The sequence below is a fragment of the Telopea speciosissima genome, chromosome 4, assembly GCF_018873765.1.
Source record: "Telopea speciosissima isolate NSW1024214 ecotype Mountain lineage chromosome 4, Tspe_v1, whole genome shotgun sequence".
In the NCBI taxonomy this organism is placed as follows: Eukaryota; Viridiplantae; Streptophyta; class Magnoliopsida; order Proteales; family Proteaceae; genus Telopea; species Telopea speciosissima.
This window is the reverse complement of record NC_057919.1, coordinates 39,874,427-39,946,515: the sequence shown is the minus strand read 5'-3', so window position 1 is coordinate 39,946,515 and position 72,089 is coordinate 39,874,427.

The following is a 72,089-nucleotide window of genomic DNA, read 5'->3' as shown; positions in this document are numbered from 1 at the left end:
TACCACATCGGGTATCTTTTAGCACATAAATCGAGGCATAACCATAAAACACCAACTTAGGCATTTTAAGGTATGTAAATCGAGACAAGGCCATCGGATACCAAACTGTGTATCTTTTGGTGCACAAATCTAGGTAAAACCCTAAATTATTGACTCAGGCATTTTTAGGCACGTAAATCGAGGCAAAACCCTAAACAATATCTTAGGTGTTTTTAGGCATGCAAATCAAGGCAAAGTCGTCAGATACCGAACCAGGTATCTTTTAGTTCGTAAATCAGGGTGAGGCCATCGAATACCACACTGGGTATCTTTTGGCACATAAATCGAGACGAAACCCTAAAACTCTAGCTTAAGCATTTTAGGTACGCAAATCGAGAAAAGGCCATTGGATACCAAATCGGGTATCTTTTGGCGTACAAATCGAGGTTAAAGCCTAAAATACCAACTCAGGCATTTTTAGGCATGTAAATCAAGGCAAAACCCAAAAACACCATCTTAGGGGTTTTTTAGGCACGCAAACAAGGCAAAGCCATTAGGCATCGAACTGGGTATATTTTGGTGTACAAATCGAGGCGAGGCCATTGCATACCACACCAAGTACTTTTGGCACACAAATCGAGGCAAAACCCTAAAACCCCGATTTAGGCATTTTTTAGGCATGCAAATTGAGACAAAGCCATTAGATACTGAACTTGGTATCTTTTGGCGCACAAATCGAGGTGAAAACCTAAAACACCAACTTAAGCATTTGTAAGTACGTAAATTGAGACAAGGCCATCAGATATCAAAGCAGGTATCTTTTGGCGCATAAATCGAGGTGAAGCCCTAAAACGCCATCTTAGGCATTTTTAGGCATGCACATCGAGGCAAAGCCGTCAAATACCAAATTGGGTATCTTTTGGCATACAAATCGAGGCGTGACCCTAAAATACCATCTTATGTATTTTTAGGCACGTAAATTGAGACAAAACCCTAAAACACCATCTTAGGTAATTTTAGGCACACAAATCGAGGCAAAGTCATCAGATATCAAGTCGAGTATCTTTTAGCGCATAAATCGAGGCAAAATCCTAAAATACCGACTCATGCATTTTTAGGTAGGCAAATCGAGACACGGCCATCGGATACCAAATTGGGTATCTTTTTGGCACACAAATCGAGGCAAAACCCTAACACACCATGTTAGGCATTTTTTGCACACAAATCGAGGCAAAGCTGTCAGATACCAAACTGGGTATCTTTTGGCACATAAATCGAGGTAAAACCCTAAAATACTAGATCATGCATCTCTAGGCACATAAATCGAGGTGAACCCCTAAAACACCATTTGAGGGATTTGAGGCACACATCTATGGGTAGTCGACAGATGGGTAATTTGGGCCCTCCTGGAATGTTTTGCTTTAATGGTGCCATGGTGCCTTGGTTATGATTATTTTTTAATCATAATCTCCTTACCCCAATAACATAGCCTGTACAACCCTACCTGGCAACCAAACATAGAACCTCATAACCACTGACATGAGAGATGTTTTTATATCAAAGTACATTTGCAGAGGCTATTTGGACTGTCCAACAGCCTTGACCGGTTGCCAGACTCACACACCTCATTGCTATGGATGCAATGCTATGGAGTCTTGTCTAACATGAGAGAATATGAATGAATATGCATGAATGACCTATGGAATGCATAACCATGGAACAAAAACTCGATCGAAACGTATCGAAAGCACCATGTTAACTCAATTTCCCAGGTTTCTGAGATGAGTTGAAGGGGGATTTTTGCTGGATTCGTCCGGGTTTCGATGGTTTCGACTCGTTTCGACCATATTTTGGTGGTTTCAACACATATGCCCATCGAAACTAGGGGAAACTTCGCTCAAACTAGGACAGATAGGTATTTATGCCAGAAACTGTCAGAAACCAGGCCAGAAACTAGGATAGACAGACAGTTATATCTAATATCATTTAAGTAAATGATATTTAGATATTATTTTTAAATAAGAAAATACCCCTATTTGAATCCAATAAAAATAGTTAAAAAATTAAATTCAAAAAGGAAAAAAAGTCCGCCCCCCAGTTCAAGAACAAAAATTTGATTTTCGACAGTAGGTGCAATTTTCAACTTCTAATGCTGAGGTTTTCTCAAATTTAAAAATTCCATAAATCTTAATATGGTAAAACATTGCTAAAAACCAAAAGTGCAGTAAAATATTCATTTGTTTTGATGTCTAAAAAATATTTTCATTTAAAGTGATTTTGACAGCATTCGCGCACACCAAATTAAGTTTGACCAGTACATAACTCCTTCAATATAAATCAGATTTAAGTAATCTTGGATTTGTTAGAAAGCTTTGTTAGCTTTCCAATAAATCCAAGATTACTTAAATCTCATTTATATCAAAGGAGTTATGTTCTAGTCAAACCTTATTTGATACCATGTTCAAGAACAATGTACAATATCAAACTTGGATCAAAATCACAACTAATATTTTTAGTGTTCTCTTTATGAAAGTAATGAATGGATTGAGTTTAAAATGTCAAAAATGTGCAGCACAATAAGAATCAGGGCAAAAAAAAACTTCTGGACCTCGAAACCAAGGTTCGAGTTAGCCTGGAGAAAGTCCCAAGTTTCGACCAAGATATGGTCGAAACCGAGACGAACTCGTTTTCAGGCTGGTTGAAACCCGAGTTTTAGAGCCTTGTGCATAACTACCCTAAAGTATGCAACCAAAACAAGCTAAGAAAGATCATAGAAGGCATCACTTAACATAGAGTATCATTGACAAGGATAATAGACTGAATTGAGTAATGTCCATACACATCAACTATCTTGCACGGAGGGGATAGGCACACATGTGTAAGTACCGTGGTTCCCGGTGATGAGGTTTCCTCAGCCTTATGGCGACGCATCATTGGTCGCTAATTATGGGGGTATCATTTTGACACGTCATTATAGGGTTGGGATCATGCTTCATGAAAATATCAAAAAAATTAGGAGTCGCCACCTAGGATTAGGGCCTAGGACCCAATGGGTGTAGCCCTATCCATTATAAACGGAAACGGGCTATAAGATTCCATGTGGTCTGGTCAGAGATTTGGGTAAGGGGTCAAGTCATAAGCATGGGAAGGTGTTAGGTACCCATCTTGTCTGACAAAAACCAGCCTTTCCGTTATAGATGCTGGAATAAAGAATATTCTCTCTATGACATGGGGGCTATATAATATACATTATACTCATATTTACACTATGTACATTGAAAATGGGAAAACATGAGAGACTACATTGTTGTAAAACCCGTGCCCAAAAATGCGGGCTAATTTGAAATTTTGTTGGAAGTCCGGAACTCGAGATCAAAGCAACCAGTACATTGTGGTGCACTGAACCCATGGTTGAACTTAATGAGGTAGCCCCCGTTGGTTAGGACCTACATACCATTAAGAAGACAAACACCAGCTCCTTGTGACTGTACAGCTCACCACCAAATGTACAGGCTAAGGAAGGTACCATCCCTTGATTCTAGGGCCCTAGGATTTAATCCTAGTTCTAGGCTAAACTAATGATGACCCTCATCACCTTGAATGTTTTAGATAAATCATTTTTAGACCCAAACATCAATTTGCATGATTGATTTGATGATGAGAATCCAATTCCATACATATATCTTAAATCCCAACATAAATGATAAATTCTGCTACTTTGTAGATTGACCTTCTCTTAGTTAAAATATTATAACTCCACCACCCAAACTCCATTTGTGTTGATTCCAATTTTTCTAGAAACTAGACTCATAGGGATACATTTTGGTAGAAGACACCATTACCTAGTTATGTCTCTAAGTTGGTTAAAACTTGATGTCAAGTTGCTGCTAAAATCGGATCCTGCTGTCTTGACAGGTTGACCTTTGCATAATAAAAATAACATAACTTCATAATCCAATCTTCATTTCCTTTTATTCCAGTTTTTCTAGAAACTAGATTCGTAGAGCTTCATTTTCTTACAAGGAATCATAATCAAATTATGTCTCTAAATGAACAGAAATTTCATTTCAATCCAAACAAATTCTGCAAATGAATTCTCTGGGCGATAGCACTGGGCGATGCACACATCACCCAGAGGCATCACCCAGAGTGGGAAAATGCAGTATTTTTATCTACAGATGTGTGGGGACCACCCATATTGGACATGGCCACCCTCCATAGGTTGACGAGAGTCTAGGGAACCACCTCATACCCTTGGATCCCTGTGGACCCCACCAGAGTGCCCGGAATGACTGAGAATCAGTCTAAAAACTCATTTTGAAAAGAAGCCTAAGCAGCCAAATAGACCTTAGTAGAAGGCTGTCCTATAAATAGAGGACTAAAACTCATTTTTGAACCCTAGACACTGCTAAAACCGTAGGAGAGAAAATGAAGAGAAAAAGAGAAGGAAAAGAGAGAGAAAGGAAGAAGAAGAGAAGGAGAAGAAGAGGAAGGAAGGAGGATCAGCTTGGCAGCCCTGATCCCAGCATACCCAAGCCATTCTCAGGTATAAATCCTTACTCTAATATGCTGCTGCTACTGTTCTCTATTTCCTCATATGGATCGATGCCTTATGGAGGTAGATCTGGCCAAGGGAAGCCCAGAACACCTGGGGTCTGCCTTGAGTTGCCTCAGATCTAACATGCAAACTTGTTGCATGTAAGATCTAAGCATCCTTCATGTAATAAACCTGCTGTTACTATTTTTCTTCTTAAATCTCTGTGTTTTTTATGTACATCTGGCCATTGGCAGCCCAGAACAGCTGGGGGCTGCCATGAGCTGCCTCAGATCCAACATGCAAACATGTTGCATGGAAGATCTGAGGTTTATTCATGTATTTTTAGTGTTGTTGTTCACCTGAGACTGAGATCAGTCTCTGTGCATGGTTGCACTGCCTTATTGCACCTAGATCTGGCAGTTTGGGCTTGGATCTGTGCATACAGGCTAGCCCTTGCCTGGATCTTGGTAGGGACAGCCTACTACCATGATTATACTTGTAAATCTGCCCTTGCATGCAGCCAAAACCGTGGCTAGAAGCTGAACTTAGCTGGGTTACTATTTACTGGGCTGTCTGGGCAGCTCCTTGCTGCCAAGTGGTGGGCCAAGGTCAAGATCCGAGTGGACCACTACAAACCACTCCCCATGAGATCCACAATGACCTAGCATGCATGTAGGGTAGATCAAGGCACTGCCTATGGTGCAAAACCCAAGAAAATGAGCCTGTTCACGTTTTATGCATTCTCTGGATAATGCACTGGGGGCTGCACATATCCCCCAGAGAATTAAAGTGGACTGTTTTGCAAATCTGAGTTTGGGGACCTCCACATATGGACTATAAACAATGTAAGGAGGTGAAGAATGACCAAAATACCCCTCCTCACATCTGTCCATAATTAGGAACACCTTGGGTACCCAAGTGGGCCCCGCAGGGCTTGGTAACCCTGTCTGTATTGGTCCTGCAACACTGCTGACCTAGGGACTATGTTGTAAGACTATTGTGACCTAGAACCATGTACTACAGTGGTAAAATACCATATTGACCCTAAGCCACATTCTTCGGATGATGCACTGGGACATAGGCCTAAAGCCCAGTGCAAGGCCCAGAGAATTCCAAGTGATCTCGGACTGAGCACCGAGTCAGACCAATGAGCCTAGACCAACACTAGGTTATCCAAAATAGTTTGAATATTAAAATAACACATTTCTAATTTATTACTTTAGGATTTGATTCCGTGCTCGAGGTGCACCGCTAGATACCGGCCGAAACTGAACAAACAACTGAACCGATAGGATCAAACCAAGGTGAGTGGAATTACGCCATGAGTGTAGGTGTAGCATGACTGATGGGTCATGACAACAACAACAATATTTACTGTCTTTAATTACTTTAAATTGTTTTATATTTTCATTTGAATTTTGAATCTTATCTGATGAACATTGGAAATGTATGACAATGCTTGTATGTGGAATTGCTAGATTAGATGCCATAGCCGGCTTGGAAATGAGGCCTGTGGTAGCCCGTAGAATGGGATACGGTTGACATCGCCTGACTCATAGGATGACATATAGACATGGGGCTAGAGATTCATCACCCGTGCTATGCACCCTTGCCAATGGGGGTTAAGGTGTTGGATAACTGTGAGGACTACCATAAAACCTCAGGCGTTTACGCCGGGAAGCCTCAGCTCAGCTGGGATGCCCCAGGGCAAATATGCCGGGAAGCCTTGACCTATAAGCTTGGGAAGCACCAATAGGTGAATCATGGCTATACGCCACACAAAGTTTATCCTCAAATTACATGTCGGGAAGCACCGGAAAGGTAAAATTATTATTAAGTCAGTTAACTCACAAGTTTAATCATAGAGGGCCGGTCGGGCTGACCAAGGACTAGTGAGTTGGAGCCGGCTGGTTCTCTCCGATAACTCAATGGGTGTATCGCGGGAAGGGGTAATCAAGCCCACACTAGGGATACATGTATTAGGGATTATAGTAGCACTAACCTGCCTTAGTTGTGATGTTAGGTAGCTAATAAATAAAATAAACTGCACCTCATGTAGGACTCATTTGGTTGTGCTTGCATGTGCATGCATGGTTTATATTTCGTTCACGGGCTCGGTGGAGCTCACACTCTTGTATATCCTCATCTCGTTGCGTAGCGTCGATTTTGTTATTATTTAAGTTTCTTTCTTTCAAGAAGTATAATTACCAAGATAATGTACTTATGGAACATAAATGGATATGTATATGGTATAACATAGGTATTTGGGATTTTTATTATTGATGATATAAATCATCTATGGGTAGTTTGATCTTCCGTTGCAGTTTGATATTCATTTATTATCTTTTTCCTCATTGTGTGTGGTTTGTGACGTGTAAGTACTGCTTCTTGATCCTTGGGGATTGGCGGATGTCGTAGGATATCGAGTCACTTGCCTAAATCCTCCCAGGGGGTGGTTTGGGGTGTGACAGAGTGGTATCAGAGTGAGAAGCTCTATTTACATTCACAAACAACGAAAGTAGGAAATAGGTGGCCTAGAGACAAAGAAATAAAAGTTTCAAGAAAACACCAAAATAAAGAAGTAGAAGAACACAGTAGGAGACTAGCTAGGTGTAAAAGCCGATAACTCTATAATTGAAGAGGCATAAACTTTTACATCCGAAAAGGAAACTAGGAGTACTATTTCCAATCTTATTATAAACTAAAGTGCAATCAATAAAGCAGAAACAAACACAAACATAATTTATAAGATTCTAAATTCTAGAAATTCTAAAACTAGATCTACTCTTGAACTGAACCTTAAGCTCGAGATGATAATTAACAAATCATAGATACCTATAGACCCAGCTGTATTATAATTGAACCTGGATAGTTAGGGACTTTTGTGTAATTAAGAGGGAAAAGGAATACCTTTAAAGTCATACAACCTGTATCGAAATCCTACTCCAACGATGGCCAGGCCAAAGCTAGTGCCTGATTCGGGGTATGCTGGTGCATATCTTCCTTAACACTGCCTTAAGATCGTCGCACCATGTATTTCAAATTTTTTGCTCCAAATCGTTCTATTCAAATATTTCAAGTACACAAATGTCACCTCAATATATATGAAATATATTGAATTTTCCTGTTGCATCCAAGTAATCATAAATCCTGAATTCCTTTCAGAAAGCAAGCATGGTGCAAACTCGATCCAACAAAAATATTCCTCGTGGAGCATGTCCTCCTGTTAACCCTCCAGTCAATCCTCCAAATGAACATGTTGCTCAGAACATCGAAGTTCTACCTGCATCTGCACCTGAGGCCCCTCCAACTCATACACCTGCACCTTCCCCAAATATGACTGCTAATGAGGTGGCTACCATTATGACCAATATGATGTAGGTCATGCAACAACAGCAACAAATCCTGTTGCAAAACCAGCAACAACAGTAAGAGATGCTAGCCCACATGACCACTCAAATTGTGACTGCAATGCAACAACAGCAAGAAAAGCTCATGACTTGCATGAACACACACTTTCAAGGTACAAGGCAGGCACATGTCGCACCGAGGGCTTCTCCTGTATCTGACTCACCAACTGTACCTGATAAGTCTGTGGAAGACGGATAGGGAGTTGAGGGTAAAACACAGCATGGGTCCAGGAAGAGACGTATGAACTCACAAGAGCTTGGAGAACCTAATAAGGCTCCCAGAGGACCCTATCCTGATTCAACTCCAGCATGTTCTGACGGGGAGGATGCAAATCGACCGGCATAATTCACCTCTGTGCCCTAGCCGTCCAAGTCAAACAACCGATGCTATGTCTGCAAATAGTCGGGACATATGGCCAGGGATTGTCGATATTGGGGAGCCAAATTCGTGTTGTATTTGAATGTCATCTACCCGGAGCAGCCACAACAGGATAGTAGGCCAGAAGTGGAGCAAGATTTTCAACCTCCTCGGCCGGCATCTAGTCAAGCGAGTCAGACCTCTCCCCCCCAACCCACTATGCCTGCTAAGTGTTTCATGTGTAACAAATTTTAACACATAGCGAGAGAGTGTGCAGCCGGGGATACAATCCATATCCACCGTTCCAATCTACTGCTCAGCCTTCCAGCTCTATAGTGACAGAGTTCGAGGGTAAGTAAATGCCTTGACCATAGGGGAAGCTAAGGCGAGTTCAGAATAATAATAGGTATTCTATCTATATTGTCCTCACCTGTTGAGTATTATTTGATTACAACATATCACTCTTTCGTTCTACTGAGGTTGCTAATGCAAGGAAGGTGCCTTCGAAGAAACTTAGAACACAAAATGGGTAGTTAGTACTGTTAATTAAAATGTTGTGAATCTAAATTAAGATTATGGACCCTGTCCATTTGGAAATTCTATATTCATAGGTAGATTCTGGAAAGACGATAAAAGACCGTAGGCGCGTAGTTAGGTCTTGGTAAAGTGTTATACCACAAACCAAACGAATAGAACATCCCAGGCAGGATTCAGAAAAGTGTGAAGTATACTAGGTAGTTGGAAGTAAATAACAGAGGTGAAGAATTTAAGTTGGTGACAAAGACAAAAATGGTGTTAGTATAAATCAAGAACAACCAAGAGCAGGAAGAAACTAGAACTGAAAGGATTTGACAAAACCTTGCTGAACAATAGGTATGAAGGGGGTAATGGGTCCCCGAATGTCCCCTCCTTTATTGGGAGTGAACAATAAGGATTCCATCAATATCCCAATTCATCCTAAAGTTGAGACTAGGTATTGGGAAACTAGACGTTAAAGTATTCATAGGAAGAACCATGTAGGAAAGATGGTGTAGACTTATGCCACATAACCCAAAGCCGTAGAAGTATAGATTATTAGGCAAAATACGAGGAAGTAGTTGGACCGTTTGATTTCTTTTGAGGTATATATGTTGGGAGTTCAATTTTCCTTAGGCCATTAAAATCAAGCTGAACATTAGATTAATCAAACTCGGGAGCAATTTAGATAACTTATTGGGAGTTGGATATGTTTGAGGACCAAATCTTTATAGCTCAATAGAAACAATGAGCGATGCCGATACAAGATGGAAGGACCTAAAGTACATCATGGGCAATCAAGTATTTCCTTGGGAATCACCAACCAAAGGGGTGGTGCGGTTTGATAAGAAAGGGAAATTGAATCCGAGAATCATGACCAGTGGCGTACTGATTAGCAAAAGTCCATGACGTATTCCATGTGTTTGGGTTAAAATAATATCGCAAGCGTTCGGGTCAATCGTAGCTATGGGTCGAATACGAGGAGATATACGCCATTCTATTTAACTAACTTAAAAGTAATGCAAAGTGAATCGAATTAATTAAAATACTAAATTAAACTAATGGCAATTAAACTAACGGATCCTAACTCACAAGCATCTAACAAATTACGCATCTAAGGGATTAAATTGGCGTCCTAACACATGAGCATCTAACCTATCAACTAACGCAAATTGGAAGGAATAAAAGAAACCTATCAAACTAATGCAAATTGGAAGTATTAAAAATGCAGCCACAAATCCACATTCACATAAACAAAATAACCACATAAGAAAAAATAAAAAATAAAAGAAATAGAGCTCAGAAGAAGAAGAAGAAAGAGAGAAAGAGATAGAGGAGAGGGAGAATGAGATTGAGGGTTTAGAGAATGCAAACCTAGATGTGCTTGAAGCAGATTTAACTTGCTTGCAGGAATTAATTGAAGGAGCTTGAATACTTTAACGAACCATGGCTTCCTCTTCTAAATCTTCAAATCTTGTCATCAACATAGGAACTTAGACTAGGAAGCTTTAAACCAGAACTATTACAACCATGTTAAAGACATTGAAGCATGAATTACACCTATTACAACCATTAAACTAGACATATGAAATCAAAACTAATAACTAGAAAGAACTAATCTTATGAAATCAAAACTACGAACTAAAGCCAAAAATAGGAAAAGAAGAGAAAATTTCACTAATTGAATGAATCATTTTACAAGAGAAGAAGGGGGTATTTATAGGGGAAAGGGGAGAAGAGGGGGGGGGGCTTCCACGTTTTGGGAGGAGTCCCTCCTTCTAAAATCATGGAAGGTGGAGAGAATCTCCTCATAAAATATTCTCTTATCCTTCTTTTTGTTCTTTACAAAGTGCTTGAGTCCCAAGGAAAATAAAAGAGTGGGAGAGATTTTAGGAGAGAGAGAAGAAAATGGGGAGATAAAATAGAAAAGAATAAAAAAGAAAAATATGGGAGAGAGGATAACGTGGGAGGGAGGAGATAAAATAGGGAAATTTAAGGGAGAGATATTAGTAAAAGGATTTTAGTAGAGAAGAACTAGTGATGGGAGAGAGAGAAAAAAATAACTAAATAAATAAATAGGGGAGAGGTGGTGAGAGCCGTGAGTAGGAGGGAGAAAGAGATGGATTAGGAAAGAGGGAAAAAGAGAGAGGCCGTGAGTGGGAGAGAGAGAGATGGATTAGGAAAGAGGGAGAGAGATTATCTCTTCTTTTTTTTTTCTTTTTTTTAATCTCTTTTCCTCCTATCGCTCCTACTATTTCTCCCATCTTGGCCGATCCTTGCTTGCAGCCCACTAAACTTCTAATTTGGATATGAAATTCCTCTTTTGTCCTTAGTAGCTTCAGTGAGAATTATTCCCATCCTACCCTTGGTCACATGTGAACAGGTGTAGGTCCCATTTGGCTTTTCTCTCTCCTCCAATAGTGAAAAAAATGCAAAAAGAGGTAAATGCTTGAGAGGATCTCAACCCTTGATCATAATCATCTTCCTCAACGCCAAATATAAATCTCCAAAAATTCAAACTGGGCCGGGCTTGCGTTTCGGCTCATTTCTGGCCCATTATCATTTCTTGGGCTGAAAAGAATAATTGACTGTACGGTGGCCTAGACGAATGCGTACTTGCGTTCCATCACATTCAACCTGCTCCAAATTTAGTCCTCTTTATAACCATGCAAAAATATTGGGCAGCTTTACGTGTAAATTTGGAGATGTCGCCTCCGATAGTCCAGAATAGCAATAAATAGTTCAAAAACCTGAAATGCACAAGAAAGCACCAAGTAACCCTGTCCAATATGGTAAAATGTATGCTTTATGCCCTAAGATTTCACACATAAATGTGCTCATCTGATTCCCCCACACTTGAACGTTACTTGTCCTCAAGTAAATAAAAAGAAAAACTAACCTAGAATGCAAAAAATCCTAACTCACTTTCGTAGGAATCACGGTTGCACTTAGCATGTGCAACAAGCCTTTAAACCCCTAGGTACCCCTAGTGGACGAGTTTTGTCTCGTGGGTGTTTACAGTGAATATGCACCCAAAATTCAATAAAGCACAAAGAATGATGTAAATTTTTTCTCATGGCATAAGTAAGATAGTGCACACAATCTCAAAGAAATACTCAACTAAGGATCAAGGAGCCAAGGATTCCCCCACACTTGAATTTTATCACCCCACATCAATTCAAGCAACTAGCATATATCAAGATTAAGGGATCTCCTCATATCTTCTGAACACTACTCACCTTCAAGTAAACCACTCATAGCATCAATGGAACCAAAGACTTAGGCATTGAGTATTTTTTACCATACTTTCTTTTCAGGCATTAAGGCAAAAGCTTCTTCTTTTTTTTTTTTTTTTTTTTTTTTTTTTCTCTCAACCAAAAACTCTATTTCTACTCTACTACTATTCTCTGAATGACATGGTGGAGCATACACTAGACACCCAAATACTTGGTAGCTTCGCTTTTTGCATATATCTGTAAAGACTTTGAGACATTGATGCAAGAGTTTTTTTTTTTTTTTTTTGAGTTTCCTTCCAAGGAGTTTCGATCAAATCACCCTGCTTCATGAGGCACAGTGTCCTGTTTAGTCCCAAGGAATTCCACTTTCCTTTTTTTTTTTTTTTTTTCATTCACTTTCATGCCTTGCCTTGCCTTGCCATAAACAAATTGGTCTCAACTACTAGCCAAAAGATCAAAGGGTCCATAAACACATAGAGGAAATCTAACCATCCAATGAGGTAGCACTCATATTTTCAAACTCAATCCCCATCACCGGATATAAACCAACTACTGTCCTTGAATAGGGATTTTTTATTATTTTGCATGCTAGAGCACCTAATTCCCTCTTTCTCTCACTTCGCAATCAAAGAGACTTATGCACATAACCAAACTACCACCACAATCAAAATTCACAAATAAAGTCCCACACACCCCCCACACTTAATTTATGCAATGTCCTCAATGCATGTAGAAAAGAAAGAATAAGGACAAGGGAGGGTAAATATACCAGGAGGTCAGTCTTCAAGGTAAAGAGGCTCATGGAGATCCATGACCTCTTCTACAAGTGGAGTGGGCATCTCAATGTATGGATTCAATCTTTGGCCATTGACCTTGAAAGTAGCACCTGTACTAGGATTGGCAACCTCAACAGCCCCATGAGGATAAACTTTTTGAACAATATAGGGGCCATCCCATCTAGAACGCAGCTTACTTGGAAAGATATGCAAACGAGAATTGTACAACAAAACTTTTTGGCCTACCTCAAAAGATTTTCTCAAAATGTGTCTATCATGGAAAGTCTTGGTTTTTGCCTTGTAAATTCGGACATTCTCATATGCCTCATTCCTAAGCTCTTCCAACTCAGATAGTTGGAGTTTTCTATAGGCACCTGCAGTGGGTAGGTCAAAGTTGAGCTTCTTGATAGCCCAAAAGGCCTTGTGCTCAAGCTCAATAGGTAAGTGACATGCCTTTCCATACATCAGACGGTACGAAGATTGACCAAGATCGGTCTTAAAGGCTGTCCTATGGGCCCACAAAACATCTACCAACTGATTGGACCAATCCGTGTGGTTTGGGTTGATGGCTTTCTCAAGAATTGGCTTTATCTGTCTATTTGAAACCTAAACCTGGTCACTAGTCTGAGGATGGTAAGGTGTGGCCAACTTATGAATGACACCATATTTCCTCATGAGGGCCTCAAAAGGCCGGTTACAAAAATGCTTGCCCCGATCACTAATAATAGCACGGGGAGTATCAAAACGGGAGAATATGTTCTCCTTTAGGAATTTCACAACCACCATGTGGTCATTGATCTTACAAGCAACTGCCTCAATCCATTTGGACACATAGTCCACAGCAAGTAATATGTACAGGTTACCAAAAGAGTTAAGGAAAGGCCCCATGAAATCAATGTCCCATACATCAAACACCTTAACCACCAGAATTGGGTTGAGGGGCATCATATTCCTCCTGGTAAGACGCCCTAAAGATTGGCATGAGGAAAGTGCCCTGCAATAAGCATAAGCGTCTTTATACAGACTAGGCCAATAAAATTCACACTGTAAAACCTTGGCCGCAGTCTTAGTAGGCCCAAAGTGGCCTCCACAAGCCTGATCATGGCAAAAAGATAAGACAAATTGTTGCTCATGATCAGGAACACACCTCCGGATTACTTGATCCGAACAAGTCTTAAAAAGATAAGGATCGTCCCAAAAGAAATATTTAACTTGTGAAAAAAAATGATTCCTATCTTGGGTGGACCAATGTGCAGGTGTCACACCCGTAACCAGATAATTGACAATGTCAGTAAACCAAGGTTCACTAAGCATTACCATCAGATACTCATCAGGAAAGTTCTCAGTGACTAGAGAATCAACAGTCAAGGAATTAGGCAGCCGGGATAGATGGTCTGCAACCAAATTCTCACACCCTTTCTTATCCCTAATTTCAAGATCAAATTATTGCAACAAAATGACCCACCTAATGAGACGAGCCTTAACATCTTTTTTCTGCACAAGATATTTGATAGTTGCATGGTCAGTATAAACAATCACATGTGATCCAACCAAGTAGGGCCTAAACTTCTCTAAAGCAAACACAACAGCTAAAAATTCTTTCTCAGTGGTGGTATAATTAAGCTGTGCATCATTAAGAGTCCTACTTACATAATAAATCACATGGGGTAATTTGTTGATTCTTTGCCCAAGAATAGCCCCTATAGCAAAATCAAAGGCTTCACACATAAACTCAAATGGCACTATCCATTTTGGATCTTGCATAATGGGGGCTAAGGTCAATGCTCTTTTCAATTGGTCAAAACTCTCATGACGCTCAGGAGAGAAAACAAATGGGCAGTCCTTTGCCAAAAGAGAGGTGAGAGGTCTAGCTATCTGGCTAAAATCCTTGATGAATCTTTTATAAAAACCTGCATGGCCAAGAAAAGATCTAATGTCCTTCACACTCTTGGGTGGTGGTAAATTGGCAATAAGGTCTACCTTAGATCTATCAACCTTGATCCCTTCTTTGGACACAATGTGACCAAGAACTATGCCTTGCTTCACCATGAAGTGGCACTTCTCCCAATTCAGGACCAAGGTCTTTTCTGTGCATCTTTTAAGAACCAAAGAAAGATGATGCAAGCAATTAGAAAAGGTAGAGCCGTGAATAAAAAAAATCATCCATAAACACCTCTAAGAAGTGCTCTACCATATCAGAAAAGATACTCATCATGCACCTTTGGAACATAGCAGGGGCATTGCAAAGCCCAAAAGGCATACACCGGTAAGCAAAAGTTCCATAAGGGCATGCGAAAGTGGTCTTGTGTTGGTCCTCTAAAGCAATAAGGATTTGGTTGTAGCCTGCATAACCATCAAGAAAACAATAATATTCATGGCCAGCTAGTCTCTCTAACATCTAATCAATAAAAGGCAAGGGGAAGTGGTCCTTCCAAGTTCCCGCATTCAATTTTCTGTAGTCAATGCACACTCTCCACCCCGTTTGGATACGGGTTGGAATCAACTCATTATTAGCATTCTCAACTACAGTGACTCCTCCTTTCTTGGGCACAACTTTCACAGGACTTACCCATTGGCTATCAGAAATAGGATAATTATTCCATGATCCAAGCACTTTAAGATCTCTTTCTTGATTGCCTCTTTCTTGACAGGATTAGCCCTCCTTTGGGGTTCCCTAGAAGGTTTGGAACTCTCCATCAGATGTATATGATGTTGAACAATGGAGGGGCTAATACCTTTAATGTCAGACATGGTCCAACCTAGGGCTTCCTTATGGTCCTTTAGAAGCTTGATCAACTCTTCTTCCTATATAGAAGTCAAATCAGAAGCAATAATAACAGGAAGAATGTGATCTTTCCCTAGGAAGGTATACTTGAGGTTGGAGGGCAATGCCTTCAACTCTAATGTGGGGGGCTCAATAATAGAGGGTTTGGGAATGGAGGTGGATAGGGGTCCAAGGGGCTCTAATGGTGGTTGGATGATCCAGACCTTAGATAAGGTGGTATCATCTACACCTTCCAATTCCTGCATACATTCCTGAAATCCTGAAACAAAATCAATCTCAAAGAAAGTATCAATATCATCGGGAAATTTCTGAAGCATATATACCTCTTCATCCATATCAAGTTGCTTGCCCAACCTAAACACATTAAAGTCAACAGAAGTATTGCCAAAAGATAACTTCATGAGACCATTCCTACAATTGATTAGAGTATTACTGGTAGCTAGGAATGGCCTTCCCAAGATGATAGGGATTTGGTCCTGAAAGTTGGTAGTAGGTTGGGTATCTAAAATAATAAAATCCACAGGAAAAATAAATTCCCCAACCTTCAACAGGACATCCTCAATCATTCCCTTAGGAACTTTAACCGATCGATCTGCAAGCTGAAGAGTGATTTTGGTTGGTTTCAGCTCTCCCAAGCCCAACTATTGGTAGACATGGTAAGGCAATAGGTTCACACTTGCACCAAGGTCCAATAAGGCATGATCAATAATGGTGTTGCCCATAGTGCAAGAGATGGTGGGGCTTCCAGGGTCCTTATGCTTGGCTACTACCGGCTGTGCGATAAGAGAACTGATATTAGCAACCAAGAATGCCTTTTTGGGCACATTGGTGGTCCGCTTTTGGGTGCATAAGTCTTTGAGGACTTTAGCATAATCGGGGACCTGGGTTATAGCATCTAGTAAAGGAATATTCACCTGAACCTATTTAAAAACATCCAATATTTTCTCCATAGAAGGAGACTTCTTGCTAACTAACCTATGTGGGATAGGGGCAGGTGGGGTATAAACTCTTTCAGGGGTGGTCTCTTTCACTTTCTTAATAGAATCATCTTTGGTTTCCTCAACCAAATCATCTGGAATTACTTCAGGTTCATCAGACAAACCAGGAATAGTAGGCACTTCAATGGCCTCATTAGAACGGGGAGAATCATCAGGAGTATAAGATGGTAGAGATGGAGGTTTACTAACCTGTTGATACTCATGGCCACTCCGCAAAGTATATATTGCATTTACCTGATTGGAGGTCCCTTGATGCTATTGGCCTTATGCTGCAACATTGAGTGGAGGAGCTTGGGTACCTTGCTAAATACGAACCTGATACCTAGGATTTGGCTCAGGTTGGCTAGGTAACTTTCCTATTTCCCTCTCATGTAGGATTATGACAAGCTGGGTGAGTTGCTTCTCCATATTATTTTGACCTGTCATGAGAAGGGCTATCTTGTTCTCCATCTCACTCATTCTTGTTGCCTCTCCTGTATTTATAAACCCTGGGGGAGGCTGATAAGGAGCAAGGAGAGGTGGCCTAGCAGAATTAATAGAAGGTCCTAGATGAGGACGAGGGGGGAAGGACTGAGGAGACATATCTTGGCTTTGTGGTGCATAGTTGGGCCTTTGGAGACCAAGCTGGCCTTTATTGTGAAAGTTGGATGGGCTTGCTTGGTTCCCTTGAGTCCAGGAGAAATTGGGGTGATTTCTCCATCCTGGGTTGTAAGTGTTGTCATATGGATTGTTTTGGTAGAGGGCACTTACATTCTCAGTATTGGAATTACCCACAAAGGTGTTGGGGCATTCCTCCAAAATATTCTAGGGTTTTGACACCAACTACATATTGACACATGGTTGACCTGGTTAACTGGCATAGGCTCTTTAGGCATTAGGGACTCCAACCTTTTGATGAGGCTGTCAAGTTTGGACTCTTTGGCCGGAACACCCTCTATGAGATACCCCTTAGTGGTCATTTTAGCCTCTTGGGAAGGTTCCCACTCCCTAGTCTTTTCAGCCAAGTTGTTCAAGAATGTCTAGGCCTCATTCTCATCAGAAAATGAGGTAAACCCTGCAGGACACATAGATTCTAAATGCTGCTTGGTCTGAAATTCTATGCCTTAATAAATAATTTGGCAAAGCTGCCATAAATCAATACCATGGTGAGGGCATTCTAAAAGGAGGTCCTTGAATCTCTCCATGAACTTAGAGAAAGACTCATGTGATTTTTGGCTGAACTGGAGGATGTCACTCTTAAGCTTATTGGTCTTGTGAAGAGGGAAGAATTTTCTTAGGAAGATAATGGTGAACTCTTCCCATGTATTAATGGAGTTTGTTGGCAGTCCATAGAGCCACTTCTTGGCTTGGTCTTTCAGGGCAAAGTTTATAAATCTCAGCCTAACTGCATCATCAGTTAAATTTTGAACCTTAATTAGAACACAGACCTCCTCAAATTCCCTAAGGAAGAGATATGCATCTTCATTGATCATCCCATGGAAGTGGGGTAACATTCTAAAGAAGTTGGTCTTGAGTTCATAGTTGTTGCCTGTAGCAATAGGCAGATTGATGCAAGAGGGTTGTGCAGCCCTAGCAGGGTAAAACCTATCCTTAAGAGTCTTAGGTTGTTGGTCACCCATGGTCAAAGGTGGGGTCAAAGGTGATGGAGAAGGTGGTCTTCTAATAAGACGGTTACTTGAATCACAAGTCCACACCGTAGCCACTTGATATGAGGTCTCCTTTAGAAAAATTAAAGAAAAATAAACGACTAAAAAAAAAAATGCTAAAAATAAGAGGGAGCCCAAGGTAGATAGTGCATCTATCTCTCAAAAATCGAAACAATGGTTCAAAAGCTGTAAGGATGCCATATAGGTTTATAGCAAAGGAACCCGTATAGTCTTCTATAGCCACCTACGGGCAACTCCAACTGGATTCTGATGTAGAGTGGAGGTCTACTATACGTTTATGTTTCCAACACTCTCACTATGTCGCTTTCCTGTTATCAAGAGTAGTCACCTCCAAAGATAAGTCACATGCCAATCCACCCCACCAGGTCAAGATGTAGCGTCATAGATAACTTAATCCTATAAGGGACACCAAAAGATGGAGGGTTGAAGCATATGAAGGACTTTAGATTGGGCGCACACTATTTGAAACAGAAGAGAAACAAGAAGAAGTTTTCAAAAACTGATTTTTTTTTTTTAGAAAAAAAAGAGAAAATAATAAACTAAAACACTTCGAACTACTTAAAAAATCAGAAAAATAAAATGGACAATAATCTCCCTGACAACGGTGCCAAAAACTTGTTTGAGTTAAAATAATAACGCAAGCGTAAGGGTCAATGGTAGCTACGGGTCGAACACGAGGAGATATACGCCATTCTATTTAACTAACTTAAAAGTAATGCAAAGTGAACCGAATTAATTAAAATACTAAATTAAACTAATGACAATTAAACTAACGGATCCTAACTCACAAGCATCTAACAAATTATGCATCTAAGGGATTAAAAGCTATCAACTAACGCAAATTGGTAAGGAATAAAAGAAACCTATCAAACTAATGCAAATTGGAAGTAATAAAAATGCAGCCACAAATCCACATCCACATAAACAAAATAACCACATAAACAAAATAAAGAATAAAAGAAATAGAGGGAGAAGAAGAAGAAGAAAGAGAGAAAGAGATAGAGGAGAGGGAGAATGAGATTGAGGGTTTAGAGAATGCAAACCTAGATGTGCTTGAATCGGATTTAACTTGCTTGCAGGAATTAATTGAAGGAGCTTGAATACTTTAACGAACCATGGCTTCCTCTTCTAAATTTTCAAATCTTGTCATCAACATAGGAACTTAGACTAGGAAGCTTTAAACTAGAACTATTACAACCATGTTAAAGACATTGAAGCATAAATTACACCTATTACAACCATTAAACTAGACTTATGAAATCAAAACTAAGAACTAGAAAGAACTAATCTTATGAAATCAAAACTAAGAACTAAAGCCAAAAATAGGAAAAGAAGAGAAAATTTCACTAATTGAATGAATCATTTTATAAGAGAAGAAGGGGGTATTTATAGGGGAAAGGGGAGAAGCGGGGGGGGGGGGGTGGGGCTTCCACATTTTGGGAGGAGTCCCTCCTTCTAAAATCGTGGAAGGTGGAGAGAATCTCCTCATAAAATATTCTCTTATCCTTCTTTTTGTTCTTTACAAAGTGCTTGAGTCCCAAGGAAAATAAAAGAGTGGGAGAGATTTTAGGAGAGAGAAGAAAATGAGGAGATAAAATAGAAAAGAATAAAAAAGAAAAATATGGGAGAGAGGATAACGTGGGAGGGAGGAGATAAAATAGGGAAAATTAAGGGAGAGACATTAGTAAAAGGATTTTAGTAGAGAAGAACTAGAGATGGGAGAGAGAGAAAAAAATAACTAAATAAATAAATAGGGGAGAGGTGGTGAGAGCCGTGAGTAGGAGGGTGAAAGAGATGGATTAGGAAAGAGGGAAAAAGAGAGAGGTCGTGAGTAGGAGGGAGAGATGGATTAGGAAAGAGGGAGAGAGATTATCTCTTCTTTTTTTTTTTCTTTTTTTTAATCTCTTTTCCTCCTATCTCTCCTACTATTTCTCCCATCTTGGCCGATCCTTGCTTGCAGCCCACTAAACTTCTAATTTGGATATGAAATTCCTCCTTTGTTCTTGGTAGCTTCAGTGAGAATTATTCCCATCCTACCCTTGGTCACATGTGAACAGGTGTAGGTCCCATTTGGCTTTTCTCTCTCCTCCAATAGTGAAAAAATGCAAAAAAAGGTAAATGCTTGAGAGGATCTCAACCCTTGATCATAATCGTCTTCCTCGATGCCAAATATAAATCTTCAAAAATTCAAACTGGCCCGGGCTTGCGTTTCGGCTCATTTCTGGCCCATTATCATTTCTTGGGCCAAAAAGAATAATTGACTGTATGGTGGCTGAGACGAATGCGTACTTGCATTCCGTCACGTCCAACCTGCTCCAAATTTAGTCCTCTTTACAGCCATGCAAAAATATTGGGCAGCTTTACGTGTAAATTTGAAGATGTAGCCACCGATAGTCCCGAATAGCAATAAATAGTCCAAAAACCTGAAACGCACAAGAAAGCATCAAGTAACTCTGTCCAATGTGGTAAAATGTATGCTTTATGGCCTAAGATTTCACACATAAATGTGCTTATCACCATGCATCAATGTTGAAGAAGTACCTCCTAGACTCGACTCATGTCTTGACTTAAGAACCACATAGGCTCGCTGCCACCATAACCTATCAAGAGAAACCCGAAGAGAATGTGAGATGTGAGAAGCACAATCTCCACAACCGGATTATCTTGTTGTAAAGGTACTGTGGGATGGTCGACTCAATCAAAGAATCTCCGGTTGATGAGAAAATGAAAGGCGGTTAGAGTATCCTCATCTACTTGAATCCCCAGACACGTCCAACTTTAAGGACAAAATTTTTATAAGGTTGGGGGAATGTAAAACCCATGCCCAAAAATGCGGGCTAATTTGAAATTTTGTTGGAAGTCTGGAACCCGAGGTCAAAGCTACAAGTACACTATGGTGCATTGAACCCATGGTTGAACTTAATGAGGTAGCCCCCGTTGGTTAGGACCTACATACCATTAAGAAGACAAGCACCAACTCCTTGTGACTGTATAGCTCAGCACCAAATGTACAGGCTAAGGAAGGTACCATCCCGATTCTAGGGCCCTAGGACTTAATCCTAGTTCTAGGCTAAACTAATGATGACTCTCATTACTTTGAATGTTTTAGATAAAGCATTTTTAGACCCGGAACATCAATTTGCATGATTGATTTGATGATGAGAATCCAATTCCATACACACATCTTAAATCCCAACATAAATGACAAATTCTGCTACTTTGCAGATTGACCTTCTCTTAGTTAAAATGATATAACTCCACTACCCAAACTCCATTTGTATTGATTCTAACTTTTTTAGAAACTAGACTCATAGGGCTACATTTTGTTAGAAGACACCATTACCTAGTTATGTCTCTGAGTGGGTTAAAACTTCATGTCAAGTTGCTGTCAAAATTGGATCCTGCTGTCTTGATAGGTTGACCTTTGCGTAATAAAAATAACATATAACTTCATAATCCAATCTTCATTTTCTTTGATTCTAGTTTTGTTAGAAACTAGATTCATAGAGCTTCATTTTCTTAGGAGGAACCATGATCCAATTATGTCTCCAAATGAACTGAAATTTTATTTCAATCCAAATAAATCCTGCAAAATGAATTCTCTGGGCGATAGCACTGGGCGAAGCACACATCACCCAGAGTGGGAAAATGCAGTATTTTTATCTGGAGATGTGCGGGGACCACCCGTATTGGACATGGGCACCCTCCATAGGTTGACGGTAGTCTAGGGAACCACCTCATACCCTTGGACCCTGTGGACCCCACCAGAGAGCCTGAAATGACTGAGAATCAGTCTAAAAACTCATTTCGAAAAGAAGCCTAAGTAGCCAAACAGGCCTTAGTAGAAGACAGTCCTATAAATAGAGGACTCAACCTCATTTTTGAACCCTAGACACTGCTAAAATCGTAGGAGAGAAAGAGAAGAGAAAAAGAGAAGGAAAAGAGAGGGAAAGGAAGAAGAAGAGAAGGAGGATCAGCTTGCCAGCCCTGATCCCAGTATACCCAAGCCATTCTCAGGTATAAATCCTTACTCTAATATGCTACTACTGCTGTTCTCTGTTTCCTCATATGGATCTATGCCTTATGGAGGTAGATCTGGCCAAGGGAAGCCCAGAACACCTGGGGGCTGCCTTGTGCTGCTTCAGATCTAACATGCAAACCTGTTGCATGTAAGATCTGAGCATCCTTCATGTAATAAACCTACTGTTACTATTTTTCTTCTTAGATCTCCGTGTTTTTTATGTACATCTGGCCATTAGCAGCCTAGAACAGATGGGGGCTGCCATGAGCTGCCTCAGATCCAACATGCAAACATGTTGCATGGAAGATCTGAGGTTTATTCATGTATTTTTAGTGTTGTTGTTCACTTGAGACTGAGATCACTCTCTGTGCATGGCTGCACTGCCTTATTGCACCCAGATCTGGCAGTTTTGGCTTGGATCTGTGCATACAGGCTAGCCCTTGCCTGGATCTTGGTAGGGACAGCCTACTACCATGATCATACATGTAAATCTACCCTTGCATGCAGCCAAAACCATGGCCTAAAGCTGGAACTCAGCTGGGTTACTATTCATTGGGCTGTCTGGGCAGCTTCTGGCTGCCAAGTGGTGGGCCCAGGTCAAGATCCAAGTGGACCACTGCAAACCACTCCCCATGAGGTCCACTATGACCTAACATGCATGTAGGGTCGATCAAGGCACTGCCTATGGTGTAAAACCCATGAAAATGAGCCTGTTCACGTTCTATGCATTCTCTGGATGATGCACTAGGTGATGCACACATCACCCAGAGACATCACCCAGAGAATTAAAGTGGACTGTTTTGCAAATCTGGGTTTGGGGACCTCCACATGTGGACTATAAATAGTGTAAGGAGGTGGAAAATGACCAAAATACCGCTCCTCACATTTGTCCAAAATTAGGAACACCTTAGGTACCCAAGTGGGCCCCGTAGGGCTTGGAAACCCTGTCTGTGTTGGTCTTATAGCACTGGTGACATAGGGACTGTGTTGTAAGACTATTGGGACCTAGAACCATGTACTACAGTGGTAAAATATCATATTGAACCTAAGCCACATTCTCCGGTTGATGCACCGGGACATAGGCCTAAAGCCTAGTGCAAGGCCCAGAGAATTTCAAGTGATCTCGGACTGAGCACCGAGTCAGACCAGTGAGCCTAGACCAACACTAGGTTATCCAAAATAGTTTGAATAATTAAAATAACACATTTCTAATTTATTATTTTAGAATTTGATTCCGTGCTTGAGGTGCATAGACAGATACCGGCCAGAACTGAACAAAGAACTGAATCGGTAGGATCAAACCAAGGTGAGTGGAATTACGCCATGAGTGTAGGTGTAACATGACAAATGGGTCATGACAACAACAACAATATTTACTGTCTTTAATTACTTTAAATTGTTTTATATTTTTATTTGAATTATGAATCTTATATGTATGATAATTCTTGTATGTGAAATTGCTAGATTAGATGCCGTAGCCGGCTTGGAAATGAGGCCTGTGGTAGCCTGTAGAATGGGATACGGTTGACACCGCCTGACTCATATGATACCATATAGACATGGGGCTAAAGATTCATCACCCATGCTACGCACCCTTGCCAATAGGAGTTAAGGTGTTGGATAACTGTGAGGACTACCATAAAACCTCTGGAGTTTACGTCGGGAAGCCTCAGCTCAGCTGGGATGCCCCAGGGCAAATATGCCGGGAAGCCTCGGGCTATAAGCTTGGGAAGCACCAATAGGTGAATCATGGCTACATGCCACACAAAGTTTATCCTTGAATTACATGTTGGGAAGCACCAAAAAGATGAAATTATTATTAAGACGGTTACCTCACAAGTTTAATCACAGAGGGCCGGTCGGGCTGACTAAGGACTAGTGAGCTGGAGCCGGCTGGTTCTCTCCGACAACTCAATGGGTGTATCACGGGAAAGGGTAATCAAGCCCACACCAGGGATACATATATTGGGGATTGTAGTAGCACTAACTTACCTTAGTTGTGATGTTAGGTGGATAATAAATAAAATGAACTGCACCTCATGTAGGACTCATTTGGTTGTGCTTGCATGTGCATGCATGATTTATATTTCATTCACGGGCTCGGTGGAGCTCACACTCTTGTATATTCTCTTTTAGTTGATTTTGCAGGTACGGGTTTGCCAATGGGCGAGGAAGCTATTGATGGAATTGTACATCTTCCTCATCTCTTTGCTTAGCGACGATTTTGTTATTATTTAAGTTTCTTTCTTTCAAGAAGTGTAATTACTAAGATAATGTACTTATGGAACATAAATGGATATGTATATGAGATAACATAGGTATTTGGGATTGTTATTATTGATGATATAAATCATCTATGGGTAGTTCGATCTTCCGTTGCACTCTGATATTCATTTATTATCTTTTTCCTCATTGTATGTGGTTTGTGACATGTAAATACTGCTTCTTGATCCTTGGGGATTGGCGGATGTCGTAGGATATCCGGTCACTTGCCTAAATCCTCCCATGGGTGGTTTGGGGTGTGACAATTGTAACAATAAAAATGCTGTAATTATAACTCTATACGGGTATTCCTCAGATCTTGATGATACTCTAGCTCAGGGGGAGACGGACGAATGGACCAACACTGGCTTCTTCAAACAAGGTAATGATTCTTTTGGATGTGTTTTTTTTTTATCTGTAAACGGACAGAATAACGGTTGAGAAGGAATATTTTGTTATCCGTACACAGACGGGATAACGACTTGGTGGGGACGAGTTTGCTCCTTTCTTGATGGGTAATCGATGGATCTTCCCACACTTTGGAATCTCACTTAAACGGGCTATCACAAGAGCCGAAATCGGGACAAAAAGAGGTTAGGAACTTGCTAGGAGGGACTCCCTACCCTAAAAATCCATGAAATGAGGGGAGGGGGACCCTCCTATTTATAGGGGGTGTCCCACACCCACCTTCCCACACCCACGACACCAGGTAGGTCCTCCACGGCGCCGTGGATGACGTCAGCCTGCTGAGGTCGCAACCCCCCACAGCAGTGTGGTTTTTTGCCATACTATCATGGGAGGCCTCCACAGGGCCGTGGGGGCACTGTCCACGGCACCATGGATAGTGTGGTCCCCCTCCTACTTTTTGAGCCTAAAATGGGCTTTTTTTATGTATTGGGGTGTGTCTGGGCCCATAGAAGCTGTTTTCTTGGTCTTAAAGGGGGGGGGGGGGGGAAATGGTGTGACGTCCATTGTCCGTGTCCTGTTGTTATCATCGCCAGAGGTGGTGGCAAAATTTTAGTGTCTTCAGTTTGCCCCTCTTTGGTCGAGACTTGTACCAGCAATCGAAGGATAAAGACAAAAGACTAACTGGTTTTGTCACCAAGAACATGTACTACTGACGCTTTGCTCTAGGACGGAGAGTTGCGAAAAGCCATGTGATGAAATCTTTCGATAAACCTCAAAGGAATCCAACTGGCATCTAAAATCCTTTGTTGAACCACAACGAAAAAAAAAATCAATGCGATTAATCATGGTAAAATCTTTCAAAAATCCTCAAAAGGGAAATCACGCTTGTGGGTATTTACCTAGAAATTTATGGTGTCGGAAATCGAAGTCCCTATACACGCGGGTATACACCTGTGAGTGTATCTTATTTAATTTAATTTCATTTAGTTGTAGAACCAAGTGCTTGCCAATCCCCCAAAAGACGCCTTGTGAGGGAAGGTGTAACTTTAATTTCTTATTGCACACTAGCCAGCGCGCATCGCTCTCTCGCCCGAGCCGGGATCTGGGCAGGGCATTTTGGATCAAGCGCTTGCCAATCCCCCAAAAGACACCTTGTGAGGGAAGGTACAACTTTAATTCCTTATTGCACACCAGCCAGCGCGCATCGCTCCCTCGCTCGAGCCGGGATCTTGGCAGGGCATTTTGGATCACTCCCAACATTATTTTATTTTATTTTATTTTATTTACATGCCCCATCATCTTTGTTTTTTTAGGTCCACGGTGCCGTGTGGGGTCATCACGGCACCGTGGAGTGGGCGGCAACACTACTCTACGGCACCGGGGTTACGACACCATGGAGGATTTTCCCCGGTGCTGTGGAGGATTCCACGGCGCCGTGGTCACGACTGCTCCTGTTTATAAATAAAGGGTGTCCCTGTTTGCACAAAATAATAACCGCAAGCGTACGGATCAATCGTAGCTACGGGTCAAACTCAAAGAGATATACGCCACCCAATTTTACTCACTTTAAAGTAATGCAAAGTGAACCAAATTAAAGTGTTAAATTAAACTAATTAAGCTAACAAACTAACGGATCCTAACTCACAAGCATCTAACGAATTAAATTGGAATGAATTAAATTGGCGTCCTAACACATATCCATCTAACCTATCAAACTAACGCAGATTGGAAGGGATAAATTATAATCACACACCACAACCACATAAAAAAAATAAAAGAAGAAGATGAAGAATGAGATAGAAGAGAGGGAGAATGAGTTTAAGAGTTTAGAGAGTAACAACCTGGATGTGCTTGACACGGACTGAAATTGCTTGCATGAATGTAGTTGAAGAGCTTTAATACTTGAACAAATCTTGCATGGCTTCCTCTTCTAAATCTCCAAGTCTTGTCATCAACTTAGGAACTTAGACTAGAAAGCTTGAAACTAAACTAGAATTATTACAACCATATTGAAGACATAAAATTAAAGCATGAATCAAAAGCATTACAACCATGGATTTGAAAGCATGAAATCAAACTAGAACTTAGAAAGCCAAAAACTAGAAGAAGAGAAGAAGAAATTTCACTAATGAATTGAACTAAAAATTACACTAAAAAATGAATTAAAATTGAACTGAAAATTAACTAAAAACTGAACTAAAAAAACTTGTTACAACCCAAAGGGCGAGGGGTATTTATAGGGGGAAGGGAGAAGAGAGAAGAGGGAAGTGGTAGAAGAAATATTCCCTAATCCTTCCTCCTTTACAATGCCTTGAACCCCAAGAAAAAAAATATATATATAAAGAGGAGAGAAAAGAATCCTAGATACATAAACCTTAAATTTATTAAAAAGTAATTTTCTAATTCTAACTTGTGCTTCCTTTTCTTTATAGGTGTCTTCTCCAAGCAATGAGATCAAGGCATCTTTGACTTTTCAACCTTCCATAGATGAGAGAATATCTTTCAAAAGAAATCTATCCCAAGTAGAATTTGTTGGGGTAAATTCCACACATCACCCATTATGATTTTGATGATAACAAATAAGTTAGTTGTACTAACTCTTGTCTAAAAGATGCATAGATAAGAGCAGAGCATCAAGTGAGGGAGAGCACTCAATCACCCATTATGGTTTTGATGATAACAAATAAGTTAGTTGTACTAACTCTTATCTAAAAGATGCATAGATAAGAGCAGAGCATCAAGTGAGGGAGAGCACTCAATTCAAGAAATTGATGCTCAAAGTAAATTGAACTTGTCCAATCTTTTAAGACATCAAAGAATTATGAAGAATGGAGAACAACTTTTGAAGTCAAAGATCAAGACAAGTTAGAGGAACTCACTTTGAAGATACTCATGTAAAGAAGTGAAGTTCAAGACTTGAAGAATTGTGATGACTTAGAATTGTACTAAGTTGTAAATTTATTTGTTAAAGTCCATATGTAATGCACACACTCACACATGCATACATATAGTGTGACCCTAGGAGATTGTTTTAGACACTTCTCACTTGCACTAAGACCAAAAAAATTGGCCTGGACTTGTCCAATGGAATCGACCCAAGTAAGTCCAATAAAGGACTTAATAATGTCAGTAGAAATTTTATGATCCAGCATACCGGATCATGAAACGGTATACCGGATCAGCTGCAATCTCAGGAAAATGCTCACAGTAGCCTTCCGGAGTATGCCGGATTGTAATCCAGCATATCGGATCCTGAACCGGCATATCGGATCATAATCCAATATGCCGGATTAGTGTATTACTGTTATGATATAACCATTACTCCTGTGTTTTAAATGGAAGTTAGGTAATCCGACATACTGGATTCCCATCCAGCATACGAGATTATTTATAGACTGTGGAATCCGAATGTTAATTGGATTCCTTATTGGTTCTAGGCTCCTAGCCTATATATACTCTCTTGATTTGTGTTCTAAACACAACAATTATCTACAATCAAGAGCTCTAAAAGATCAATTACTCCCTAGTGAGATTATACACTCAAGATCAAAGAGGATCAAAGAAGTTCAATCTCACTCTTGCTCCCTTCATGCACATTTGCATTCAAGCTGCATAGATTGAAAGGTAGCACCTATTCTACTAAAGTTTAAGGTAATCCTATACTTAGTAGTACATTTCACTTTGTTTAAAGTTGTTAGTGAGTCCTCTTGCTCGGAATCAAGAGTAGTGAGTCCTCTTGCTCTCAATTAGTAGTAGTTGAGTCCTCTTGCTCTCAATCAAGAGTAGTTGAGTCCTTTTGCTCTCAATCAAGAGTAGTTGAGTCCTCTTGCTCTCAATCAAGATTTGTACGAGTCCTCTTGCTCTTACTCAAGATTTATTTTAGTAGAATTCTCTCTAAGGTGAGAGGAGTGGACGTAGGCAAGTATTGGCCGAACTACTATAAATCTCTTGTGTCACTCTTTGAATTATTGCTTTGTTTATTACTTGTCTTTACATTAGTAATTTGTTTTATTTCCACATAATTTTTTATTTTTCTATCTTCACCTATTCACCCCCCCCTCTAGGTGAATTCAGATTTGGTATCAGAGCGGGAGCTCAAGATCGTGATTATTTTTAATCAAATTAAGAGTTTTAAGATCATGGGATCCTTTGTCAATCTCAAGGTTGAAGGATATAATATTACCCGACCACCTTTCTTTGAAGGTGAAGGATTCTCCTATTGAAAGAATCGCTTCAAGAACTTCGTGTGCGCCAATAACATTGACGCTTGGGAAGTTATTGAAAATGGACCAAATACCATAGACAAGCCCAAAGAAGAATGAACCCCAGCTGAAAAAGCTAAGATGCAACTTAATTATGTAGCTATAAGCTATCTTTAATGTGCATTAGGAGAAAAGGAATACAATAGGACATGCATGTGTGGCTCCGCTAAGGAGATGTTTGGAAAGCTTGTAGTAACATATGAAGGTACCTCTGAAGTTAAGCAATCTAAGATTGACATGTTAGTGAATGAATATGAATTGTTTAAAATGAAAAATGATGAAGATATATATGCTATGTTTACTCGATTTACTTACATCGTGAACAAATTGAAAGGATTAGGTAAGGTTTACTCCAATGGTGAGACCGTTCGAAAGATTCTGAGATCCCTCTCAAAGGAATGGACACCCTGTTGGTCAAACAACGTTCCAGGGATTAAACCATGGTTCCCTAGGGAAACTAATATACAGAAAAATTAGGGTTTTGCACACCTTGGGTTATCCCATGGTGTCCCATGGGTGCCCCATTAAATTTTAGGGTTTCTTATGGTCGTCCATGGGAACCCTAGTGCATCCCTATTAGGGTTTCTCCTTCCCTATTGCGTCCCATAAAATTAATTATCACAATAGGGACGGAGAAATTCCCCTCTAGTCCATCACATGGTAAGAGGGATCCATCCCATACTCGAATGCACAGCGGAAATTAATCGATTCGAGTTTCTTTCGCATCCCATAAATATTAATAATCAATGAACAGAATGAATTAATAAAGAACTGCTAACCTGGTGAGCCTCAAGTGTTGCTCCTCCAATAGACAGTGGTTCTTCCTCCAGTGAGCGCTCCAAGCAAATAGATCTGAACCTCCAATGGTGCTACAAAGGTTCTACACGCCAATCCCAGATGCCCTCAAACTCCTCAGAACAGATCTAGGGTTTCACAAACCCTAACTCTCAAACACAGGTGAGAGAAGCAAGAAGAAGAAGAGAGATCACAAGAGGGAGAGAGAGAAACCAAAAACGTAGGAGAGAGAGTGTCTGCTCCAAAAACATGGAGAGCTTCTCTCTTCTACATTTTATGGTCCCCTATTTATAATAATAGGGTTTAATTAAATCCTAGATAGATTTAATAGAGCCCTAGTGAGAGTCTGACTCTCTCTCTCTCATTCTGGCAGTTCTGTTTAAACTCAAAGTGCTACACAGGTGAAGAAGCAGAATCTAATAAGGAAAGCATTAATTAGATTCTTTATTTAATTATTAATGGATAATTACAATTAGCACCAAATCCATTAATTAAATAAAGAGCCAATTAAATTAGTAAATTTCAAATAACTCCCTATATGATAACAATTTATCATATACAACCCCCCACTAATCAACACCATCATTATGGAATCTAGGGCATGTACACATGTACTGCCAAACCCCATTCCATAGTACATGTCCATATAAGAGCGTCTGTGCATTCGATCGGGTCCCGCAAAACTCGATAAAACACTTTATTTGAAATAACTATAAATAATGTATCATTTTATGCAAAATAAATTTTGCAAAACCATTTCCAAAACGGTATTGGATCCAGATTCTGATCCGACCATGCACAGACAGTCTCTATCTTGGTGTTCCCCAATTGGGCAGTGGTGACCATGTTGGATAACTCCTTCACTCACAAAGTGTTCACGCATTCCCAGAACACCAGCTTTGACTCGCTTGAGTCTCAGCCATTGATGAACCAAAGAATGCGATCACACTTTGCAGTGACAGGGTTCCCTCAGGTACAGGGTGTCGGTGACACAAGTTTATCCCTTCCTACATCTGGCAGTAATACATGAGGGAATCGACAAAAAATATTCTTCGCCAATAAACACATCAAACATGTGAGCACTCGCATTCGTACCCTGACATCACATGTCTAGGCATACCCAATGCGACGACCATATGATAAGGGTGCCCAGCCCAAACCCTAGTAGTGACTACCATTTTAAGTATAACTTACGGACACATAATGCTCAAAAAGTTTATATCGCATGTGACAATATTAAACTAAAATGTGTAAATGTTCAATACAAAGGTGAACCGGGTTGAATCGGACCGAACCGGGTTTGATGGACACACACTTGTCCAATACACCCAAGACTACAACCATAAGAGAATCAAAAGACATTGATAAGCTAAGCCTTGATGAGCTGTTGGGATCACTCCAAACACATGAGATGGAGCTAAGGTAAGACACCAAGGAGGACGAGCCTAAGGAACCTAAGAAGAAGGTTATCGCATTCAAAACCTACGCATTAGCCACAATGATGAAGAACTTTCGGATGATGAAATTGCATATTTGTCAAAGCAATTCTCAAGATTTTTGAAGAACAAAGGGAAACCTTCATTCAACAGAAGAAGATTTTCAAAAGACCAAAAAGGTAAGAATGTTTCTAAGGATAATTTTGATTCTTCTTCAAAAGAAATTTTATGCTATGAAAGTAGGAAACCTGGACATTTTAGAGGAGATTGCCCTAAAATGAAGAAATATAAGAAGGCCTACAAAGCTGAACACACCTTCGATTCAAGTGATGAAGAAGAAGATAATGAAGAATCACAAGAAGAAGAGGAACAAACAAATCTTGCTCTAATGCCTACTGAAGAAGAAGAAACTCAAAATGAGGTAATCCCTACTTCTCCTTCTAAAGATAAAGGCTATTTAGAATTAGAAGAGGCCTTTGAAGATCTATACCAAAGTAGTATAGAATTGGCCACTACTAAGAAAAATCTCCTAAAGGAGATAAACACCCTCAAAGACCAAAACACATCTCTAACTTCTCAAGTAGAGACTTTGGAAGAAGAAAAAGAGAAATTGTGTAAAGCATTAGAGTCTTTCACAAATGGAAAAAAGACTCTTGATATTTTACTCGAAAATGCCTCTAAAGCACCCTTCAACAAGGAAGGAGTAGGCTATAATGTGAATAAGAGTTCAAATCAAACCAGTGAGACAAGTTCAAGTAAAATAATAAGTAAGAAAGTAGAGAAGAAGTTCTACAATTATTGCAAAAAGAAAAGACATTTGATTGAGTAATGTTATGTTAGAAAGAAAATTCCTCAGTTAAACAAACCAAATCCTAAAGGGAAGACTCCGTATAACTCTCAAATTATTGTATGCAATAATTGCAACAAGAAGGGACATATTGTTTGGGAATGTCATTATATGAATCAGCCCTTTTACCATCCTAGAAGACCTTACAATAGTCAAAACTGGAGGAGTCATCCCAAAGTGAAAAGACCACATAAGATACCTCAAAACCAAAGACCTTGGAACCCCTAATCATACCCAAATTGGTATGGTAACCAAATGGTTTGAAAACCAAGAGAAAACTATAATACCAACATTGACGGACCCAATACACAATGGGGACCCACATTTTATTAAGTTTTATTTTCCTTTATCCCCTCTTTTTGATAATGCCAAAAGGGGAGAGAAATGGGGAGAAAAAGTTGTTATGTAGTTTATCTTTTGAACATAAATTGTCTTCATATTATCTCTTTATATCACTTAATATTATTTATTTATCATAATAAAAAAGGGGGAGATTGTTGGGGTAAATTCCACAAATCACCCATTATGATTTTGATGATAACAAATAAGTTAGTTGTGCTAACTCTTGTCTAAAAGATGCATAGATAAGAGCAGAGCATCAAGTGAGGGGGAGCACTCAATTCAAGAGATTGATGCTCAAAGCAAATTGAACTTGTCCAATCTTTCAAGACATCAAAGAATCATGAAGAATTGAAAACAACTTTTGAAGTTAAAGATCAAGACAAGTTAGAGGAACTCACTTTGAATCTAAAGAAGTGAAGTTCAAGACTTGAAGAATTGTGATGACTTAGAATTGTACTAAGTTGTAAATTCATTTGTTAAAGTCCATATGTAATACATACACTCACGTATGCATACATGTAGTGTGACCCTAGGAGGTTGTTTTAGACACTTCTCACTTGCACTAAGACCAAAGAAACTGGCCCAGACTTGTCCAATGGAATCGACCCAAGTAAGTCCAATAAAGGACTTAATAATATCAGTAGAAATTTTATGATCCAGCATACCGGGTCATGAAACGATATACCGGATCAGCTACAATCTCAGGAAAATGCTCACAGTAGCCTTTCGGAGTACGCCGGATTGTAATCCAGCATACCGGATCCTAAACCGGCATACCGGATCATAACCCAGTATACCAGATCAGTGTATTAATGTTATGATATAACTGTTACTCCTGTGTTTTAAATGGAAGTTAGGTAATCCGGCATACCAGATTCCCATCCAGCATATCGGATTATTTATAGACTGTGGACGCTGAATGTTAATTGGATTCCTTATTGGTTCTAGGCTCCTAGCCTATATATACCCTCTTGATTTATGTTCTAAACACAACAATTATCTACAATCAAGAGCTCTAAAAGATCAATTATTCCCTAGTGAGATTATGCACTCAAGATCAAAGAGGATCAAAGAAGTTCAATCTCACTCTTGCTCCTTTCATACACATTTGCATTCAAGCTGCATAGATTGAAAGGTAGCACCTATTCTACTAAAGTTTAAGGTAATCCTATACTTAGTAGTTCATTTCACTTTGTTTAAAGTTGTTAGTGAGTCCTCTTGCTCGGAATCAAGAGTAGTGAGTCATCTTGCTTTCAATCAAGAGTAGTTGAGTCCTCTTGCTCTCAATCAAGATTAGTTGAGTCTTCTTGCTCTCAATCAAGAGTAGTTGAGTCCTCTTGCTCTCAATCAAGATTTGTAGGAGTCCTCTTGCTCTTACTCAAGATTCGTTTTAGTAGAATTCTCTCTAAGGTGAGAGGAGTGGACGTAGGTAAGTATTGACTGAACCACTATAAATCTCTTGTGTCACTCTTTGAATTATTGTTTTGTTTATTGCTTGTCTTTACATTGGTAATTTGTTTTATTTCCGCATAATTTTTTATTTTCCTATCTTCACCTATTCACCCCCCGTCTAGGTAAATTCATAGAATTCCAAAAGTGCCCTTGAAAAGTTGGAGGAGAGAGAGAGCAAGGGTGATAACTAGGATTTCACTCACAATTAATATAATATCAAATCTGTCCTTCAAAAAATGTGGAGCATGGGATGCTTATATGGGCCTCACTGTTGTATTTCTTACGAAAAATCACCCAAAGGAGACCCAAATTCCGTCCAATTTGGAGTTCGGGAGCCTAAGATATCACAAGTTGAAGTTGGACTGCTCCAGAGCCTTCCAAATGGAATCTTTGGACTAGCGGAAAAGATAACTTTTGATAATTTCACTAAAGCCCCTCAAATCTGAACTTCCACTTTACTTTGTCCCCAGCCGGTTTTTGATAATTAGAAACAAACCCCTGCATGCCATTTTCACGCGTCGTTACGGAAACGGCCGTAACTTCTTCGTTTCAACTCGGAATCAAGTGCCGTTTGAACCATTACGAAGCTAACTCGATGGGCTACGCATCCATACTATTAACACCTAAAAATTATGCTAAAGGGCCCACTGTAATCATATTCAAATTTGACTAATTGATGTGATTCTTTCAGTGCTCAATCCAAGCTTGATTTTCTTGATTCCTGGGCGCTTCCGGCTACTGCCAAACACCACTAAATAGCTTAAAAATGGATCCTTAGCATCATTTGCTCCATTTTCACAAGAATTCACCTAAAACCTGAAAACACAAACAAAACCTCGAGTAGTTCCATTCCAAGTATAAAAATTCATGCTTTATGGCCCTAAGATTTCACACATAAATGTGCTCATCAGTCCCCCTCATATTTCTTACCTTTTTTGGTTCCCAGACTCTACCATTTTTTGCATTTTTCTCTATTTTTGCATTTGACTCTACACATCTGCTGCGCCATCTGGGGGCAGTCACAGGCGGTAAGCACACTTACCCTACCTTTTATAATGCATTTTATTATGTTGATAAATGTCATAGTAGGGTTATTAATTATTGTTATGAACTTCTAAGGCCCGTAAATCGAGGCAAGGCCCTAATACACCAATTTAGGCATTTCTAGGCACACGAACCAAGGCAAAACCCTAGCTTAGGTATTTCTAGGCATGCGAATTAAAATACTGACCCAAGCATTTTTAGGTACGCAAATCTAGGCAAGGCCATTGGATACCACCCTAGTTATCTTTTGGCGAGCAAATCGAGGCTAAACCCTAAAACACCAACTTAGGCATTTTTAGGCACGTGAATCGATGCAAAGTCGTTAGATACCAAACTGGATATCTTTTGGCACGTAAAATGAGGTAAGGCCATCAGATACCACACCGGGCATCTTTTGGTATGTAAATCGAGGCAAAACCCTTAAACACCATTTTGGGCATTTTTAGGCATGTAAATCGAGGCGAGGCCATCGGTGACAAAATCGGGTATCTTTTGGCATGAAAATGGGGGTAAAGCCGTCAGATATTGAATCGGGTATCTTTTGGTGCACAAATCAAGGTGAGGCCATCAGATACCACATCGGGTATCTTTTAGCGCATAAATTGAGGCAAAACCCTAAAACACTAACTTAGGTATTTTTTAGGTATGCAAATCGAGATAAGGCCATCGAATACCAAACTGGGTATCTTTTGGCGCACAAATTGAGGCAAAACCCCAAAATACTGACTCAGGCATTTTAGGCACATAAAATGAGGCAAAACCCTAAAACAATATCTTAGGCATTTTAGGCATGCAAATCGAGGCAAAGCCGTCAAATACCGAACCAGGTATCTTTTGGCAAGTATATCAAGGCGAGGCCATCGAATACCACACTAGGTATCTTTTGGCGCACAAATCGAGATGTAACCCTAAAACACTACCTTAAGCATTTTAGGTACGTAAATCGAGAAAAGGCCATCTGTCAAACCCTGCCCCTGACTAGCTGGAATTTGATTGAAGGATAGGAACCCCTGACATGGCATCCAAGCACACTGTGGAGTATCAACCCAGTGATTGAATTTAATGGTGAACCCCTGAGGATGTTGTCAAACCCTGCCCCTGACTGGCTGGAATTTTGATTGAAGGACAGGAACCCCTGACATGGCATCCAAGCACACTGTGGAGTATCACCCCAGTGATTGAATTTAATGGAGAACCCCTGAGGATGCCCTCCAACATACCTATTAGAAGATGGATTGTAGATCCCTGCAGTTGCATAGCCCACAACATAATGTACTGCTTGGACTCTAAGTGCTCTCTCTCCACTCCATAAATGTGGGACCCACCCCTAGAAATAAGTGTAAAAGACCATAGGTGACATGTGGGTGCAAGGCCTTGACCCTGGGTCAAACCCTTGTGTAGGCCCACAGAGATACAGCTTTGCTGAAATCTCTAGGCGATGTAGACATCACCCAGAGACATCGCCCAGAGTGGGAAAATGCAATTTTTCCATGATTTGATCTGTGGGGACCACCCATATTGGACATGGGCACCCTCCATAGGTTGAGGGGAGTCTGAGGGACCACCTCATACCCTTGGATCACTGTGGACCCCACCTGAGTGTCCAGAATGGCTGAGAATTCAGTCAAAAATGTATTTTCAAAAGAGGCCTTGGCAGCCAAACAAACCCTAGTTAAGGGCTGGTCTATAAATAGGGGTAGCCTTAGCTCATTTTAGAGCTTTGGCTACTGCTGAAATTGTGGAGAGAAGGAGAAGAAAGAAAAGAGAGAAAAGAGAAGGAGAAGAAGGAAAGAGAAGGAGAAGGAGGAGGAGGTCTCACCTTGCATCTGCATCCATTCCAAGCTGTGTTCAGGTATAAATCTGAACTTATTCCACTACTGTGATGCTGTTACTGATCCTTCTCCATGGATCTCTATGTTCTTGAAGCCTTTCTGGCCATTGGCAGCCCAGAACAGCTGAGGGCTGCCATGAACTATCTCAGATCCACCATACAAACCTGATGCATGGAAGATCTGAGTATTTTAACCATGATTTGATGGCTGTTACAAGCCTAAGACTGAAACCCAGGCTGCATTGCCCTGTTACACCAAGAACAGGTAGTCTGGGTGTCACACCCCAAACCACCCCCTGGGAGGATTAGGTAGGTGACCCAAATTGCATAACGGCAATTCGCCAAATCCCACAGATCTAGAAGCACTTATTACATTCACGGTCCCACATTCATTACTTTGCCATAAGCAAGATCAGAGTGCTGCAGATAAACTATAATTATAATAACAAAGAGAAAGCGTAGCAATACAGGAAATGATGATAATATATACATACATGTGTTTGATCTGATACATTCCCCATACAACCCACAAACTGAGTAGTAAAGTTGACAAAAACAAAAGCCAAAGAAGATACATACATATATATATATACAGGGTGAGACAACTCAACCCCAAAAGAAAAGAAAACTAAAGCTGCACCACAAGCAAGACGGGGATAAACTCCTAACAAAAACAAAAAGGAGTCCCCAAGATAAAAAGCATCAAGTTCACTCTTCACTGGTCTTCATCCATGACCACCGAGAATGCACACATCATCGACATGACCTCCGTCGAGGTCCACACCAATATCATCATAATAACCAGGGCTCTCCTCCTCGTAATGAGCCTCCATGCCACAGCGGCATCCACTTGCAGAATCATCTAAAGAAAAACATGTATAACAAAGTGTGAGGCCCACTAAGCTCATGAGCAAAACATATCATCATGCATGCACGTGTAACCATAATCCACATGATCCTACATGATATGTAAGTCCAGATTAGTTATTAGCCATCTAGCAATACAACTAAGTCAGGTTAGTGCTACTACAATCCCCAATACATGTATCCCTAGTGCGGGCTTGGTTACCCCTTCCCACGATACACCCATTGAGTTGTCAGAGAAGATCAGTCGATTCCAGCATCTCCCTATCCAGGTCAGCCCGACCGATCCTCTGGATTAACTCCTGTGAGGTAACCGACTCAATATCAATTCACCCAAACCGGTGCATAATCATCATATGTGGCATTCTGCAAAAAATTCACCTTTCGGTGCTTCCCAAACTTATAGCCCGAGGCTTCTCGGCAAATTTGCCTTGGGGCATCCTAATTGTGCTGAGGCTTCTTGATGTAAATGCCTCTAGGGTTTTATGGTAGTCCTCACAGTTATCCAACACCTTAACCCCTGTTGGCAAGGGTGCATAGCACAGGTGATGAAAACTCTAGCCCCATGTCTATATGGCATCGTATGAGTCGGGCGGTGTCAACCGTATCCCATACTACGGGCTACCACCGGCCTCATTTCCAAGCCGACTACGACATCTAGTCTAACATTCACAATCATCATATAAGAATCACAGTATTGATCAACAGACAATCAATGTGTAATAATTTGAGTAATTGAACAGAGTTTAAATAACACAGCATTTATTAATTTAGAATTTTGATTGTCGGCATAGTAACACAGTTACACATACATAAATGATAATACTTCACTCACTTGGGTCTGGTTCTAAGAACTTAGTTGCAAATTCAGCTTCGGATGCAGTCTGGTTGTAGGCCTTGAGCGTGGGATCAAATCTTAGACATAAATCAGAAATTGTCATTTTAATATTCCAATATATTTTTGGAGGTTCTAGGGTTGATCTAAGTTCACTGGGTTCACCCGGTGTACAGTTGGTCTTCACTTGGAATTCTCTGGGCCTTGTACTAGGCCTTAGGCCTATGTCCCGGTGCATCATCTAGAAATGGTGGCCTAGTGGTAAAATGGTCATTTACAGTGTTGGTACCTGACCCTAGGTTACATTAGGCTTACAGTGCTGTCCCCAACTTGACAGTACTGCAGGACCAATCATAGGTAGGGTTTCTAAGTCCTGCGGGGCCCACTTGGGTTCCCAAGCATTTATTCCTATGAACAGATATGGGAAAGGGCATTTAGGTCATTTTCCACCTTCCCATGCAGTTACATGGCCAATGGGTGAAGTCCCCCAAATCAGAAAAGCAAATCTGTCAAATTCCATTCACTCAGCGATGTCTCTGGGTAATGTCTGCATCGCCCAGTGCATTGCCCAGAGATTTCAAAAATGAAATCTGGTTGAGTTTCCAAGGTTGCTGGCCATGGGCAGTGACCAAACCTTTTCCCCATGCATGTTAGGGCATCTTGTACCCCCAGGGGTGATCTTCACTCTAGTTTTGGTGGATTTTCAAGCGGGCCTACCACTTGGCTGCCAGAGGCTGCCTAGACAGTCCCAGTGAATAGTAACCATGATTTCTCTAACTTCCCAGACTTGGTTTCAGCCACATGCAAGGTTGATTTTAGGTGTAATACACTGATTCAAGACTGCCCTCACATAGGGTTTAGTTCCATGTAGTCAAGATAAGGATTCAGGGCTCAAAACAGCCAACTACCAGTGTAACTGGGCAGTGCAACCATGCACAGCCAGGTTTCAGTTCCAAGGGCAAGAATAGATCCGTAAAACCTCAAAAAATCCCCAAATCTTCCATGCACCATACTTGCATGGAAGATCTGAGACAGTCCATGGCAGTTCCCAACTGTTCTGGGCTGCCAGATAGCAGAAAACTTATCAAAACATATGAATCAATGGTAGCAGCAGGTATGAGCTATCACACCCCTATCCCGATGTAAGACATTCTACCACATAGGGGTATGATTGGGATAATTACACATCATCCCAACACCTACCAAGATCGCAGATACAGTGTCTCGAGCCATAGTCTACTCTGTCATCACATCTTGAAAACAGAAAGGAACGTACAAAAGGAATAAACCGTTCTAGATACAGAGTTAGCAGAAGCAAAATTAAATTATATTATGTGAAATTATAGAGCATTGGTTCTCTAATGATAACACATATTACAATTCTAATCATAAGTAACCAAGCATTACTCTCCCTATAATAAACATACAGTTTATACATAAATGTGTAATGGAGACAGAAAATTAAATAATAAACAATTAATTGCCCCATGGGCAAAAATCTTGGGTGTACATCTACATCCAAGTCACAGCCGCTGGTCTCACTTGATTCGCATCCAACGGTGCTCATCCAAGTAGTATCTCCTGCATAATCAACTAAAAAAAGGTTACGCAACGGGGTTAGCTACACTAGCTAGTGAGGGAGCAAAGGGGGGATGCACATACACCATACAATCAATATCAATCAGAATGATGCATGCTAATGCTAGATTCATTTTCTACCTAACACACATTTCTATCGGTCAAGTATATACTACTGTGATAACTCGGGAAACACTGAGGGTCACTTATCCTATCGCCCCAGTGAGACCTCAACTATCATGAAGGGACCTATGCCGGTAGACGCCATCATGACCACCTAGTGGGAAACCCCGATAGCCATCACTATCCCTACCCTGGCCTCTCCCACCTCCACAGACCGCAGGTGCTCAGACTATCCAACACATAAAACCCTGTTGGCAAGGGTCGTAGCATAAGGGAACAAGCATCCTAGCCGCAGATATACTATATGCAGGTCCTATCATCTTGAGAGGTATTCTAGGTGCATCAACGTGCCATTCCATCTAGTACCCGGGTACCAGCACGGCATGGCACATACAGTTCAGGATGGCATACAATAATTTTCATAATTTAAATAAGTTAGGGCTCCGGTACTGGCACACCTGGCACCATAGCCCGATACAATGGTGAGCATGCTATCACATTCATATCAGATAACAATTGGATAATAATACAATGCACACAATGCTTATAAATATATATTAGTGAGCTTAAGATTAACAATTATATAATATTCAACCCAACAAAGTCACCCAGAACCCACTGACCAAACACAGGCATTACCATGTGTGGTTGACATGAATCTCACCTGGGCTTCCCGCTCTCCATTGAGTTGGGTAGCCTAGGAACACAAAAACAATCATTAAGTTATGTATAGAAGGGTCCCATATTAGGCCCGTAGGGTTAAAACCAAGTTTCAACCAAGACAACACGAGCGAACTCACGGGTGGTCTCAGTAGAGATGAATCCGCCCCTGACTCCGCTCAGGCCAAAAGGTGAAAATAGAGCGAGCAGACCCACGACCAAAAATTCTTACTTGAGTTTGGTGGTTGATCCGTTCGACACCTAAGACACTCCTAAAAGAGAGTGGATCCATGGGCGGATGTGCTTCTTGGGTCCGCCCCTGCATCCATTCAATTCTTGAGACAGACCCGAGAGCAACAGGCTTCGCGCGGAGGCAAACAGAGTGAATCTGTGCCTTCATCCGCTCAAGCCAACACACAGGGTTTATACTGGGCGGACTGACGGGTGGTACCAAGATAGATGGATCCGATCATTCATCCGCTGGCAGTCTCTTTCGAGATTGCAGAGGGCTTCAACTCTAGCTTGAAACTTGGAGCTCCTTAGTACCTCAAGGATAAGGGAGAGGTGCCTAAGCTTCCCTAGGGTCACTAGATCCTAGGTTCATCTCAAGGATCCAAGCTCCTACAAGGTTTGTGTCTCACATTGGTCCAAGAGTTGGGTTTTAAGGTTCAAACCAAGGATTCATTGGCCATGGCTGCAATTGCAGCACTTAGAGGCCTAGGTCAACATCCATTAGAGCTCTCAACTAGGGCCGAGCTTCACCTTGAGTCCCAATGGAACCCTAGGTTACCCCTAGCTCAAGAAACCATCAAAATTAAAGAGAAAGGAGGGAGAGCCAGGTTTAGGGAGCTTACCTTGGTGAGCTTCCTTCTTCCAGCCACTCTCTCCATCTCTTCTCCCTTGGGTCCGACCAGCTTGGGAGGAGGTGTGGGGATGCCAACCTCCTTGCCATGGCTTCCATCCTCTTGCCTTCCCCTCCTATTCCCTTCTACTTCTCCGTCTTCTTCCTTCCTCTTCCTCCTTCTCTTTTTTCTTATCTCTTCTCCTCCACGGTTTATGGGGGAGGGGGAAAGATAAGTGACTGAGAGGGGTTTAGGTATCCTTTAAGGGGTTAGATGGGCCTTAGGGTGTGTTTGGTTTAGGTATCCCAATCACTTAGTGGCCATAGGTCTTTAAATGGGTTTTGGTTTAGGTGTTAGGGCTTGTTTGGCTGGGTCATAACCATTAGGTCCATTAGGTCATGTTTGGGTTGCACCCTAAATTCATAGGACATAATTGTCCACTAGGGTCTGTTTGACTTAGGCTAGGGTGTATAAAACCCATTATTCACCCAAGTTAAGCCTTGTGGGCCCATTTTTATGGCCCACTCAACCAATCAATGGTGAGGGCAGGAATCCATATGGTCCAAAGGTTCAATTAGGGTGTCGAGACATGGGGGTGTGGGTCCAATAAGAAAAAAACCCAAAAATGTTGATGATAGCACGGGCAGATTAGCGATCGGATTCCCCAGCAGTGGATCCAGTCGTGGCTTCGGTGCTGCTGTCATGGTCCAAACTTCAAGGAAAGTTGTTGGACTTTGGCCCACACTTCCAGGTCTTCAAGGGTATTCTTTCTATGGTGTTTCTAGTTCAAAGTCATTAGGGTTGACTATGGTCATAAGGCATTACCCATTAGGTAAGGTCTAAACTGCCCCAGGTATAAGGGAATATTTGGGGTACGGGTGTAACATCCCCCCAACCTTATTAAAAATTTCATCCTCAAAATTTGAGGCAACCCGGGTCTCAAGGTATAAGGGTTCGTTGAAATGACAATGCTTGGGTTACCCAATCTTAGATTAAGTCAAAGGTCAGGTCAAAGTAAGGCAGGGCCTACATGACATGGTAGGTCAGATTCTACAATTCTCTTTCTTCCTAGGGTCTCATCACCACAAGGGTGAAGTTCATAGTAACCCAAAGCTCCAATGGTCAAGATTCGGTAGTTACCACATTCCAGAGGCAACCACACTGTATTCTATACTAAACTGTGTCATAATGAATAGGGGGTTCTTTAGATCCCCTAGATCAAGTGATACCACCTAGGTCTTCACTACTCTGGTTACCATTGGGGTGCAGGACTTAACCTGCCTAGTCCCCAGCACAGGGTTTACATTCTGAATGCTTCTACTTTAGGTTATCTCATTACCTAACCCAACTTCAGGGTGATTTGGAATATTGATGGGATCTCCATATGTGTCACTCCCAGCATGGAGGGAACGCATTGGTCACCCATTACTCCCTTCATATTTATTGTTGGAAAAGGTCTTGGTACATCCTTCAGTTTCAACTTTCACAACTTTTAACCCCATCACACAGTTATCCCATAGGGGAAAGTCCATTCTAGTCCTCTCTCAAGGACCACACCATCCTCTCAGGGTTTAAGTCCAAGTCAATTCCTTTATATAGGTTCCTTTCTAACCTTTCCAGTCACTATTAAGTAAAACCCCTATTAACCTAAGGTTTGGTCGACCAAGGTCGAGCTTAAACTAGCTATCACTATAAGGTCAAACCAAAGTTACACTCATGGCTCAGGAGAACTAATCTATCTGCACACAAGGATGAAAGAAACGCATTTATTGTATATTTATTTTCACACCATAGGTATAAGTTTAATAATTACATTCATATCCCTATGGACATATCTATAACCTGAGTCGACCCATAGGAACAAAGGTAGCTCTAGGTATGGTATACTAGGTCTCTTTAGAAACCAAGTCATGGTGTAGAACTACCTCTATAAGTCTATACAAGGTTTGGATGAACCAAGTAAAGTACAAATAGAGTCGTCACTAGCTTAAGGTGTCATGACTGATTCCCAAGTACACGTGGTCTCCTGGCTTATTCAGTTAACCTGCTCAAGCCAGCCTAGTGATTCCTTCCTGCAGGCCTGACTACGAGTTGGATTCTATGTACCCCTATAAGGGTTTCTATACTGCGTAAGTTTAGGTTCACGCACTAACAGGGTCTATGGATTTGCATCCGCAAAGGTAACTCACCTTCTCTCACATAGGATGGCACAACTTAAACTGATGCCTGCCATCTCATCGGCGAGCCTAGCCGGGTATAAGTCCTAATCCCTTTTAAACTTTAGGGTCTTAACTAGACTTGAGTGGTTCCCACAAATAGGTCACGCAAACAGGGGGTCAATCCTAGGGTATAGGCATAAGTTCATCATACATGGGTGGGATCAAAGGTCTCCCAAAAGCTGGGCTCAAAATCCTAAAAGAAATCAAGCAGACTCACGAGCGGTGTCAGTACTCTAGGTCTGTTCGTGGCTCCCTCGCAAAATAAGGAGAGCGGACTAATGGGCGGATGTGGAATGTGAATCCGTTTATTCATCCATTCTCAGAAGGTCAAAAGGCCGAGAGAAGATGAACTGATCGGATCTATGGGCAGACTCATGGCGGTGGATCCGTTCGTTGATCTGCTCAGGCTAAAATTCTAAAATTTCAAGTTCTATGTGGGACGGATCAACGCGTGGATTTGCAATAAGTGATTCCGTTTCTTTCGTCCGTTCACGGAATTTTAACAAAACAGAGCCGTGAGTTTTAAAAACTCATTTTGGCTCAAAAGAGGGGAAGCGAAACCGAAAGGGGAGAGGGCTCTACAAGGGTTTTCGGTTGGGCTTCCTAGCACTCCTTTCGGTGAATTTCTTGTGATCTCAAGCCTCCACATAAATCCTCACACTCTCAAGGTAATAATCCTCTTTCCCATTCTCTTTTTTTTTTTTTCATGTAAGATTGCTTGTTTCTACATATTCCTTCTTCCATTGTAGGACTTTTGGCTTGTGTCTCTTAAATTCTCTTCCTTTCTCTTCTTGGATTTGAGATGGATAGCCTAGGTTGTGATTGGAATTTGATTTTGTTTACATTTTCATGGCCATGTATGCCAAGATCATGCCCAAAATTGATTTTAGGCTAGGGTTTTGGGTGTGAATCAAGCCCTAATCGATCAGTGGCACTATATAGTTGGATTTCTCGTTGTGCATTGTATTTCTTATAAATTTTACAGCCTTTGCAAGCCTTTTGAAGATTGTATGCTATGGTTGTCAAGTGTAGTTGGATCTAATTGGACAATTCTAGGTTCTAGGTTTAAATTGGGTGAAACCTCAATCCATCAATATTTTGGGAAATCTTCAACTTTGTGTTTGCATCTCCAATTCATGGAGATTATCCCATTAACATGTCCTCAATTACATTTCCCATCTTCATTCCAATAGTTGCTAAAATTCCTTGATATTTATCCCATTTTTTATCAATTAAATAGTTCTTGTCTCTTGTTGGGGGTATCTCATTCAACATCTTGCTTGTTCGATATTGGTTGAAATATATAATACTCAAAGCACATACATTGTTCACCTCTAAGCACACTAGGGATCTCATGTAGACTCTACACATGAATTTACCTTGTTTCTTTTCTCCTCACATATCTCAAATGGTATCCATATTCCACATTCTATATCCGCATCATTCACATATGTATATTTGATTTTCTCATCATGCATAGCCTTCTCTTCAAGTCATTCCACTCCATTTAAGCATTTCTTTTCCTATAATTTAATTGCCAATTGTATATCATTATTTCAACTGAACTTACATTTGTTGTCCTTCTTGGGTTGGTGCCTTGTGTGTAGGAAATTCGATCATGGCCCCAAAGAGAAGGAGAGATCTATCCATTGTAGCTTCTGCCCGTACAGCTTACAATCTGCACCGCTTGACCTCTGAGAAGACCGAAGGGATTTACCGAGAGCATCTCTTCAACAGGAAGATTCTTGTGGAGAGACACGTCACTGTAGAGGAGCTTCTAGCCTACGAGGTGGGGGCTAGGTTTGAGAGGCTGCAGTGGACCAAGATGCTCGTTCAACCGGACTTCTACTATCCCACATTGGTCAGGGAGTTTTATGTAAATTTGGTCCTGACCAAGGAGGAAGATGATGAATATAAGCTGACTTCCTATGTGAAGGGAGTCATCATTGGCTTCACTGCAACAGAGTTGGGGATTCTTCTCAGTGTCTCTTTAGAGGATGAGCAAGTATACTATCCTCTTGGCAGTCATCCAGACCAGTGTCTTCCTCCGGATGAGAGGCGACAATTATTTTAGATCCTCTCCAATGACAGATTCGAAGAGAATGAAGATCTTTCCAAATTCCCTCCTTCACAACGTGTCTTGATCTTTATAGCCAGGACAAATTTAGCTCCTTCCAAGGCATATAGCACCCTTCCCCCTGATGTCTGTGATTCTAGCCCACTCTTTGTATACTGGTTGGCCTATCTGTTTGCCCCACGTGGTCATGCAGCACATGGCCCGTGCGGTGATGAATCCTACTCGCAACAACACCTTACTCTATGGTTGCCTGCTTACTAGGATCTTCTTATTCCTTGGGGTTGATCTAGACTATGAACCCAAAGGAACATGCACTGAGGGACCCATTGGATTTAATGCACTATAGAAAATGAACTTATGTTATGATTATGACAGTGAAGGTGAGCAGGTGTATTACGGGGGTGGCAGAGGTGGCAGGGAGGAGGATGAGGAGGACAGTGATGATCTGGAGTTCATGGGCTTAGGGCCTTCTGCAGTAGGTACTTCTAGTGTACCCGGGGGAGGCAACGACATTATGATGGACATTTGGCGATTGACCTTGAGAATGGCGGATGGCTTTGACGACGTCAAGAAGCAATTCTTCGATCAGGCTCAACGCTTAGAGGGCATTGAGCGAGAGGTGAAAGATCTCAGTGCTTTCCTGGGTCGCAGTGGTAGAGGTGGTGCACAGGCCTAGCTCCGTTCTCCTCCAGTAGTCTTCAGAAGTTATTTTATTCAGCTCTAGTTGATCCGGTCCTCAATGGATCTTTGTGGAACTCTTTTTATTTTGCTCTTTTCCTTTAGTTTTCCCTTTTCTCCTTTTCTTCTCTTTCTTTCTAATCAAATGGTTTGATGGTCTTTTACAAACTTTTAGGAACTTTCTAAATTATAGTGGATGAATGTACTCTTAATTTTGGATGGAACAAATCAGATGGTTTAAGTTGGCATAGGGGAATCTTGTGCTTTTGGGTCGAAAGGGGCGAAATCATGCCCAAGCAGGAATTCAGAACAATTGGGAAATTATATATATATATATATACACATGTTGCTCAATTCCTCTTGTTTAGATCATTGTGGATTGTTGTGAATTGGTTATGTTTAATTCATTACTGTGTGTGAATTATAACATATATTTACCCAGCTAATACCTACTTAGAACTCAACCAAGCAATTATATAATTATATTCAACGGCCTATGTTCCAAGTTCTAGATTCCATGTTGCCTATTATCATCTAGATTTCAGTTTCCACTCCAATCAGTCTTCTTCCTAAGTCTGCACACAATCATTTATGTTCTTGAGATTTTTAATTTAGAACCTATTTGTGGAGAGTAAATCAGGAGATTACACTGGACTGTGGTTGGTGCAGAGCATCATGCTCTGATACCACTCTATCACGCCCCTATCCCGATGTAAGATATTTTGCCACATAGAGGTATGATTGGGACAATTACACATCATCCCAACACCTACCAGGATCGCAGATATAGTGTCTCAAGCCACAATCCACTCTGTCATCACATCTAGATAACAGAAAGGAACCTACAAAAGGAATAAACCGTTCCAGATACAGAGTTAGCGGAAGCGAAATTAAATTATATCATGTGAAATTATAGAGCATCGGTTCTCTAATGATAACACATATTACAATTCTAATCATAAGTAACCAAGCATTACTCTCCCTATAATAAACATACAGTTTATACATAAATCTGGAATGGAGATAGAAAATTAATTAATCAACAATTAATTGCCCCATGGGCAAAAATCTTAGGTGTACATCTACATCCAAGTCACAACCGTTGGTCCCACTTGATTTGCATCCAATGGTGCTCATCCAAGTAGTACCTCCTGTATAATCAACTAAAAAAAGGTTGCACAATGGGGTTAGCTACACTAGCTAGTGAGGGAGCAAAGGGGAATGCATATACACCATACAATCAATATCAATCAGAATGATGCATGCTAATGTTAGATTCATTTTTCACCTAACACATAATTCTATCGGTCAAGTATATGCTACTATGATAACTCGGGAAACACTGAGGGTCACTTATCTTGTTGCCCCAGTGAGACCTCAGCTATCATGAAGGGACCTGCGCCGGTAGAAGCCATCATGACCACCCAATGGCAAACCCCAATAGCCATCACTACCCCTGCCCTGGCCTCTCCCACCTCCACAGACCATAGGTGCTCAGACTATCCAACACATAAACCCTTGTTGGCAAGGGTCGTAGCATAAGGGAACAAGCATCCTAGCCGCAGATATACTATATACAGGTCCTATCATCCTGAGAGGTATTCTGGGTGCATCAACGTCCCATTCCATTTAGTACTCGGGTACCAGCATGACACGGCACATACAGTTTAGGATGGCATATAATAATTTTCATAATTTAAATAAATTGGGGCTTCGGTACTGGCTCACTCGACACTATAGCCAGATACAATGGTGAGCATGTTATCACATTCATATCAGATCACAATTGGAGAATAATGCAATGCGCACAATACTTATAAATATATATTAGCATGCTTAAGATTAACAATTATATAATATTAAACCCAACAAAGTAACCCAGAACCCACTCAGCTAACATAGGCGTCGCCATGTGTGATTAACATGAATCTCACCTGGGCTTCCTGCTCTCCATCGAGTTGGGTAGCCCAGGAATACAAAAACAATCATTAAGGTATGTATAGAAGGGTCCCATATTAGGCCCGTAGGGTTAAAACCAAGTTTCAACTAAGACAACACGAGCGGACTCACCGGCGGTCTCAGCAGAGGTGAATCCGCCCCTGACTCCTTTCAGGCCAAAAGGTGAAAACAAAGCGAGCGGCCCCATGAACGAAACTTCTTACTTGAGTCCGGTGGTTGATCCATTCGACACCTGATATACTCCTAAAAGGGATCGGATCCACGGGCAGATGTGCTTCTTGGGTCCGCCCCTACATCCGTGAATTCCTGAGACAGACCCAAGAGCAACAAGCTTTGGGCGAAGGCAAACAGAGTGAATCCATGCCTTCATCCGCTCAGGCCAACACATAGGGTTTATACTGGGTGGACTGACGGGTGGTACCACGATAGATGGATCTGGTCGTTCGTCCACCGGTAGTCTCTTCTGAGATTGCAGAGGGCTTTAGCTCCAACTTGAAGCTTGGAGCTCCTTAGCACCTCAGGGGTAAGGGAGAGGTGTCTAAGCCTCCTTAGGGTCACTAGATCCTAGGTTCATCTCAAGGATCCAAGATCCTACAAGGTTTGGGTCTCACATTGGTCTAAGGGTTGGGTTTTAAGGTTCAAACCAATGATTCATTGGCCATGGCTGCAATTACAGGACTTAGAGGCCTAGGTCAACATCCATTAGAGCTCCCAACTAGGGCCGAGGTTCACCTTGAGTCCCAATGGAACCCTAGGTTAGCCCTAGTTGAAGAAACCATCAAAATTAAAGAGAAATGAGGGAGAGCCAGGTTTAGGGAGCTTACCTTGGTGAGCTTCCTTCTTCCAGCCACTCTCTCCATCTCTTCTCCTCCTCTTTCTCTTCTCCCTTGGGTCCGGTCAGCTTGGGAGGAGGTGTGGGGATGCCAGCCACCTTGCCATGGCTTCCATCCTCTTACCTTCCCCTCCTATTCCCTTCTACTTGTCCTTCTTCTTCCTTCCTCTTCCTCCTCTTTTCTCTTATCTCTTCTCCTCCATGGTTTATGGGGGAGGGGGAGAGATAAGTGAATGAGAGGGGTTTAGGTATCCTTTAAGGGGTTAGATGGGCCTTAGGGTATGTTTGGTTTAGGTATCCCAACACTTAGTGGCCCTAGGTCTTTAAATGGGTTTTGGTTTAGGTCTTAGGGCTTGTTTGGTCTAGGTCATAACCATTAGGTCCATTAGGTCATGTTTAGGTTGCACCCTAAGTCCATAGGACTTAATTGTCCACTAGGGTCTGTTTGACTTAAGCTAGGGTATATAAAACCCATTATTCACCCAAGTTAAGCCTTATGGGCCTATTTTCATGGCCCACTCAACCAATCGATGGTGAGGGCAGGGGTCCATATGGTCCAAAGGTTCAATTAGGGTGTCCGGGACATGAGGGTGTGGTTCCTACAGAAAAATAACCCAAAAAGGTTGATGACAGCACGGGCGGATTATCGATCAGATACACCAGCAATGGATCCAGTCGTGACTCTAGTGTTGCTGTCATGGCCCAAACTTCAAGGAAAGTTACGGGGCTTTGGCCCACACTTCTTGGTCTTCAAGGGGATTCTTTCTATGGTGTTTCCTGTTCAAAGTCATTAGGGTTGACTATGGTCATAAGGCATTACCCATTAGGTAAGGTCCAAACTGCCCTGGGTATAAGGGAATATCTGGGGTATGGGTGTAACATGACCTATGTTATTTATACCTGCATAGGTCTGAGAAGACACGAATCAAGGCCTTGGATGCAAGGCTGCCTTCCCCTTCTCTCTTCCTTCCTCTCTTTCTTCTTCTTCTTCTTCCTCTCTTTTCTCTCTTTTCTTTCTTTATCCCTTCCCCACGATTTGAACAGTAGCCAAGGGTTTAAATGAACCCATGGCACTGATATTTATAGGCCCAGCCCATACTAAGGCCTGTTTGGTTGTTAAGGCCCTTTTCTATAATGCATTTTTAACTACATTCTCAGTCATTCTGGGCACACTGGTGGGGTCCATAGTGGTCCAGGGGTATGAGGTGGTCCCTCAGACTCCCCTCAACCTATGGAGGGTGCCCATGTCCAATATGGGTGGTCCCCATAATTTAAATCCTTAAAATATTACTATTTTACACTCTGGGCGATGTCTCTGGGTGATGTCTGCATTGCCCAGAGATTTCAGCAAGTCTGAAACTCTGTGGGCTTGCACAGGGGTTTGACCCAAGGTCAGGGCCTTATACCCATATGTCACTGGGGGTCTTTTACACAAATTTACAGGGGTGGGTCCCACAGTTATGGAGAGGAGAGAGAATACCTGGAGTCTAGGCAATACATAATGCTATAAGCTATGGAGTTGCAAGGGTCAACTGTCCATCTTCTGACAGGTATGTAGGAAGACTTGCACAGGGTTCCTTCATCAATTTCAATCACTGGAGTGATACTCCATAGTGTTCTTGGATTCCATGTCTGGGATTTCTATCCTTTAGTCAAGATTCCAGTCAGTCAGGGGCAGGGTTTGACATTTCTCCCCACCTTACAAAAATTTCATCCTCGAAATTTGCTTACCTTGTAATTCAAAGAGTTGAGGATACTTTTCCTTCATTTGCTCTTCACGTTCCCATGAAACTTCTTCTATCGGATTGTTTCCCCATCGAACCTTTACAAAGGCAACTGTGCGGTTATGGAGGTTATGCTCCTTTCTGTCCAATATTTCCATAGGTTGCTCTTCGTAGGTCATATCCACGTCCAACTGTTCAGGTTCAGTTGATAGTACATGTGTCGGATTGTTGATGTACTTCCTCAGCATCGACACATGGAAAACATCGTGGGCTCAACTTGCCCTTCTTGTTAAAATGTAGCAATCCTTTAGTTGGAGACACTCAGAGGAATACTTTTTCTCCGACTTCAAATTCAATGTCTTTCCTTCGATTATCCACATAACTTTTCTGTCTTGACTAGGCTGCCTTGATCTTCTCTCTTATGACATCCACCTTGTCACAGGTTGCTTGTATCATCTCAGGTCTGAGATATTTTCGTTCGCCAACTTCATCCCAATATAGCGGAGTTTGGCATCTCCGACCATAGAGAGCTTCGAATGGTGCCATGCCAATGGTGAAGTGATAACTATTATTGTATGTAAATTCCACCAGAGATATATGAGCATCCCAACTATTGTTCATTTCCAAAACACAGGCTTGGAGCATATCCTCCTGAGTTTGAATAGTTCTTTTTGACTGTCCGTCCGTCTACTGATGGAAAGCTGTACTAAGATTCAGTTGAGATCCCAATGCCTTTTGCAAACTTCTCCAAAACCTTGAGGTAAATCGAGGATCTCTGTCAGACACAATACTGACAAGCAAGCCGTGTAAGCGGACTATATTCTCTATATATAGTTGGGCAAGCTTCTCCATAGAATAACTTATCTTGATTGGTATAAAGTGAGCTGCATTTGTCAATCCATCTACAATCACCCAAATCGCGTTCATGCCCTTCCTGGCGTTGGGTAGATTTATCAAGAAATCCATAGTGATCCTTTCCCACTTCCATTCAGGTATAGGAAGTGGCTGAAATAATCCATATGGTCAGTGTCTCTCTGCTTTTATCTGTTGGCAAGTGAGGCACTTGGACACGTATATTGCTATGGTCTCTTTCATTCCCATCCACCAGTAATACTTCTTCAAATCCTTGTACATCTTCGTACTTCCGGGGTGAATTGTATAGGGTGAGTTGTGCGCCTCTTTAAGGATTCGGTCTTGGACATCATAATCATCAGGCATGCATAATCTGTCTCAAAACTTCAGTGTGCCATCTTGAGCAAATGAAAAATCTAGGTCCTAATGGACTCCTTGTTGTACTTCCCAAATAACCTTGGCCATCTCGGGGTCCAATGGTTGCTTCACAATTATCTCTTCTCGTATCGATGGCTGTAGATCCATAGTTGCTAATTGTATAGTCGTTCCTTCGATCATGAGTTTCAGGTCAAACTTTCGAGCTTCTTCTACCAACTACTCGCTTACGACCAAGGAAGCGAGAGATGTAGTCTGAGATTTTTTGCTTAACGCATCAGCAACAAAGTTGGCTTTACCAGGGTGGTACTGAATTTCACAATCATAATCCTTCACCAGTTCCAACCACCGCCTCTATCTCATATTCAGCTCCTTCTGGGTGAAGAAATACTTCAGACTTTTATGGTCGCTGAAGATCTCACTCTTTTCACCGTATAGGTAATGCCGCCATATCTTTAATGCGAAGACTACCACTGCTAATTCTAAATCATGAGTAGGGTAGTTCTTTTCGTGTTCCTTCAATTGTCTGGAGACGTAGGCGACTACTTTACCCTTCTGCATTAGGACGCCACCCAATCCTATCCTGGATGCATCAGTATATACCATCATTCCTTCGGTACCGTCTGAAATGGTCAAGACTGGAGCTGTTACCAATCGATTTCTCAATTCCTGAAAACTTTTCTCGCATGCTTCATTCCATTCAAATTTGGCACCTTTCTTTGTAAGTTTTGTCATGGGTGCCAAAATCTACGAGAAATTCTCAATAAACCGTTGATAATATCTGGCCAATCCTAAGAAACTTCGGATCTCAGTGGCACTCTTTAGAGTCTCCGACTCGAGAACTGCTTTCACCTTTCCCGGGTCTACTTTAATGCCATCCTCAGTGACGATGTGTCCCAAGAATCCAATCTGGTGTAGCCAAAATTCACACTTACTGAACTTGGCATAAAGTTGGTGTTCCCACAACCGCTGCAACACAAACGTAAGGTGTCGAGCATGTTCTTCTTCATTCTTGGAGTACACCAAAATGTCATCAATAAACACAATGACGAACTTATCCAACACGTCATTGAACACTCTATTCATCATGTCCATGAATGCTGTCGGGGCGTTGGTTAACCCAAACGACAAAACCAGGAATTCGTAATGTTCGTATCGAGTTCAGAATGCCATTTTGTGAATATCACCGCTCTTGATCTTTAATTGATGGTATCCTGACCTAAGATGGATTTTGGAGAAAACTCTTGCTCCTTGTAGCTGATCAAATAGGTCATCGATGCACGGCAATGGATATCGATTCTTAATGATCAACTTATTTAACTCACGGTAGTCTATACACAGCCACATACTACCATCCTTCTTTTTCACGAACAGCACGGGTGCTCCCTAGGGTGATACGCTAGGTCGTATAAATCCCTTCTTTAGCAGGTCTTGAAGTTAAACCTACAACTCCTTCAGTTCAATTGGCGCCATTCGATAAGGTGCCTTGGATACCGGTGCTGCACCAGGAACTAGATCAATCGCAAACTCTATATCACGGTCAGGTGCTAGCTAAGTCAGATCTTCTGGAAAAACATCAGGAAATTCTTTGACGACATCAAGTTCCTCCAAGGGTTTTATCTTTGCCTCTGTATCCATCACAGTGGCCAAAAAGCCTTAACATCCTTTGTCTAACAACTTTCACGCCTGGAGAGCTGATAAGGTTATCCTTTTGGGCTTCTTTCTTAGTTCACTTTGATAGGTGAGAACCGACCCATCTTCCAACTTAAACACTATCTTCTTCTCCGCACACAAGACGTTTGCACTATAGGCGGACAACCAATCCATGCCTAGTATTATGTCAAAATCTTTCATATCAAACTTTATCAACCATGCGGTTAGATTCTTCCCACAAATCTCAATCTGGCAAGGGTCATATATGTCTTTCAAACTCACGACACTACCTGTCGGTGTGTTGACTACTAATTTGTGCCCGATGTCTCTCGATTGATCTTTCATCCTACTCACAAAAGTGTTAGAAACGAAAGAGTGGGATGCGCCCGAGTCGAATAATACTCGTGTAGGTATGGTTGAGACACTCAGGGTACCTAGGGTTCGTACATAATTTAGGTCACATGAAGTAAACCAGTTATTCCCTATAATTTAGTAGTGTTCAGTAAACTTACTTGTCAATACATCGGGGTTTGCCTCAGCTTCTTCATTCATTATTGCGAACACCTTTCCTCGGGTCCGATTGTTCCGTGGCTGAAAAGGTCTAGCGTAGGGCTGATTCGGCGAGTTGTTGAGGCTTGGCTCACTCAAGGTACCCACGCGATCTGTATCCTTTAGCCATGTGCCCTTCCTTGTTGCACAGGTAACACTTATAGGGTGGAACAGCAGGTGTTGAGGCTTGGCCCACTTGACTGGTAGCTGGTTGGGCTAACGAAGCAGCTATTGTCGTTTGACTCGCAGTCGGTTGAGTAGGTCGATTGAAAGTGGGGCGGAAAGGGTTCTGACCCACGTTCAACCTACTATACGGAGTTGGATTAGGGCTTGAACTTGCTCCTCGATAAGCTTTATTTGGCCACCCAAAAGTTTGAAAATTATTTGGCCTTTTATTCAACCCAGGCGATGTCATAGCCTTCTCTTTCTCTTTCTCTTTAAATCTATCTTCCATCGTCTTCGCCTTGTTGACCATCTGAGCATAGTCCTGGATGTCCATGATTGACAATACTGATCCGATCTCAGTCTTGAGTCCTTTCTCAAATTTCTTTGCCTTACTAACTTCCCCTTTCAGGTGCTCTGGAGAAAAATGGAACAGGTCTTCAAACCGTTGTTGGTAATCCAACACTGACTTGGTCCCTTGCACTAGTGCGGTGAACTCTACTTCTTTCCTATCCCTGAAGCTCTCTGGGAAGTAGTTCTTGAAGAAAACTTCTTTAAATTGCTCCCATGTGGGATTCGGGTGAGTGGCTTCCAAATTGGGCTTAATAGCCTTCCACCAAGCTTCGGCCTCATTCTGTAATTGATAACCCGCACATATCAGCTTCTGTGCATCCGTGCACTCAAATACTTCAAATGCCTTTTCTAGGGCACTAGTCCACCGTTCCAGCTGCATTGCCTCAGAAGTTATTTTAGAAAATACAGACGATTGGAGTTTCTTGAATCTCTCCATGACCTTGGCGGTTGAGTTTTCCGCTAAGTGTTGAGGCACAGGTGGTGGAAATAGTATGAGTTGATTGGGTAGTGGTGGTGGTACCGCACGCTCATGCATCTTGGTTGCAAACTGTGTAGACATCTGGCCAAGCAATTCTGGTTATTGTTGCATGGTCCTCATCATAGTGGTCATGAATGCAGTTACATCACCGGCTGCCACATTTGGCCAAGGTGCTGCAGCTATGGCTTGTGCAGCCGCTGGTGTCTCTAACGAAGTAGCCGATGCGTCAGAATTTTGGGCCTCAGTCCCATTTGGTAATTCAACCTCCGGTATAACACGAGGTTGTTTTCCTTTGCGAACACCACGAGAACTTCTTCTTGTGTTGACCATTGTTGCTTCTCTAGAAAGAGGAGCATGTTCAATATTCCAATATTGCTCATTGGGGTCAACAATTATTTCCTAGCTAGTGTAGGTACAAACCTAGTCCATAGTTCTAGTGAATTTCATGAGTCGTACCAGTAAGGTGGATTGTTAGATATGTCTTCTTTGTTTGTTATGAGGTATTTCTTTCATTTTTGTGTTTTGTTTCTTAAGCATTTTATGTAATGGTATGCTATGCATGAAACTATATGAGAGACTTCAAATTTTTAAATAAAAGACTTTTAATTATTTACCTGGTCTAATAGGCAAGCCTCTGTAATTGCCAACTAGTGATAATGTTCTGCACGTAAAGATAAGCTATATCGCCTCTAACCTCGTTTACTAAGGATAGGTAGACAGCTCGACCCACAGGTTCACTGACGTCCACAAGAGCTAAGTAGACTACTAGTTGGTTTTCAGCACGAGCTCGTATCTCACGTATTTTGATTAGTCTTCTTCTTAGTTGTCTAATATAGATCATAATGCTGGGGTCTCCAGCCTTGGCTGAGGTAATGGGTCCTATCATAGAAAATGATTCTAAGCATCAGGTTATACTTAATTAAAAGAATTAAGTACATGTCTACTGGATTTTAAATGACTAAAGTCAATAAAAATATATAATTGGGTTCGCTTGAGGTACCTTAGCATCTAAAAAGCTTAGTTTGACTAGACAACCTATAAGACCCTAATCTCGGCTGACCTAGACTATGGATATGGTAAGATCTATGCTCACTACGCGTCGTACATATGCATTACAACATACCTACATATCTATGTTCGGATTTGTATTGGATCACACCACTCAGTTCATACAACACAGTATTAAGCACATAATATTACTTACTTACACATACAATGTTTCTTATAAAGATATAAATATATTTATCTATTATGAGATACTTAAACTAGTCACAAAAACAAGGAATTTCTATTCCCATGTGTTTTACTAAAAATCCACAAGGGTCATATTCCCCTAACTAGACTGTTTGATACAATTGTGTTTATATAAATTAATTAATTAATTTCATTAATTGTTATATTATTATTATTTTTTTTACCCAGTATGATTATTTTATGAAAATTCATATTTCCATGTTTATTGAATTTATTTTAGGTAATATTAAAGTTTCCATGTGTTGAAATACAAAAACAACAGAAAAATAATCACTGGACGATGTCTCTAGGCATTGGATGCATCGCCCAGTGCCATCGCCCAGAGAATCGGGGCGTAGGTATAACAGTCCAAGAGGGGCCCATTTTATACCATTCTTGTCCTAAACTTCTCTAAACACCTAGGGCTGCTATTTGGAGGGCAGTGTGACCATTTCCACACCAAATCCTCACATTTCCTCGGATTTTTTGTGAATCTATGCATGCTTAGGTAAGATTTCTTAATCATTTTTACTATTCTAGAACTTTTCTTAGCCTCTTATTGTTTTAGCTAGGGTTTTATCAACTTTCCCATAACCCTAACCATTTTTTCTCTTCTCCTTATAGGCCAATGTCTACAAGTCATCGCACATCGAAGAAGTCTGTAGCCCAGAAGAGGCTTCGGGTTGAGAGTGAGAACTCATCATCATCATCATCTACGGTACCTCCCTCTTCACCTAGGGATGATTCATCATCGGAGGAGCCCGAGTTTGACCGATTCTTCTTCTCTAGGTATGAGCATTTCAAGGATTGGGACAAGTTTAAGTCCCTCAAGATAGTTAATGGTCGGGTAGTACAGGTGGATGACTTCCATCAGTACAGTTTGTTTACTAGGTTCAACACTTTAGGTTGGGCCTCTATGTTGACTCCTACTGAACCTTTTTATCCCAACTTGGTTCGGTATTTCTACTGCAATTTGGTGCCATCGGGGGCACAAGAGTTTTTGGGTTGGAGAGCAGAGTGAAAGGAGTGGATATCAGGTTGACCACTGCCTCACTAGCAGGGATATTGGGGCTGCCCAACACTGGGGAGAGGTGTTACTACAAGCCCCGTGTTGACATTGCTAAGATGTTCTCATTGGAGACCAGGAGGAGGGTCTTCAATGCATTGACTGGGTCTGAGAGCACACCCAAATTAGAGGCTTCCTACAAGCCAAGTGCTCGTGTTATTAGTAGGTGTGTGACCTACAACATCTACCCCTAGGGCGGTAATAGGGATAGCATTTCTATGATGAGAGCGTATATCACCTACTGTTTACTGGGAGCAGGCAGAGGGGATCCAGTCATAAACCTCCCATACCTATTACTTTAGGTCATGCTATATCATGCACAGAACCCATCTGATAAAACCTTCCATATGGGAAGTTCCTCACTCTAGTCTTTCGACACGTCGAGGTTCCTTTGGCAGGTGAGTATGTGGAGAGGGATAGATCCAAGCCCATTGACAAGACCTCGATACTGAAGATGAAGGTGCCAGGGGGTGATCCACAGGAGGAGGAGTAGATGGGGATGCCAGGAGATGAGCAGTAGAGAGATGAGGAGTTGGGTGAGATGCGGGGTGGTGATGAGCAGGATGAGGAGCATGATGTCATTGAGGGAGACATTCAGGGCGAGGAGTAGGGTGACTTTGAGGGCATTGGTGCATAGTTCACAGATCTGCCTGCTTATGGGGCGACGGGTGCTACCAGCTCGCACATGCCAGGGCCATCTGAGTGGGCACAGGTGATGTCACAGTTCCAGGGTCTTAGTACTCAGCTTTCTGACATGTCGACTAGGATGGATTAGGGTTTCTCATCTTTGGAGACCAGAGTAGTATTTGTAGAGCAGCACCTAGACTTTTGGGATAGGTTCTACCGTGTTGACTCACGCAAGACTCAGCCTCCACCGAAGTAGTTCTTCCAAACAGCATTGATGTTTCTGTTACGTGGTTCAGACTATATTTTTTTTTTGTTTATGCTTATGTTTTTTTTTTCTTTTTTTGAAATATATGTAGTTTCTTTTTGTCAGCTTATGTAAATACTGAATGTAATACTGTCTTATCAAGGCTTATGTAGTGGCTCAGCCACAGTTGTCTTTATGTTAATGAAATTATGCATCTTTTGTTTATTTACATCTATCTCCCCTGTAGCTTTTAGTTATTACTTATTTTAATATCAATAACTTATCAGACCTAATCTGCATCCCGTGAATGTAAGAAGAGCCTCACGCTCTGATACCAAGCTCTGTCACACCCCAAACTGGTGCATAATCATCATATGTGGCATTTCGCAAAAAATTCACCTTTCGATGCTTCCCAAGCTTATAGCCCGAGGCTTCCCGACAAATCTGCCCTGGGGCATCCCAGCTGTGCTGAGGCTTCCCGGCGTAAATGCCTCTAGGGTTTTACGGTAGTCCTCACAGTTATCCAACACCTTAACCCCTGTTGGCAAGGACGCGTAGCACGGGTGATGAAACTCTCGCCCCATGTCTATATCGCATCATATGAGTCGGGCGGTGTCCACCGTATCCCATACTACGGGTTACCACCGGCCTCATTTCAAAGCCGACTACGGCATCTAGTCTAACATTCACAATCATCAAATAAGAATCACAGTGTTGATCAACAGACAATCAGTGTGTAATAATTTGAGTAATTGAACATAATTTAAATAACACAACATTTATTAATTTAGAATTTTAATTGCCGGAATAGTACCACAGTTACACATACATATATGATAATACTTCACTCACCTGGGTCTGGTTCTAAGAACTCAGTTATAAATTCCGTTCCAGCTGTAGTCTGGTTGTAGGCCTCGAGCATGGGATCAAATCCTAGATATAAATAAAAAATTGTCATTTTAATATTCCAATCTATTTTTGGAGGTTCTAGAGTTGATCTAAGCTCACTGGGTTAACCCAGTGTATAGTTGGTCTTCACTTGGAATTCTTTGGGCCTTGCACTGGGCCTTAGGCCTATGTCCCGGTGCATCATCCAGAGATGGTGGCCTAGGGGTAAAATGGTCATTAATAGTGTTGGTACCTGACCCTAGGTTACATTAGGCTTACAGTGCTATCCCCAACTTGACAGTACTGCAGGACCAATCATAGGCAGGGTTTCCAAGTCCTGCAGGGCCCACTTGGGTTCCCAAGCATTTATTCCTATGAACAGATATGGGAAAGGGCATTTAGGTCATTTTCCACCTTCCCATATAGTTACATGGCCAATGGGTGAAGTGCCCCAAGTCAGAGCAACAAAACTGTCAAATTCCATTCACTACGCGATGTCTCTGGGTGATGTCTGCATCGCCCAGTGCATCGCCCAGAGATTTCAAAAATGAAATTTGGCTGAGTTTCCAAGGTTGCTGGCCATGGGTAGTGACCAAACCTTTTCCCCATTCATGTTAGGGTATCATGTACTCCCAGGGGTGATCTTCACTCTGGTTCAGGTGGATTTTCAACTGGGCCCACCACTTGGCTACTAGAGGCTGCCCAGACAGTCCCAGTAAATAGTAACCACGATTTCTCCAACTTCCCAGACTTGGTTTCAGCCACATGCAAGGTTGATTTTAGGTGTAATACATTGATTCAAGTCTACCCTCACATAGGGTTTAGTCCCATGCAGTCAGGACAAGGATTCCAGGCTCCAAATAGCCAACTACCAGTGTAACTGGGCAGTGAAGCCATGCACAGCCAGGTTTCGGTTCCAAGGGCAAGAACAGATCTGTAAAACCTCATAAAATCCCCAAATCTTCCATGCACCATACATGCATGGCAGATCTGGGACAGTCCATGGCAGTTCCCAGCTATTCTAGGCTGCCAAAGAGCAGAAAACTTATCAAAACATATGAGTCAATGGTAGCAGCAGGTATGAGCAGTGTTATTTATACCTGCACAGGTCTGAGAAGACACGAATCTGGGCCTTGGATGCAAGGCTACCTTCCCCTTCTCTCTTCCTTCTTCTCTTTCTTCTTCTTCTTCCTTTCTTTTCTCTCTTTTCTTTCTTTCTCCCTTCCCCATGATTTGAATAGTAGCCAAGGGTTTTAAAGAACCCATGGCACTGATATTTATAGGCCCAGCCCATACTAAGGCATGTTTGCCTATTAAGGCCCTTTTCCAGAATGCATTTTTGACTGCATTCTCAGTCATTCTGGGCACACTGATGGGGTCCATAGTGGCCCAGGGGTATGAGGTGGTCCCTCAGACTCCCCTTAACCTATGGAGGGTACCCATGTCCAATATGGGTGGTCCCCACAATTTAAATCCTTAAAAAATTACTGTTTTGCACTCTGGGCAATGTCTCTGGGTGATGTCTGCATCGCCCAGATATTTCAGCAAGTCTGAAACTCTGTGGGCTTGCACAGGGGTTTGACCCAAGGTCAGAGCCTTGTACCCATATGTCACTTGGGGTCTTTTACACACATTTACAGGGATGGGTCCCATAATTATGGAGAGGAGAGAGAATACCCGGAGTCTAGGCAATACATAATGCTATGAGCTCTGTAGTTGCAGGGGTTAGCTGTCCATCTTCTGACAGGTATGTAGGAAGACTTGGGGTTCCTTCATAAATTTCAACCGCTGGAGTGATTCTCCACAGTGTGCTTGGATTCCATGTCGGGATTTTTGTCCTTTGATGAGCACATTTATGTGTGAAATCTTAGGGCATAAAGCATACATTTTACCACATTGGACAAAGTTACTCGGTGCTTTCTTGTGCTTTTTAGGTTTTAGGTGAATTCTTGTGAAAATGGAGGAGATGATACTAAGGAAATATTTTTAAGCTGTTTAGAGGTGTTAATGGCTTGGATGCGTAGCCCATCAAGTCAGCTTCACAGCGGTTCAAATGGCACTTGATTCCGAGTTGAAATGAAGAAGTTACTGCCATTTCCGTAACGAAGCACGAAAATGGTCTGTAGGGGTTTATTTGTAATTATTGATAGTCGACCAGCGACAAAGTGAAGCGAATGTTTGAATTCTAGGGGCCTTAACACAATAACCAGAAGTTATATTTCCTGTACCCGAAAGATTCCATTTGGAGGGCTCTGGACAGTCCAACTTCAACTTAAGATATCTTGGGCTCCCGAACTCCAAATTGGACGAAATTTGGGTCTATTTTGGGTGATTTTTTGCAAGGAACACAATGGTGAAGCCTATATAAGCACCCCAAGCTCCACGTTTTCTGAAGGACAGAATGGATATTTTATTTATTCTTGAAGGGATCCTAGTCATCACCCTTACTCTCTCTCTCCTCCAACTTCTCAGGGGCACTTCTGGAATTCTACTTGGGATAGATTTATTTTGAAAGATATTCTCTCACCTATGAAAAGTTGAAAAGTCAAAGATGCTTTGATTTTATTGTTTGGAGAAGATATCTACAAAGAAAATGAAGCACTTGTTAGAATTAGAAGTTTACTTTTCTAGAAATAGAAGGTCTATGTAAACAATCTTCTCTTTTTCTTCTTTCTTTTTTTTCTTTTTTTTTCTTAGGATTCAAGGCATTGTAAAAGAGGAAGGAGAATAGAATATTCTCTTTTCTTAGGGAATATTTTTCCTACACTTCCCTCTTCTCTCTTCTCCTCTCCTCCCCCTATAAATACCCCTTGCCCTTTGGCTTGTAACAAGTTAGTTTTTTAGTTCAGTTTTTAGCTAGTTTCTAGTTCAATTTTAATTCAGTTTTTTAGTGTAATTTTTACTTCATTCACTTAGTGAAATTTTCTCTTCTTTTCCTATTTTTGGCTTAAGTTCTTAGTTTTGATTTCAAGTTCTTAGTTTTGATTTCATAAGTCTAGTTTAATGGTTGTAATAGTTTTAGTTTAAAGCTTCCTAGTCTAAGTTCCTATGTTGATGACAAGACATGGAGATTTAGAAGAGGAAGCCATGGTGAGTTTATTCAAGTATTCAAGCACATCAAGGTATCTCATTCTCTAAACCCTTAATCTCTCTCTATCTTCTTCTTCTTCTCCCTCTATTTCTTTTATTTTTTTATATGGTTGTGGTTTGTGGATGCACTTTTATTCCCTTATTCCTTTTTATGTGGTTATTATGTGTGGCTGCATTTTTATTCCTTTCAATTTGCGTTAGTCTGATAAGTTAGATGCTCATGTGTTAGGACGCCAATTTAATCCCTTAATTTTGTTAGATCTTATGAGTTAGGATGCATTAATTTTCATTAATTTAATTAGTTTAATTTAACACTTTAATTTGGTTCACTTTGCATTACTTTTAAGTTAGTTAAATAGAGTGGCGTATATCTCCTCGTGTTCGACCCATTGCTACGATTGACCCGTACGCTTGCGGTATTATTTTAACTCAAACATCCTTCAGTCAAGATTCCAGTCAGTCAGGGGCAGGGTTTGACACTGGGCTCAGATCTGTGTGCCCTGACTGCATGCAACCTAGCCCTGAGCTATAACAGCCTTGGACCACAGTAATAAACATGAATCCAGCCTTGCATGCAGCCAAAACCTTGATTTGCAACTGAAGATATGCTGGGTTACTATTCACTGGGCTATCTGGGTAGCTCCTGGCAGCCCAGTGGTGGGCCCAAGTGAAAATCCACAAAGACCAATGCAAAGTATGCCCCTGGGGATCCATGATGACCTAACATGCATAGGGAGAAGATCCATGCACTGCCCATGGCCTGCAACCTAGGAATCTCAGCCTGTTCCCAGTTTTACAATCTCTAGGCGATGCACTGGGCGATGCAAACATCACCCAGAGACATCGCCCAATGAATTAAATTTGGCTGGAATACTGATCTGACTTGGGGATCATCACCCATGGGCCACAAATTAGTTTAGGGAAGTGGAAAATGACCAAAATGCCCCTCCCCACATCTATCCACATGAATGAATACCTTGGGTACCCCGATGGGCCCCGTAGGGCTTGGAAACCCTGTTTGTGATGGTCCTTCAACACTGCCAAGTTGGGGACTGTAATGTGAAGCTTAAATAACCTAGGAACATGTACCAATGTGATAAATGACCATACTACCCCTGGGCCACAATCTTTGGATGATGCACCGGGACATAGGCCTAAGGCCCAGTGCAAAGCCCAGAGAATTCCAAGTGATGACCAACTGAACACCGAGTCAACCCAGTGAGCCTAGATCAACCCTAGGACATCCAAAAATAGTTTGGAATATTAAGTAATGTAATTCTGATTTATATCTAGGGTTTGATCCCGCGCTCGAGGCCTACTGCCAGACTACAGCCGAAACTAAAACTCCAACTGAATTTCTAGAACCAGACCCAGGTGAGTGAAATGTTATCGTGTATGTACGTGTAACAATATTATATATGCCGGAAATTTAAATTCTTTATTTATAATGCTATGATACTTATTCAATTAAAATCTTTCAATTATTACACACTGTGTGACTGTTGATCAACACTGCTTGAATATATCATAATGATTATGATTGATAGACTAGATGTCATAGTCGGCTTGGAAATGAGACCGGTGGTAGCCCGTAGTATGGGATACGGTTGACACCACCCGACTCATACGATGCCATATAGACATGGGTTTAGAGATTCATCACCCATGCTACCCACCTTTGCCAACAGGGGTTAAGGTGTTGGATAACTGTGAGGACTACCGTAAAACCTTGGGTGTTTATGCCAGGAAGGCTCAACATAGCTGGGATGCCCCAGGGAAAATATGCCAGGAAGCCTCGGGCTACAAGCTTTGGAAGCACCAATAGGTGAATCATGGCTAATATGCCACATAAGTTTATCCTCGAATTACATATCGGGAAGCACCGAAAGGTGAAATTATATTGAGTCGGTTACCTCACTAGTTCAATCACAGGGGGTTGGTCAGGCTGACCATGGAGAGCATACTGGAGCCGACTGGTCCTCTCTGACAACTCAATAGGTGTATCGCGGGAAGGGGCAACCAAGCCCACACCAGGAATACATGTATTGGGCATTGTAGTAGCACTAACCTTCCTTAGTTGTATTGTTAGGTGGCTAAATAAATAATCTGGACTTGCATATCATGTAGGATCATGTGGATTGTGGTTGCATATGCATGCATGATAATATGCTTTGCTCATAAACTCGGTGGGGCTCACACTCTGTTATATATGTTTTTCTTTCTAGATGATTGTGCAGATTGATGCCACTACGGCATGGAGGTTCATTTCGAGGAGGAGAGTCCTTGTGATTATGATGCTATTGGTATGGACCCCGATGGAGGTCGTGCCGATGATGCGTGTGTTTTCAGTGGTTATTGATGAAGACCAGTGAGGGGTGCACTTAATGCTTTTTGTCTTGGGGATTCCTTTTTGTTTTTTTACAGGATTTTATCCCCGTTTATGTTTCTGGTTTAGTCTTTTCTTTCCTTTTTGGGGTTGAGTTATCTCGCCATGTATATATATGTACTTTTCTTTTCTTTTCGGCTTATGTATATGTCAGTTTTCCTTTTCAGTTGTGGGTTATATTGGGGAATGTATCAAAACTTACCTATGTATTTATATCACCATCATTCCCGTATCGCTACGCTTTCTTGTCAAACCCTGCTCCTGACTGACTAGAATTGTGATTGAAGGACAGGAACCCCTGATCAGGCAACCAAGAACACTATGGAGTATTACTCCAGTGATTTGGATTAATGAAGGAACCCTGTGTGGATCATCCTACATGCCTGTCACTAGGTGGATAGCAGACCCCTGCAAATGTACAGCTCATAGCATGATGTATGGCCTGAACCCCAGGTAATCTCTCTCCTCCCCATAACTGTAGGACCCACTTCTAAAAAAGTGTGTAAAAACCCCTATATGGTAACTGGGGACAATGCCCTGACCAAGGGTCAAACCCCTGTGCAAGCCCCACTGAGTTTCAGCTTGCTAGAATCTCTGGACGATGGCACTGGGCGATGCAGACAAGGCCCAGAAACATCGCCCAGTGAGTGAAATAGCATATTTTAATGGATTTTAATTTTGGGGACCACCCAACATGGACATGGGCACCCTCCGTAGATAGAGGGGAGTCTGAGGGACCACCTCATACCCCTAGTTCACTGTGGACCCCACCAGTGTGCCCAAAATTACTCAGAATCAGTTCAAAAACTCATTTTCAAAAAGGGACTTAATGGCCAAAGAAGCCTCAGTGAGGGTTGGGCCTATAAATAGAAATGCCTTGGGCTCGTTTAGAGCCCTTAGCACTATTCAATTCATGGGAGAGAAGAGAGGAAAGGAAGGAGAGAAAGAACAGAGAAAGAAAAGAAAGAAGAAGAAGGAAGAGGAAGAAGGAGAGGCTGCCACCCCATCCAAGCTTGGGATCGAGCTTCTCAGACTTGGGCAAGTATAACCAGCACTGTCCCTACCTACTGTTGCCTTTGGATGCATATATTTAGCTATGTTCCTGCTCTCTGGGTAGCCCAAAACAGCTAGGGTTTGCCCAGGACAGCTCCAGATCTACCATGCAAGCCTTGAGTATGGGAGATGTGTGATTTTTATTCAATTTTAGAATTCTGGTTTGCTGTTCTTGAGAGCCGAATTTGGCTGTGCATGGCTGCATTTCCCAAATCCACTACTGGTTTATTGTTTGGAACCCTGGATATAAGCTATGGCTGCACAGACCTAACCCTAGGTGATTGCAGCCATGAATCATCAAATTACATCTATTTTCAGCCTTGTATGTGGCTGAAACTGAGGTTCATGTTTGGAGAAAACTCTGTGACACTATTCACTGGGTTGTCTGGGCAGCCTCTGGCAGCCAAATGGTGGGCCTGATGGAAAATCCATTTGGACCAAAAGGTAGATCATTCCTAGGACTACCTGACCCCCTAACATGCATGGGGATCAGATTTGAACACTGTCCACAAAGCCTAACCTTGGAATCTCAGCCCTTGCCGATTTGCACTCTGGGTGATGCACTGTGCGATGCACCCAATGCCCAGAGCCATCGCCCAGTGAAGGGAAATGGGCAGAAATGCTGATCTGGCTCGGGGAACCTCACCCATTGGCCATGTGACACTGTGGGAAGATGGGAAATGACCTAAATGCCCTTTTCCACATCTACCTTTATAAAGGAAATGCTTGGGAACCCAAGTGGGCCCCGCAGGTAAAGGAAACCCTGCTGTGCTTGGTCCTACAGCATAGAAAAGCTGTGGACAACACTGTGAACCTAATCTGACCTAGGGTCAGATACAAGGATGAAGAATGACTATTTTACTCCTATGCCACTGACTCTGGATGATGTACCGGGACATGGACCTAAGGCCCAGTGCAAGGCCCAGTGATTCCAAGTGAGAACCAATTGAACACCGGGTTAACCCAGTAAGCTTAGGTTAACCCTAGGACTACTAGCGACAGATTGGAAACTTAATATGACAATTTTTTATTTACATCTAGGATTTGATCCCGTGCTTGAGGACAACAATCACACTGTTGTTGGAACTGAGTTTGTGACCGAGGTCTTAGAACTAAACCCAGGTGAGTGAAATATTATCATATGTGTACATATAACTGTGATGCTATGGCGGCTATTAAATTTAAATCATAAATGCTGTGTTATTTTAATTCTGTTCAGTTATTCAAAATTCTACACATTGATTGTCTGTTGATCAACACTGTGGATTATGCATGATGATTGTGATTATTAGACTAGATGCCGTAGTCGGCTTGGAAATGAGGCCTGTGGTAGCCCATAGAATGGGATGCTGTTGACACCACCCGACTCATACAATGCCATATAGATATGGGGTTAGAGTTTCATCACCTGTGCTACGCACCTGCAATGCCTGTGAGGGTGACCATATGTGAATATGTAAAATGAAAAGAAATGAAATGAAAAGAAATGTGATTACACCAGAATGGTGATTTTGAGCTATACGCCGGGCTATATGCTAGAAAAGAAAAGAAATGAGAAATGTGATGGATTACCCTATAGGTTAATCACAAAGGGCTGGTCGGGCTGACCTTGGTGAATGAATGCGGGAGCTGACTGGTCCTCTCTGACAACTCAATTGGTGTATCGCGGGAAGGGGTTAGAAGCCCGCACCAGGGATACATGTATTGGGGATTGTAGTATTACAGACTTGACTTAGTTGTATTGCTAGGTGGCTAATAATTAAACTGGACTTGCATATCATGTAAGATCATGTGGATTGTGGTTGCACGTGCATGCATGATGATATATTTTGCTCATGAGCTCAGTGGGGGCTCACACTCTGTTATACATTGTTTTTCTTAGATGATTTTGTAGATTGATGCCGCTGTGGCATGGAGGCTCATTACGAGGAGGCGAGCCCTAATTATTATGTTGATATTGGTGTGGACCCCGACAGAGGTCGTGCCGATGATGCGTGCGTTCTTGGTGGTCATTAATGAAGACCGTTGAAGAGTGCACTTGATGTTTTGACTTGGGGACTCCTTTTTGTTTTTGTTAGGAGTTTATCCTCATTCTGGTTGTGGTTCTGTTGTAGTTTATTTCTTTTTCTTTTTGGGGTTGAGTTATCTCACCCTGTGTATATATGTATGTAGTAACTTTAGTTCTGTTCTTGTCAGCTTTGTTTCTTAGGTTGTGGGTTGTCGAGAAATGTATCAAACTTATCTATGTATATATTATCATCATTTCCCGTATCGCTACACTTTCTATTTGTTATTGCAATTGTAGTTTATCTGCAGCACTCTGATGTTGCTTATGGTAAAGTGATGAATGTGGTTCCGTGAATATAAGCACTGCTTCTGGATCCATGGAATTTGGCGGATTGTCATTACGTAATTTGGGTCACCTACCTAATCCTCCCAGGGGTGGTTTGGGGTGTGACAGAGCTTGGTATCAGAGCGTGAGGCTCTTCTTACATTCATGGAATGCAGATTAGGGTTAATGAGCTACTAATATTAAAACAAGTAACGACTAAAAGCTACAGGGGAGGTAGTTGCAATTAAATAGAAAATGCATAAATTCCACTAAATTTAAAAGATAATTGGGGCCAAGCCACTACATAAGTCCGATTGAAAGCATTACTTCAATATTTACATAAGCTGAAAAGAAAAGAACACTAAACTAGAAACATCCTAAACAAAGAAAAATACATAAGCATAAAAGAAGGAAAAAAAAAAAGTCTGAACCATGTAAGCATAAACATCTGAGCTGACTAGGAGATCTACTCTGGAGGAGGAAGGTCGCTCGAAGGAGGCTATGTCTGGCATGAGTCAACGCGATAGAATCTGTCCCAGAAGTCCAAGCGTTGCTCGACGGATCCCACTCTGCTCTCCAAGGAAGTGAAACCCCGATCCATCCTAGTCGCCATATCTAAAAGCTGGGTACCGAGGCTCTGGAAATGTGACATCATCTGTGCCCACTCGAAAGGCCCTGGAATCTGAGAACTGGTGGCACCCGTCGCCTCATAGGCAGGTAAGTCTGTCAATTGAGCGCCAACACCCTCAAAGTCGCCCTGACCCACATCCTCTGCACCAATGTCCTGCCTCTCACCATGCTCACCCTGGATGTCCCCTCCAAAGTCCTGTACCTCCTCATCATATAAATCATCACCCTGCTCCTCCGCACCCTACTTCTCCACATCCTGCTGCATCTCCATCTGCTCCTCACCCTCTGGTGGATCCTCCCCAAGCACCTTCATCTTCAGAATAGAAGTCTTGTCAATAGGCTTGGATCTGTCCTTCTCCATGAATTCACCCGTCAAAGGAACCCCAAAATATCGGAAGACTAGAGTAAGGAACTTCCCATATGGAAGGTTCCCATCAACTGGGTTCTGAGCATGATACAACATCACCTAGAGTAAAAGGTATGGGAGGTTTATGATCGGACGCCCTCTGCCAGCTCCTAGTAGACAGTATGTGATATACACTCTCATTATGGATATGCTGCCTTTGTTTCTGCCCTTGGGATAGATGTTGTAGGAAACACACCTACTGATCACTCATGCACTGGACTTGTAGGAAGCCTTAGATTTAGGGGTGTCCTGTGAACCTGTCATTGTTCTGAAGACTGTCCTCCTAGTCTTCAAAGAAAACATCTCAGAGATGTCCATTCTGGGCTAATAGTAAACCCTCTCCCCAGTGTTGGGTAAACTCAGGATCTCTGCTAGTGAAGCAGTGGTCAGATTGATATCAACTCCCTTCACCCTAGTTAGTAGCCCAAACTCTTGTGCCCTAGATGGCATAAAATTGCAATAGAAGTACCGAACCAAGTTGGGATAACAAGGCTCGGTAGGTGACAACATAGATGCCCAACATAGGGCATTGAACCTAGCAAATAGGATGTATTGGTGAAAGTCCTCCACCCGAACCACCCGGCTGTTCACAATTTTTAGCGACCTAAAATCATTCCAAACCTTAGCATGCTTGTACCTAGAAAAATGGAACCGATCAAACTTGGGCTCCTCCGAAGACGAAGAATCATCTCTAGGAGATGATGGAGGCACTGAGGAAGATGAAGAATGATCAAACTCAACTCGTAGCCTCTTCTGAGCTACTGACTTCCTAGCTGTACGATGGCTTGTAGACATTTTCTACAAAAAAAAAGAAAAGAAAGAGATAGTTAGGGAAAGAAGTTTTGGCAAAATCCTAGCCAAAGTGTGGGGAAAACAAAAAGAAGAACTAAAATAGGGAAAGCAACCAAAAATCTTACCTAGGCATGTGAAGATTCGCGAAGAACTTGAGGAAACACTAGGATTTGGTGTGGAATTAGTCACACTACCCTCCAAAGACTTTTCCTAGGAGTTTGGAAGAGTTTAGAAGTTAGAAAGCAAATGGGCCCCTCTTAGACTCATATATTGCGCCCCCGATTCTTTGAGCGATGGCACTGGGCGATGTGTCCAATGCCCGGAGGCATCGCCCAGTGAATGAATTTTGCTGGTTTTCAGATTTTAACTCCTAGAAACTTAGGATATACCTAAAATAACCTTGGGAAACACAAAGGTACAAACTCTTATTAATGTTTAAAAAAAAATTGTATATAAAAAAAAAAGATTTGTTAATTTAAGAATTAAACAAAGGGGTGAAATTTCTACATGTGGTTTGAGTAAAACACAAAGGGACTTGGAAATTTTGTGAATATGTTTATTACGAGTATCAAATATATATAAATATAAATATGTATATGTACCTATGGGAATTGGTGTATGTAATATTAAATTATTACATGCTTGAATATTGAGATGTACGAACTGTGTGGAGTGTTGCTATGCAAAACAGAACTTAGTTACGTAGGTATGTTGTAATACGTGTTTACTATGTATGGGGAGCGTAGATCTTATCCTATCCAAGGTTTAGGATAGCCGAGAACAGGATCTGATAGGTTGTTTAGGCAATCGAATACTTAGACGCTAAGGTACCTTGAGCCAACCGAGGTACATTTTTATTGATTTGTTTAGCTATTTAAGTTCCAGTAGACATATACTTAATTCTTCTAATTAAGTATAACCTGATGCTTAGAACCATTTTCTATGACAGGACCTATTACCTCAGCCAAGGCTGGAAACGCCGGCATTATGATCTATATCAGATAGCTACGAGAGAGGCTGAGATGGATACGACTAGTACTACCCCGAGCCAAGAACAAATTGGACTTTTATCTAGCCCTTGCTGCCATTAGTGGACCGGAAGAGCGAGACTACTTTATGACCTTAGGTGAAGAAGTAAGAGCCGACATAGAGTACCTACTTGCGATGGAGTTTGTAACAGGGAAGAAGTTGGAGTTACTTGCCTGTTAGACCAGGTAAACAATTAAAAGCCTTCTATGTTAAAAATTTGAAATCTCTCATATTGTGTCATGCATAGCATATTGTTACATAGAATGCTTAAGAAAGAGAAACAAAACACAAAGCAAATGAAACACTTCACAATAAACCAAGATTACATATCTAATAATCCACCTTACTGGTGTGACTCATGAGATTCACTAGAAACTATGGACTAGGTTTGTACCTGCACTAACTAGGGAAAAAAAATTATTGACCCTGATAAGTGATACTGGAATATTGAACACGCTCCTCTTCTCAGAGAAGCAACAATGGTCAACACCAGAAGAAGTTCACGTGTGGCCGCAAAGGAAAACAACCTCGAGTTGT